Here is a 72,089-nt window from a genome sequence, read left to right on the forward strand (position 1 = left end):
TTGTGTTTGGATGCATGCAGGAACACCACGCTAAGATTTTAGACAGCATTTATCAGCCCGACAGCTCTGCAAACTCTCGTCCTCTCCTTTTCTTTCTACTGCTTTTTCCCATCAGCTGCCTTTCTCTGACAGCCTGGTTCACACTGTCACTTCCACTGAAGCAAGTCTGCATGTTCTGTATGGGTTCTCTCCCCATTCATGCCTCTCCTTGCTGTTATCTTGTGCCGTCCCTCTCTCCTGCTGAATTGAATGAGTGGTTCTTCACCCTCTGTACTTGCCCCCTTGCTCTTCTCTCTCTCTCTCTCTCTCTCTCTCTGAGTTGTGGAACAAATGACGGAGGTTTTGCAAAACCTGCTGTGAAGATGATGAGATGCAGGAGAGTGTGAGAGATCAAACGTCTCAGTCAGCTCCCTAGTTGAGTACACTGCCTATAGTGAGCCATTTCCATGGCTGTCCCAAAAATAATGTTTTAAAACACTGAAATGTCCCTCAAGTTGCCAGAGGACAATCACAAGTGGAAATGAAGACAAAGCCTTTTTTTCTTTTTCTTTTTTTTTACATAGCCTATGTATTTTTCTATTTTTATATATTTCCTTCCTTATGTGCATTATAGGTAAACAATCCTGCAAAAGCATAAAATAATTAGAGCAGTGTTATTTTAGTGTAGTTTTGTCAATAGTTATAGTTTGATATTATTTTTTATATGATCTGTTTTCACTTTGATTTTAGATAAAAGTTTTAGTAATTTTGTTTTGTAGTTTTTTTTAAATATGGCTATACATTAATTTTTATTTATTAGTTTGTTTATTAGTTTAATTTATTTTAGTAATTCAAGTTAAACACAGAAATGAGGAATGTTTATAAAATACCTATAAAATAAAACGTATTTTATTTCAGTTAACGTTTATTTTATTTCAAGTAGCGAAAATGTTTTTATGGTTTTAGTTTTAGTAAACAATAATAACCCTGAATAAGAGTTGAAGATTAGAAAGACCTCATCTTATTTCTATTTGTTAATTTATGTTCAGCAATTTTGTACTATTTGTTTTATGGCTTGCTTTATTTTATTTGTGTAATGTCTGAATTCATTTTAATGTGCAACCTCATAATCATGCCACAGTTAACCAAGTCACCAATGTACCATGCAATTTTCAAAAGATGCTGCTTGCTACCAAATTTGTGTTTACATAACGCAGTGTAATGCGGCCTCTTACCCTTTTCATTTCCCTTGATATCCACTCTCTGTATTCCTGTTTATGAGCACTTTTGCACTGATTCAGATCCTCTATTCACCTTTCTTCGGCTGGTTCCCTAGACGCAACCTGAGCAGGACAGAGTCTGACTACAGCTGATAATGGAGCTGCTGATTAGAGGATAGTAGGCTCGAGCATGCAGGTGTCAATCCTCCACTCTAACGCTGTACCACAGGCTGAGCGCAGATGGGTGTAATGTCCCAGAAGACACAGCTTGATCATAGCCCTGCAGCTCTTTACTGCCAATGTTACATTTTTATCTTTTGATGGGGTAATTTCATGCGTGGGCTTAAACATCCAAAATTAGGCCCATAGCCTACTTATAACATATGCTTGATAAAATAGCCATAAAAAAGGATTAGGCTACCTTATCCAAAAATACTTTCTTTCATGTTCCAAAACCATAGGCTATGACTTTATTTCCTGATAGGGCGCTATTGTCGACATGTCTAAACCCAGTAGTAGGCTATAGGCTAACGTTATATAAAATATCTATAAAATCTGTTGTTTTATGGGCTACTAAACTGTGGTTGTCATACTCACTAGGTGTTAATAAAGGCAGGATTGTACATTTAACTACTAGGCCTACTCTGCTCTATTAAAAATGTGAAATGTTTTGAATCAGATGCTACAATAAATGGTATAATATATTTCGGATATATTCCTTATTGTCTTTGAAAATTCCCTATAAAAACTGAAACCGCCATTCTCTTTCAAAGAAAATAATAATTGTATTTTTCGTAATTTATCAAAGATCAACGATCTCTTCTGTATTTCTGGGCAGGCACAGGTTTAAACAGCCCGCTCACGCATTAGGACCCCTCAGCATCCGAACATGGCGGCGGTCACAAGGCTGTGCAGTGTCCTCCGGTTGTCATTTGAAGGTGCGTTTTGATTTGAACTCTTGTTGAATTAACTTTTTTTTTTATAACTCTATTGAGCGTATATCTTTATGTTTGGTGAGAGATAATGTAAAGAGTGTGTAGATTATAAGAGGTTTGAAGAAAAACTAGTGTGAACTTGCTAGCGGTCCTTGTAAGAGCAGAAGAAATATGATGATTTGCCTTATTAAAATCTTGTAGTAAATACATAACTCTAAAATGACATAGAATCATATAGGTAGCACAAAATATCTGCCCTAAATAAAAACCACCCTAGACATCCGTGCCAGAGCTGTCAGTCGGACCACTGATATTTAAAGCATGTGTTACTACGGTAGATGTGTCATGTTATCGTTCAATTGTTATATTGTGTGTAGACTATGTCTTATTTATTTTATTTTAAATATGAAGTATGAGATGATATTATGTGGAGAACTTCATGTAAACGGTTGCTTAGTATGGGAAGTTTTCATGTGATATTATGTACCATGACTAGTGGATTCAATATAGCCGTTTCAGAAACTTTGATATCATATCTTTGGGCTTCTTTGTTTTTATCAGAAGAATACTTGAGTAAAATTACAGATACCTTAACCTTACAGCGAAAATGACTGCATTACAAGTTACTTAAAAGTCATTATAATGACTTTTAAGTAACTTGTAATGAAGTCATAATTTATTTCTAATACGACTTGAGTAAGTCCTATTCCCAAATTCACAGACAAGGCTTAAGCCTAGTCCCAGACTAAAATACATGTTTGAGCTGTCTTTACTTGAAAGCAACCTTGCACTGTATCTTAAAATGTGTCAGTGCCACAGTTTTGTCTCAATATGCACATCAGTAATGTTTTTTTTTCTAAACCATGTTTTTAAAAGCTAAATGTCCTAATTTAGCTAAAGCTTAATCCTGACTTAAAGGCACACTGTGTAAGATATTTGGATCAAAATATCCAAAAACAACTAGAACAATGTTATATATTTTGTTGATTTGTGTACTTGCATTATCCGAAATGTTTCTAAGAATGTTTAAATCCAGAGAAATAAGCAGTTTTAACCAGGACACGGACCGTGTCCGTGTGTCGCCTATCAATTACATCATACCCGCTACCCTTGATTTCCGTTTTTCCTCGATTTCCGTTTTTTGTAGAAACCATGGAAACACCAAAGACGCTTTAATATATTATGTGTTTTATTAGACAGGTGAGCAACTGTTTGGATACATTCATCGACAGAAAGCTAATCATTGTACAGCTCAACACAGTTAGTCCTTTTGTTTAAATCTCGTTTTCTTGATTTACTGTGAGAACCATATTTACCATGCCTAATATCGATCTAGCTCACTGCAACAAGTGTCTCATATAGTAGCCGCCGCGCGAACACACAGAGTAGCATTATAACAACTTTCATCAAAGTCAAGTGTATCTAATATGATAAAACAGCGCTGCGTTAGCTCACATACACATGGCCGGAAGAAGCGGAAGCGGTCGTCTGCGGTATAATAAAAGCTGCTCCACTGCTCTCGAGCTGTGTGTCGTGCTCGTCTCTCATTCGCAATCACTCCAGCGGCTTTCGTAATGTTAATATATCTTTAATACATTACCAGTCGTCATCCATAAATATGATTTCTGCCCGAGGCCTGTCGTATTCTCCACCGGCTGTAGAGGTGAAGACAACCATGATTCAGCGAAATCAAGGCTTCATCAAGCTACGCCTTTGTTTTGAATAAACGACCTCTAGTGACAAAAAATTTCTGTGAAACCGGGCCTTAGAGCAGTGGTTCCCAAACCTGTCCTGGCGACCCACCAACACTGCACGTTTTCTTTGTCTCCCTAATCAAACACACCTGATTCAACTTATCAGCTCATTATCACATGGGTTAATGAGCTAATGAGTTGAATCAGGTGTGTTTGATTAGGGAGACAAAGAAAACGTGCAGTGTTGGTGGGTCGCCAGGACAGGTTTGGGAACCACTGCCTTAGGCCTTGTCCACACGGACACGGGTATTTTTATAACCAGAGTTTTTCCTACAGCGCTTTAAAAAAAAATCCCGTCTACATGAAACGCAAAAACACGCTGTCAAGAGCATGCCACGCCAGCAGGCGGCGATATAAACCTTAACCGTAAAGCCACGTTGGCCAATCAGAAGCGCAAATCTGACGTCAAACACAGCGGATAACGGCGCACACTCTGACGTCGCAAGGCAAAAACCCCGGTTTCACTGTCTACACGACAACACTGTAACCGGCGTCTCTGAAAATCCTCACACTGGCAGGGGTTTTCAAAAATGTTCGGTTTCAGTGCGTTTTCGTGTGGACGAACGGCCGAACCGCGTAAAAAAAGTCACGGTTATAAAAATACCCGTGTCCGTGTGGACAGGGCCTTAGAGCATCTGATATTAACAGTTCTTAAGTATTTTACTTGTACTGAATGTAGGCTCAAAGATACACTAGTCAACACCTAAGAGACATGCCAGTAAAAAACAAGAAAGCAATCACGTGCCGGATGTCGGAATGTCTGTTTTTGTTTTTTGTCTGTGCCATACCACACTTTGCCAATTTACCCAATAGTATTTCAACACCCAGGTTTCCAGTTGGTGGAAAATGCAGCGTATTGCAGCCATGGAAGCCAGCAAACACTAGATCAGAGATGGCAGATTCTACCCGACCTAAAAATCGTCAGCATCCGTTTAAAAAGATCTATGTCCAGAGGCATGTTAAAACGCAGATAAAACAACTCATCAACTTAGAGTGTAAAGCTCGTCGCCTTACATTGTCACTTGCGCTCATTCCTAATATTTCAACTCAATATTACATACTGCACCTTTAAAGGGTCACTCCACCCATTTGCATTAAGAGGTCCATTGTTAGACAACCAGTCATACTATTGAATGGTCGTGCAACATTCTTTCATTTTCCCCTGAGACGAGAGAAATCTACTATTTACCTTTTTCACTTCCTCCTACAATGACGCAAAAATCGTCATTTGACGTCATTGTAGGAGGAAGTGTAAAAAGGGGGGATTTCTGTATAGACTACAAGCACAAATTCCCACCCTTTCAAACCCGCCCATAGGGGGTTGGACCTAATGCGCTAACAGAGCTATCACAGATCAGTGGGTGGGACTTCACTTGCAGATACTGAAAGCAATATCAGCCATCTTGTTTATAAGCTAAGCTAACAAGCGCTGTGGATATAGGAAGTTACGACAATGACGGAAGAAACTAAACATGATATGGAAGAAGAGGATTTTGAAATTCTGCTGCTCGAATCCGCTGTTCGTGGCTATCTTTACGAGCCCCAATATAGTGAAGAGCAGCTGAGGCTGATGGTGGAACAGGAGGCGGCTGCCTGTCGCGGACGAGGAGCCCGGGCTGGCTCGAGCTGGGCGGACTGCTGGTGCGTGTGCTCTCGCTGTGCGCTACGGACACAGATAGAGTCCGTCTGCTGCAGAGAATTTCAACAAGGCAGTTTCTCCTGGACGAAATCTCTGAATCAGACGACCACACGGACGTTTGTGTTGTGATGTGAACCATCCTAGTTTCGCCTGACTGAACATGCAGGTATCATGCAATAATTCACCATATAGAAAGAAATACAAACGAGTAATTCACTAATGAGTTTGCCAATGTAACGGGGTTCGTTGTTGTGGGAAGAAGGAGGCTGGAACCGGCGAACATTTAAACGTTTTAATAGTAAAATAAACAAATACAAAACAAAAGTATAAGCCAGCTGGCCACACACAACAGAAACAAAACATAAAATCAGGCCTGTTCCTTTTGTGCTTCCGCTCCTCCGTGAGAGATATGAGACCGCTGCACAGGTGCCATTCATTATCACTCGCGTCGTCCTCTCACGTCCCTCGCCCTCGTCCTGCTCGCCACAACTAACTAGACATTTTTTGTGAAATGAATTTTAAACTCATTTGGCAGCTAGCCTTCTTGTAGACGGAAGAGCGATTTCTCTGATGTTTGCGCTGTTCTGGATTAGTGGGAGTGGCTTGCGGAGCTGTGCAACATGGTGCATTGTGGGAGTTGTTGTCTTACATACAAATGCGCCCCAAAGTTATTTTCTGTCTTTTCTCGGTCAAGAGGGCACCAAATTTAAAATTTCTTTTACATTTCGACTACATATATAACCCACTTTCAATAAAGATTAATGTTGAAATGGGTGGAGTGACCCTTTAAGCTCAAGTGCTCAAAAAGGGCACAAGCAAACCAATATTCTTCAAAAAGGTTGCTTCAATATAACTGATAAAAAAATGAATGTTAAGTAAAATTAAGTAGTCAAAATTAAAGGTGCAGTGTGTGTTTTTTTTAGTTTTTTTTTTTTTAGCGGCATCTAGTGGTGAGGTTGCGAATTGCAACCATCAAAAGTTACTGTGGCCGACAGGAAAAGATGTCGTCGGCTGAGACAGCAGAGAGTAGCCAGTTAAGCAATGAGGTTTCTTTACAAAGATAAATTAAGACATTATGTTTACTTAATTATTTAGTAAAACGATATGTTATTGCTAATATTATTGTTACTTGTTCATCATTGTGTCAGTGTTTTATTCGCTGACTTTAGCTAACTTCTTTGCATGAAGAACAACATAGTGACAAAATGTGTTTGTCCATTTAGGGCTACTGTAGAAACATGGGACCTGCGCTGTATGTAGATAGAAATGGCTCATTCTAAGGTAATAAAAACATAACGGTTCATTATGTAAGGTCTTTATATACCACTGAAAACATAGTTATGTATGATATTGCATTTCTGTCAACAGATCCTCCTAAATATTACACAATGCACCTTTAAGTAGTCAAAGCCTACTTGCACTGGCCATGCTGGTTTCGGCCTCATCACCGGCTGGAGGCATGTATCTATGCTTCTCATGTATGAAACACCTGCAATTCACAACTACCTGCTCATGCACTTACATTCGCTTAAAGTAGCCTTGTTGGCAAGTTTGGGTAGGGGCAAAACACACACAATATAGTACCTTCAATGCCCTGTAGATGGCGCTATCGCTTCTTTTGTAGCAAAAATAAACTGCTGCAGAAAAAGTTAGGTGCCATGCAAAATGTAACGAGTAATTGCATTAAACTGGGTACGTACACTGTATGATTTATAATAGTCCATAATGAGTGTTTCTTGTCAGACTGTACGAACATGACACCCATGTCACACTGTAGGATCTCAGTTGTCATTAATGTCAGTTAAGGTGCGTTAAAAACGGACAAACGAATAGAAATGGTGGCTAGCTACAAAAAAATATCTCGTGTTAATTTTGATGGCTTTTCTTAAAAAATAAAACTGAAAAATAAAACAAAGACGTGTGTGGAGCAAGTGGTGGTTTGTTGTTGTCTCACTAATTGAGTCATCAGGTTCGGCGGTCCTATTGGTGTTTTGATTTGATGGCTGCTGTCGAAGTCACTGCAGGACTGTGTGTCAAATCTTGTGACACTGCCAGAATTTCATTGGAGATAAAATTTTATCGCAATGGTCATTAATTGGCTGTCTGCGAAAATGTCAAACTAGTGATCAAAGACTACATATTTTAGCCTAGGATCAAAAGAATCTTTTATGATTCTCATAATTTGTCTCAGACTGCCAAATCGTGGCTAAAATTGTACAGTGAAGTGAACCCCGCTTTACTCAAGGGAAGGCAAGTTTATTTATAGGAATAAAAATGGCCTAAAAAATGCCTAAGAAATAAAAATAACTATTTTTATTGTACATCACAAATGTACTGGAGCAAAGAGTACATACTTATTAAAAAATGCTAATATCTTTGATACTCAATCAAACTACAAAGTAGTTATAAATATATAGAGTATAGTACCTAATTACATTTACTTAAATACTTTTCACCACTGTTTTTTATTGTCTTTGGAACTCAGTAATTTCTTTGTATCTTAGGTGATCTGATGCAGTGATGGTTAAAAATTGTAAGTGTTTGGAATAGATAGTGAACTCTTATTTTGTGCTCTTTTTTTTTTAAAGGGATACTCCACTTTTTTTGGAAATAGGCTCATTTTACAACTCCCCTAGAGTTAAACTGTTGAGTTTTACCGTTTTTGAATCCATTCAGCCGATCTCCGGTTCTGGCGGTACCACTTTTAGCATAGCTTAGCATACATCATTGAAGTGGACAAGACCATTAGCATTTATGTAATAATCGTAATAATCAAGAAACTTTACTGCCGTACCATGAGTGCAGCAGGCGTAATGATATGACGCAGCGCCTGAAAATAGGCTACCTTCCGTCAACACAACGGAACTATTTTCAGGCGCTGCGTCATATCATTATGCCTGCTGCTCTCATGGTACGGCAGTAAAGTTTCTTGATTATTACGCAGGAATGAGAGTATAGTTCCTAGCCATATCAGCCTAGAAAATCGCAACTTTACATTTTCCGTCGGTCTTAGCGCACGATGTAACTACAGAAGAGTCAAGTTTTAAATAGGAAAAATATCGAAACTCTTTGGTAATTTTTTTTTAGAAATGCTAATGGTCTTGTCCACTTCAGTGATGTATGCTAAGCTATGCTAAAAGTGGTACCGCCAGAACCGGAGATCGGCTGAATGGATTCAAAAACGGTAAAACTCAACAGTTTAACTCTGGGGGAGTTGTAAAATCAGCCTGTTTCCAAAAAAAGTCGAGTATCTCTTTAAATGTCATCACAATGAAATCAAAATGGACGATTCTTATATTTTATGGAAGATGGCAGTATTTTTATAAATGAATTATCTGTGCACATTATTATTATTATTATTATTTTTTAAGTCCTGATGTGCCTTTGTCATTTTTAATCAAAATAACTTCTCTTGCAGAGCCATTCTCTGTTGATGTGTTTACTGCTGCAACGGCAGGGCAACCTGTCATTCACATGTCACAATAGCAAACCACAATCGTTTCCCGATGGACTACATCAAGACTCCTGCCCTACATTTTCTCGTTTAAGAAGCTGCTTCACTCTGATATACGTCACAATAGGGAAGAAAAGACTATTGCAACTTCCGTTTTACACCGACTTTAAGAAATGTCCTGTCCTCTGTCTCTCTTGTCAACAGGTGTCGGAGCACTGAGAGCTCTAGGGGACGCTGCTCACCTCTCCCACTTGGCAAGACGCAGTCCCACCCAGTATGCTCCAGTCACTGCCGCCCTGCAGCAGAACAGACATTCAAGCTTCTTCAACAAATGTAAGCATGCTATGATATGCTTTGTTTAGATGATTTTAGACGATCCCTGCCTGTACTGTCCCATAAGTTGCTTTAAGCATCTGCTAAAGGACAATTGACAAGTTTCCAATCCTCATAGCGCAAAACATCTCAGCCCAGCTTTACAAATAATGTCCCCTAGATATTTTGAAATGGTCTGTAAAATGATACATTTTTAATGGAATTAATTACATCATATGTTGTTTAATTGCATGAAATGAAGGGCCTCTAATTAAATGAAATGAAAATAAATTATTCATTTAAAGGTTCTCTAAGCGATCCTGGGTGACGTCACTTCTTGTTGACGTTCGAACTATTGTCAAACAAAACGGAGGCTAGCTAGACCCTCCCTCCTCCTCATCCGCACACTAACCCCCCAAACCACACCCCCAAACCCTTCTTGTCGGTCATTGGCTGGAACAGTTTGTTATGTTTTGGGGAGCGGGTCGCTGCAGTTTGTTTTTGGTGCTGTTTGTGAAGCATGGGCTGTCTACAGAGATCGCGTTTCTTTACAGTGTGTTCAGGGGACAGGCAGCCAGCGGATAGTGAGGAGATGTTTGCTGTATGTGACAAAAAATGTTTTGGCCTAAAAAACACATGACATCGCTTAGAGCACCTTTAATTTTTATCGAGCTATCACGTTTATTTTTCCAATCTACTGGTCACAATTGAAAGCAGAACTCAGAAATTACTTGTATCCATCGGGCAGGCAATAATATATAGTAATTATAAATAAGTAAATAAATGTAAGTAATGGAGCAGCAGCCAAATCAGTCAGCAGGACTGACTGACTGCGAGGCTGCAGGCTGTGGAAACGTCAGTGCCGTTTACTTTCTGGTCCAGTCTGGTTCGATAATAAATGCCGTTGGGTCGGCTGGGGTCTAATTTTATCGGGTCTGTCTCAGGGTCGGGTTTTTCTTTAAAAAAAAAAATAATTTATGCATGTCGGGTTCGGGTAAGAAGTGATTCGGGTCGGCTACAGATTTTAGGACTCGAGAAGACCTCTAGTCTGCAGTCCACAGCACTTCATTTATGGACCATGTATTTTTAGATTTTATTTTAAACGTATTTTTCCGATGGTAGCAAAATTACTTCTAGGTCATGGGGCACGGTTTGCTTCTACATGAATCTTGCTAGTATGGAGAATATTGTAGAAGTGATGCAGAGACAGTGTTTTGCAAAGTCAACAAACCATCTTTGCTGGACCATAAAAATCTGAATATAAATATGACTCTTAATTTTAGTGAATTAAACAAAAACATCTGCTTAACAGCCCCTTTATTCTAATATATGCAACATCGTTTGTTCCCGCATCTCTTTTGCTTGTCTGCTTTCATAAGGACCTGCTCCTTGAGACAAAGGGGTCATATAATGCCATTTTTGTACAAGCTAATATGATTCTTTAGGGTCTAAATTAAAAGTTTGTAATATACTTTAATTAAAAATTCTCATTAGTATTGTAAGAAAACACTTATTTTACCTGGTCAAAAACAGCTCTGTTTTCAGCACGCCGTTTCAGTGCATATGACTTTAAATGATCATGAGCTTTGCTGACTCCGCCCCTCTGTTCTATGCGTACACCAGAGCTCTGGCGTACACCATTTGTAACTCAATAACCATAACGCGTTGTTCAGTATAAACGTGGGATTATGAATTATATTGAGAACGTCATACATAGAAAACATGCCGTAATGTACCCTGAGTGTAAACCTTAGACGCATTCATTGTGAAGCGTGCAGCTAGCGATTTGCAAAGATTAATATATTAATGTAAAGTTTAATAAAACGTTACACTCACTTCCGTTCTTCTGGAGATTCAGCAGGAACACGAATATCTGGTAGCAGCTACCGATCCATTTTTCATGAGCAGCAGCTTAGCAAAACCAGCTTTATACTGATCCTCGTCTATAAAGCAGTCTGGTGAGAAATGATTTGCGCAAACATGAACGCATTGACGTTGCTCGTGGGGAATATTCCCTTCGAAAACAAACACAGCCACTGCGTCTTCAGCGGTTCGGATTTAGGAACATTAAAATGACTGCTGTGTTCGTTATTACACCCAAGAACAGAACACCACAATCGCTTAGACGCCATTCTGCTCATAGACAGTGCTCCAGCATTTCAACAATGACCGCGCCGGTCCGCGCAGACTATGATTGACAGCTCTCTCATGGAGCTGATCTCACCCGCGAGGGCGGGTCTGTGTTGAGACGCTCCTGTCAATCAATAATCGTGGGAGGGGCTTCCGAGCGTGTGACGTCACACGGTCGAACGGCTCGATTTGAGGCAGGGGAAAACATATAAGGAGATTAAAACATAACCACTGGATGGATTTTTATCATTATATGATGGTTGTGTACAGACACTGCCAACACACATTTCAGTACAATCAACTTGTAAAAGTGCATGCACCATTATATGACCCCTTTAAGAAAATGATACAATTATAAAGACAAATCTGTGCATCCAAAAACTTTTTTTTGTGTTTTAAACTTTTAGAACTGCATAGGGATGTGCCTTCAGCATCTCTCTTGCAGATGGTGTGGTTGAGTCTACCAGCATAAGTGTGTTTTTGAATGCTTCGGTTTTATGTGCGTCAGTGTGTATTGGGGATGTTTGGTTGTCAGATAGAATTATGACATTTTTTGAACTGCTTTTGTTGGAATCGGATGCTTCATTAGGCCTGGCAGGCCTCTCGGTCTCATCTAATTAAGTCCTAATTAAATCAAAACAACATCAAATAACTCCCAATGTCCCAGATTACCCAACCCCTCCACACACACACACACACACTCTCTCACAAACACACACACACTCTCTCTCACACACAATATGGATAAAAGTTCATTTTTGCATTGTAAAACCAACAGCTGAAATTTACATTTTAGTGTGCTGTTGTTAAATACACAGGTTAAAACGATACCAAGGTTTTATTTATTCTTCACCTTATTTGAGCATGTTCGAGTGCTAATAGACTGTTAGTGATGTGGCTCTAGGTGTGTGTGATTTTTATTCACGTCCATTTATTCCCTTAGTGACAGCGGATGAGCTTTGGCGGGGTGTCTTAGCCGAGTCCGGTGCTGGTGCCAGAAAGGGAAGAGGAAAGAGAACCAAACGTAAAATGAAGAAAGATCTCAACAGAGGCCAAAACCTTGGAGAAGGTACATCCCACTTTTGATCAATTTACCACTTCCTAGATTAGATCTTATTGAGCCTTAGCCAGTTTAAACAGTAGTGTACATGGCCATTTTGCCACTCTAAACAGGTGGTTTTTGCTACTGTTTGCTACTTTAAGACTTCTAAATTATCTCTGGTATGATTGTCTAATCCTCACCATTGTAGTTGACACTATCATTAATTAGAAACACTGTATAAGCATTAATATATATGTGTGGACAAGTAAATGGTGATATACACCATTTTATGGCCTGTTTTTGCAGCATACAAATGATCTGAGTGAGCTGGTGTAGTGAACTTTTAAGGCAATGTATGTCTGCATTAGAGCTGTGCTATTCTGGATAAATTGAGAATCGCAATGTTTTTGTTTAAAATAGAGATCACTATTTTGAATAGACAACTAAACAAATTTACTAGAGGTTCTGACATAATGTTAATTGCTGCTGTCTTTAAAAGAAAATGATTTAATTTTCGTTACCGGATAATTAAGCATTTTGGAAACAGTCACTTGTTGTTACCTACTGGTGTAACAATGTAATTGATACAATCTTTATTTGAAGTGTCAAGTTACTTTCAAAAGGTGATTTACTCTATCGCTATCGTAGACATCAGTGTTTATGTCTGGACTATAAACTTTTATTAAGTACTTGAACATTTGAATGTTTTTAACACATAAATAATGATATTACGTTTTTGAAAAGACTGTTTGTGAAGACGTTTCATACCTATACACATGACAACTGTTCTCTGGCTCAGTGGCAGCACCAACACAAATTTCGAAGTTCGCTGTGATCATACTTGTCAAAAGTTTAAAAGTCATAGCCGAATCATCGTCAATTAGGAATAAAAGCATGTGGGTGTTTGAATCAAGATCGTGATCTTTTAACGATTAATCGTGCAGCTCTGGTCTGCATAGTACATCAAACATTAAGGAAAATGCTGTTTAATAATAGAACTACTTTTATTACCCCCACCAGATTTGGTTTTCTCTGGACAGATTTAAGGCCAACACTAGATTAAAATGGCTATAAACAGCAATAACTATTAGCTGTCCATTTCTTGAGGTGTTTGCGCCCACCATTCCAGTTAATGAATATCAATCACGGCTTCAAGTTTAGAGGTTTATATCTGCCGTTGGAATCTAACCATCTTCTAAGCTGACATAACTCACTGAGTGCCACAGTTATCGAGTGGCATTATTTACTTTCACTTAAAAAGACCTCAGGGGAATCTATCGATTTATTTTTCTCCCTCTCTCACACTTTCTCACGGAGGCTTTTCTAGAAAGAAGGTAGAAACCTATACTAATGTTAAGTGCATGCACTTAAATGGTTTCTTGTGTCCTCTTCAGGTCGTGCTGGATACCTGTGGCCCGGTCTGAATACTCCGGTGTATAAGGATGGGTCCGTCCAGAAACCCTCGCAACGGGGAGAGGCAGAGCAGAAGGAGGTGGCAGCAGCCCTGCAACGCCAGAGGGATGAATGGGAAAAACGCAGGAAGACCAAGATAAAGAAAGAGAGAGGCTGGACCGGCTTCTCCTGGGGTGGGATAAGCCTGGGCCCGCTGGATCCGGGGCCCAATGGAGGTGTGTGTACTTTTTTGATTTGTCCCATTCTACTGACAATTCTTGGTCAAGGAGATGTATAGCTGTATACTTGATTTATAATGAATGTATTTGAAATAGGCAAACACTTTTTTATTAAAAAGGGTGTGTACACAATCTTTGACCATATAGTAAGATATATGGTGCAACACCTGCATCTACACGCTTCGGTTGCTTTAACACTCAGACACGGCGAAACGAGATGCAGAAAGTGCAATCTCCTTGTAATATACACAGCTGTTCATCTCTGTTCTGCCGCTCAGCATCTTGCCGCGCAAATGTATTTCCTGCCGTCTGATTGGCCGATGGGATGTAGGTGCAATCTCTAGTAGTCGTGGTGATGGATTGCCCAGCGACGGTGAGGCCTGGAGTCTAAATCATGTCTAGATCTGTTCCAACAACTTCTCACCCCTGAGTCACAACAGCAACACCCCCTCCTTTAAATCGAGGAAATATGCTTGTCTCTCACAGGCAAAATGAAACGCCTCTAATGAGTTACTGCAGCAACCGCTGAGCCCTGGGGTTAGAGGTCATAACAGAACACTCACCTAATCTCATTTAACACGTTTGCTGTCCCTGATCAAAAACAAATAGGCTGTGTGAGCCCTTTTCACAATCTCAACCTGTGCTAATGACCTTTGGTGTTTACCGTCATTTATAAAAAGTTGTGACTGTGCTTTGTCCCTTTTTTTTTCTTTTAGAAACTTACGAAGATTTTGACTCGCGCGTCATAGAGGTGAGTACGAACAGAACCAAGTATTTTGTAAACATGAAACTGCATTAAAATGTACTCGTTTATCCCCCCCCCCCCCCCCCCTTTAATTTGTTTACATTTTTTGTAGTTTATAAAGGCCGTTCTACAGATGAATGTTGTAAATTAGCTTTTGTACAAACACTATGATACCTGACGGTTCGGTTCGTCCCACGGTTTTGAGGTCTCTGTTCGGTTCATTTCGGTTCGGTGGGGTGGTGGGGTGGGGGGGGGGTTTAGAAAGCTAAAATTGCTTTTATTTTTTATTAAACAGTGCTTTAATGAACAAATTGTGTCCTTGTCTTTAAATTAATTCAATTACAAGTAAACGTTTCTCAAGGATAACAAAATTATCTGCTATTGCTGTAAACTACAGCCCTTACTTAAGCTTTAATGTTATAGTAATGTGCAACAATAGAGCCTAGACTTTTAGCCTAAATGATATAATAATAATCAACACTCAAATAACAAATTGTATGAAAACATGTAAACTGCACATAAGGCAATTTTTGCATTAACATGTTTTTACTCTAATTTGTTATTGTTATATAATAATTTACACAGTTGCTGTTATTTTCATGACAACTATTTTAAACATACATTAAATAATCAAGATATCATAAACAGGTTAAGATGTTAATTTCATATGGTCACTTCAACCCAAATCGGTTTATTGGAATAAACTATAGGCCTACTTGGGTTCAATTCAACTCGACTTCAGTGGACTACATTACACATATTATAGACATGATTCATGGGTCTTTTTTATTTATTTTTGTCTTAATTTTAAAATCTGAAAGTTCTTGTTTTAGGTTCTTCATATAGGCCTATTATATAGGCTACCTTGTTATGAATGAAACGTTTTTCATTATCTTAGAAAAACATTAAGAGAACGTTTATATAATGGGAGAATTGAACGTTTGAATAACGTTCTTATAACCAAGCAAGAACGTTAATACAACGTTTATATAAAGGGAGAATTGAACATTCTAACGTTATTATAACCAGGAAATAACATTAATACAACGTTTACATAACGGGAGAATTGAACGTTCTTATAACCAAGAAATAACGTTAATACAACGTTTATATAAAGGGAGAATTGAACGTTCTAACGTTATTATAACCAGGAAATAACATTAATACAACGTTTACATAACGGGAGAATTGAACGTTCTTATAACCAAGAAATAACGTTAATACAACGTTTATATAAAGGGAGAATTGAATGTTCTTATAACCAAGAAATAACGTTAATACAACGTTTATATAAAGGGAGAATTGAACGTTCTTATAACCAAGAAATAACGTTAATACAACGTCTAAAAAACTGGACTTTTTGAAATTCCCTAGAACATTCAGAAATAACGTTTTTATAACTTAATGGGAACGTTATGAAAACGTTCTTATAACCTAAAATTGTTAGCTGGGGAAGAGGAGCGATTCGCGATTGCACTGAACACGTTTTAAGTGCAGGCATATTCTCTGAGCGAGGCAGCGAGCCCACTCAGCCCAGAGAGAGAATTCTTACAAGAGAAGTGTATCTGAGAGCGCGCGCGAGCAGAGAGATTCGCGCTCGGCATATCATATTCCGCGCGCGAGCAGAGAGATTCACGCTCGGCACATCATATTCCGCGCGCGAGCAGAGGGATTCACGCTCGGCACATCATATTCCGCGCGCGAGCAGAGGGATTCACGCTCGGCACATCATATTCCGCGCGCGAGCAGAGAGATTCACGCTCGCGCATAATATTAATGTACTTTCGCGCTACAATAATGCGCTCTCGACATTTGACAGGATAATAACGCCATAAAGATTTGTCAAATTCTGTTCTTTTAAACTTTTTATTTATCAAAGAATCCTGAAGAAATATAGTCACTGTTTCCACACAAACTGTCTGTTTATAATTAAGCAGCACAATTACTTGATAAAAGTAAGAAATGTTTCTTAAGCACCAAATCAGCATAGAATGATTTCTGAAGGATTATGCGACACTGAAGACTGGAGTAATGATGCTGAAAATTCAGCTTTGCCATCAGAGGAATAAATTACATTTTAAAACAAATTTAACACTTAGATTTTTCCTTGGCTTCTTTTCACTGAGGTTGTCACAGTGCATTTTTGGATTGCTTAATCCACAAAGGATACACACTGTGTTGCCTTAGAATTGCCAAAATGAAGTAAAATGCTTCAGGAGGCAGCATAATTTTGCCTACTATTTGGAAACAGCCTTTATGTCGAGAAAAGGCCTTAAAATGCTGCCTAGAAAGGTAGCTAAATAGGTTTGGAATAGAACTAGTGAGATGATGTCAAAGAGATGTTCTTTGGAGAGATTTGCAACATTTCATCTTTTTTGAATTTACGAGAATCGTGTTTATTGTTTGGTGTGTGTATCTCCCTCGTGTATGTGATTGCATGTGTGTATTTCAGAGCTTCTGAACCACTCTCTTGAACTCCTAAATGGGAGGCAGTCGGGGCACAAAATCTGCTCAGCACAAAATTATCATGTAGTGTGTAGTATCAGGAGAATTATCTAATTATACACAACAATGAACATCTGATAAACAAATCTCTGTATAGAGCCCCTGGCTGGCACCACAAGACTCATTTGGCAGAGAAATGTTCCTGAGTTTAGAAAGGAAATCAGTACAACAATTCACCTCGGGTCCTCTTCTCCCTTTCACTCTCTTTTTGCTCTACTGCATTCTCTGTCTTTCTTTTGTCCTCTGATTCTTTCATTTACATAAAGCTTTGTTTGCAAAGAAGTGGACAGCTCTACAGCCAAAGCTTTTTCTTCCCTATCTGAACACTGTAAGGAATCAAAATGAAGGCTGATGATTTAGGGGAATCGTCGTCTTTTCTCTTTCTCTCATTAGCTGTGTTTCAAAACCTAGTGATCTGCCTCGTTGCTGTGGTAGATTTCCCTTACGCACCTGCCCTAAGTTAACCTGGGGCGTCTCCTAATCGGCACCCAAGCGTCTCTTAATCGACACTTACAACTTTATATACTCTACTAGGCGTCTCCTCTTCAATACCTGCTTCAAGTCAGACAATGCCTTGCCCCTTTTGAACACTTGGGAATAAGGTCTCTAGTGTTCCACTTAAGCACTATCACTTCGGAATGGAAATAAGATCTTTAGTGCTCCAGTAAACACTGTCACTTGGGAATGGAAGTAAGATCTATAGTCTAGTCGGCCATGCCGCAGTAATCAAACAAACTCCAAACAATGCCTTTGAATATGCTTTAATCACAGCGAGTGGATCTCATATCAATCACAGAGAATCCCTCTGATCAAAAGAGTACAACAGTTTTTATAGAAGTGTATGGCAAAGGTGACATGATTCATTACATTATTTTATCTAATATGACTGGTTCTTATATATAATTCTTTGTTACTTGGTAAAAGCAAATTTGGATTCCTTGATACTTCAGCTTGTTGCTAGGGTCATGAAGTTAAATATTTATGCTGCCGTTCAAAAGTTTTGGATCAGTAAGATTTTTAAAATGTTTTTAAAAGCAGTCCCCTTCTGCTTACCAAGGCTGTATTTATTTGATCCAAAATACAGTAAAAACTGTAATATTGTGAAATATTATTACAATTTAAAATAACTGTTTTCTATTTGAATATATTTTAAAATGTAATTTATTCCTGTTTTGGCAGAGCTGAATTTTAATCTTCCTTACTCCAGTCTTCAGTGTCTCATGATCCTTACAAAAATCATTATAATTTGCTGATTTGGCCTTCAAGAAACATTTCTTATTATTATCAACATTGAAAACCGTTGTGCTGATTAATATTTTTGTGGAAAATGATGCATTTTTTTCTCCAGAATTCTTTGATGAATAGAAAGTTCTAAAGAACAGCATTTATTTGAAATATAAATCTATTTATGTGTCTTTTTTGATCAATTTAATGCGTTTAATGCTGGCTAAATGAAAGAATTTCTTTCAAAAAAGAAAATGAACCCCAAACTTTTACATTTTTTGTGCAAGGTGGAAACGTACTTCCATGGTGTTAAATTAATTAATTCGATAATTACTGAATCAAATCCACCTTGCATTTTTTCCACTGAGCTTGTCACCGTTATAGGATTGCTTGCTCTATAAATGTTGCTTGCAATGCTGCCAAAAGGATGTGTTTTTAGAGGTTGCGTAATTAAGTTACCTACTTTTTGAAATGGAATTCACGTCAGGAACGTTGCTGTGATGCCTTAAAATACTGCCTACAAAGGCAGCTCTCTGGGGTTTAGAACAGAACTATTCTGTTGCTCTGTCTTTTCCCATCTCTCTCGTACAGTCATTTTGATTGACGTTTTAGGGCCGCTGGCAAAAGTGACTAGAATGAACCACCACAGACTGTGAGTCAGACCCCCTCAGTCTTTTGCAGTGTCCAGCACATTATCTCTGAGTCTGGAGAACAGCATATCGCATGTGACCGGGCACATGGTGGCATGTTGTCCTCACATTACCCCCAGAGCTTATGAGAGAACCCAGTACACGCACACAAGCGAGCTTGCACAGAAATGAAGCGTTTTTGCTGTTCTCCAGGACCTCCATCTCTGTGGATGCAGATTAATTTGAAGTGGTTTTGAAAAGCTTGGTGACATTATCTGACATGCATTTAAAGTGCTGCGCTTTTCCTTTCTTCCATCTCGCAGTCTCCTGGGTGTCCTAGACAAGGCACAAGTAAAGTCTGAAAGAGCCCAAGTACTTATAAAGCCACATTAATTAAGCCAAATATTTCCTGTAAACCCAAGAACCTCTCCCAAGGACACACAATGTCTGCCAAGAGAGAGGGAAGAGAGCCATAGTGCTCTAGAGCGGATGAAACATGGGCAAGACTGAGAGAGCGAGACAGACAGAGGAGGGCAAGAGAAATGGCTGATAGTTAAAGGATAGTGATAAAAAGATAGAATGGTTATGAAGATAAATTAAAGCAAGAGGAAGAATTTTACAGTTTTAGGCTCCCATATGCAGTCCATCATCTCATTCCCCTTTACCGCATCTTACACACCATTTCACAGTCACACTTAACATTGTCAAGTTAATTACATTGTTATTGTCATACTACTCTTAAGATACATTTTACACCTTAAAATTGACTGTCTAATGCATTAAAAAACCTAACAAACAACCAATTTTAGATGTAGCAAGGCCAAGGAATCTGCAAATAATGCAATGCGTTTTAACTTTCGTTACTATATTTATGAAAACATATAATTAATTACAATGTTATAAAGTACTTTTTTAATTCATTAAACAATATAATAAATGTTACTATAAGAAATATTACTCACTGTAAAATGTTTTTTTTTTTAAAGAAAAGTAATATAACGGTAAAGTAACATTTTACAACTGTAAGATAAAAATACTAATTTATTTCTGTTTTCACTTCTTTATTTTCAAATGTTAAATCATAGAGCTCTTGTTTAGGCAGAATACTTGGTTGGAGCATGTTGTATTCCCAAATGCGGTTGTAAGCGATCCAAACTCAGAACATGCAGAGATGGGGTTTGTGTAGGGCAGCATTTACTGTGAACTGAGACACTCTACAACAGTGAGAACACCTGATGTACTGTAAAAGAACACAGTCACACTTCAATTTGAGACATGCATTGCAATATGGCTTTTATTCATTTTTGGTAGATATATGGAATTTATTATGTAGTCCTACTTTACACTGTAGTCAATTTTGTATTGTGAATATTTTACACTTGTGGTTCATAACTTGTTTGGCCATGGGACCCGCATTTTCCCATGGTCATTAAGCCATGTTTTTTAGGATTTTGAACCAAGAAAATGTATTTATTAAAAAAATGGTTCACACACAAGTACCGTCCGACTTTACTTAAAGGGGTCATATAATGCCATTTTTGTACAAGCTAATATGATTCTTTAGGGTCTAAATTAAAAGTTTGTAATATACTTTAATTAAAAATTCTCATTAGTATTGTAAGAAAACAGCTCTGTTTTCAGCATGCCGTTTCAGTGTATATGACTTTAAATGATAATGAGCTTTGCTGACTCCGCCCCTCTGTTCTGCGCATACACCGTTTGTAACACAATAACACAATAACCACGCGTTGTTCATTATAAACGTGGGATTATGAATTATATTGAGAACGTTGTACATAGAAAACATGCCGTAATGTACCCTGAGTGTAAACCGACGCATTCATCGTGAAGCGTGCAGCTGGCGATTTGCAAAGATTATATAAATATTAATATAAAGATTAATAAAACGTTACACTCACTTTAGTTCTTCTGAAGGTTCAGCAGGAAGACGAATAGGTTCCGATCCTTTATTCAGGTGCAGCTTCTCAGCAAAACCAGCTTTACACTGATCCTCGTTTATAAAGCAGTCCACTGAGAAATGATTCGCGCAAACATGAGAGCATTGACGTTGATCGTGGGGAATATTCCCTTCGAAAACAAACTCTGCCACTGCGTCTTCAGCGGTTCGGATTTAGGAACATTAAAATGACTGCTGTGTTCGTTATTGCACCAAAGAACAGAACACCACAATCGCTTAGACGCCATTCTGCTCATAGACAGTGCTCCAGCCAGGCCCGCATTAACCTGCCGTTAGGCCCTGGGGCTGAGAGGTTTTGTAGGCCCACAATAAAAAAAAAAAGTCTAATGATCACGTTTGTCTATATAACAAAAGCAGAAATAAGTTTCTCTCGGGGAGCTATAGCCTAACGAAAACAGTATTCCATAAAAAAATCCACAACAACAGCAATGTAAAACCTCCACAGCACAGGCTATACTGGAAAGCAGTAAATAGTCTAGTTTTAGTTGACGAAATACAATAAGATTTTAGTCGACTAAATTTACAGTAGATTTAGTCGACTAAAATCGAATGGGTTTAGTGAAATTCGAATGCATTAATTTAGAATTTCTCAATTTCCAAACCCATTATATATTCCCGTAGAAAACATCTATTAACCTTAATATGAATAATTTTTAAAGTTTGAACATGCAATACTGTACAGACACAGATTTAGCACGGTGACATAACATTTCTTAAAATTAAATAAAAACACTAAAGTAGAACAGTCTTTTTTTTCTTCAATTAATGATTATGCAGTCTTTAACTTACATACATCATTCTTTATTCTTTCAAGCGGACATATTTATTTGTATAATTTAAGTATAATTAATCCATATTAAAGCTATTAAAGAGCAGTGAATGCTTTTCTCTTTTTATTTTGTTGTTTGATTAATATTAAGTGCACAGACGGCATTAGGTTTATTACGCACTGTCACTTTAAGACCGAGTGCGCAGATCCAATTACACTGATGCACATCCGATATTCTCACAACTGTACATTCTGTAAAGACATAACCGACTGTGCTTACGTGAATACTCTCTAAAACGGACATTTAGACATAATGTTGTGTGTATTTGTCCATTCAGATGCGAAAGAGAGCTCAATTCAGTCTGTCTGTCTATAGGCTATGTGCAGGCCAGGGCTGCACGCTTCGGGTCGGGACCGTATCGTCTCGTTTTCGTCTGTGAAAAAATTTGGTTGACGAAAACAATTACGCAAATTATTCGTCAACGAAATTAACACTGTCCGCCTGTTTGCTTGTCCTCTCCACTGTTCATCGATCGGTGCTCCGCTTAATGAGCTCGACTCACCTTCATTTGCAGGTTTAAAAAATCCTGTTAGCTTTGGAATCTTTTTTAACAATTCCTTCTCACTGTTTTCTTTCTGTTGCGATATTTTTTGTTCATGAGCACCACTCTCAAACTTTTTCTTCCTCAACATTTTGATAGCTATCATCAGCCTCTGTGACTAGCATAAGATGACGCAACTGTTTCTCTACATTCTGATAGGCTGTCATATCATGCTTCCCACGTGGGTCACTTGTAAATTGGATCAATCAGCAGCCAAAAACATGAATATCAAGTGATTGACAGAAAATTCGACAAATTACAAAACAATGTGATTTTTTTTGGCTTATGATAGGCCCCTTGTCTTCATAGGCCCTGGGGCTTCAGCCCCAGTAAGCCCGTGCATTAATGCGGGCCTGGCTCCAGCATATCAACAATGACCGCGCCGATCCGCGCAGACTATGATTGACAGGACGAGCGAGGGCGGGTCTGTGTTGAAACTCCTGTGCTGACTCCTGTCAATCAACAATCGTGGGAGGGGCGTCCGTTTTATTGACGTCACAAAAACGAACGGCTCAATTTGAGGCAGGGGAAAACATATAAGGAGATTTAAACTAAAACACTGGATGGATTTTTATCATTATATGATGGTTGTGTACAGACACTGCCAACACACATTTCAGTACAATCAACTTGTAAAAGTGCATGTACCATTATATGACCCCTTTAACATTCACATAAATTGTAAGAATATCACTAACACTGATGAATAAACAGTGTTTTAAGGTAAGGCTATTAAATAGCAGTTATATGAGTTATATGAGCTATTAAATAGCAATTTGAGTTTCTTTCTTCTGTTGAACACAAAAGAAGATATTTTAAAGAATATTGGTAATCAAACAGTTGATGGTAGCCATTGACTTCCATAGTAGGAAAAAAATGCTTTGGGAGTCAATGGCTACCCATTGAAGAAAAAAAACTCATACAGGTTTGGAACAACATGAGGGAAGGTTACGGAAACTACAGTTGTCTTTGTAAATACACAATACTAACAAGAACTGTTAATAAAACATATGGACGCTGATCCTGATGAATAGAATAAACATCATACCTGCATGCAAATCCTAGTTTATTGGTACTTTTTGATAATTTCATGACTCTCTAATGGACAACGTAACTATAATGTTGCATTCACGTAATTTAACCGCAAAAAAAGCATTAATTGTGAACTGGCCCTATACAAGTTAAGAAAATATTGTTAGAATGATTTCCATTACACGAGAGTAGATGTTTAAACTTAATGCTGATTTGTACTCGGCTTTCGCCAAGATAAGCAAAACTAAGACGTAGCTTTACAGTAAACTATGCTTCTCCATCTATTTACGCTTCTTTCCATATGGTGGTGTGACTCCCCTTCTGTCCGGCGTTAACGGCTGCAGTGTACTTGGCGCGTCAGCACATGCGACGGCTGCAACTACAGGACCAGCACGACAACCGTCTGGATTGAGCCGAGTAGGGGACATCTCTAGGGTCTTCAAGTGGGCACCTTCCGTCCTCAGTGTTTCGTCGACTAGTCCACGACACCTCAAGAGGGCTCGACAGTGACTTTGGCGTCCCAGAGTCACCCCCCTCCGTCCCCCACTCAACTCAGTCCAGCTTACTGACCTCTACATCCCTCCTGCTGCTGAGACCTAACCACAATCTCACAATCTCTCCGCAACCCGACCATACGCGCCAACCCGTTTGATTAAGGCTGTCGAGCCCCACTGGTGCGTTAATATGCACTTTCAGTGGACAACGGTTCCGTATGGCATACCACCTACCGCAAAACACAATATCTGCCCAACCACCCGTCATTCACGCAATATCCACAGGATCGTATACAAATAAACCAACAGACTGTTCAAGTTTTCAAGAATTCTACGAAACCGTAGCGTGGCGGCCTGCACACAGCCAGCTAGAATCTTTCCGTCTCAACCACAGCCAGTTAATGCTCCTTTCTGCTGCTTCAGATAAGTTCTTTACTGTGTGACGCAACTCTTGGCCGCTGAATCCGATGTCTCTGAGGAACCGGGTTGTAGAGTGTGCCACAAAACCTCGGCAACCCACTTCCACTGGATAAACCTGGACTCTCCATCCTCGCTGTTCTGCTTCAGTGGCCAGATGAGCATACCGCAGTTTCTTCCTCTCAAATGCCTCATCTACCGCATCCTCCCATGGCACTGTTAACTCTATCAGTTGAACAATGCGTGCTGATCCAGACCACAAAACAATATCTGGTCGTAGGTTAGTGGTGGCAATCTCAGGTGGAAAAATAAGCCGTTGATCAAGATCAGCCAGCATCTTCCAGTCCCTAGCAGCTTCCAGTTGTCCTGGGCGAGAATTGGTGTTAACACCTTTTCTTGGTGGTTGCTCGCCTGGGCGGAGGAATATTGTCTTCTGCGTGTAATGTTTTGCTAGAACAGGTGGCAACTTATTGGTCATGTTACGCTTGCCTTCTAATGCTAAAGCCAAACATCGCAGTACTTGGTCATGGCGCCAAGTAAACCGACCTTGGCTAAGAGCCACCTTACATCCTGTCAAAATGTGCCTTAATGTGGCAGGTGATGAACACAAAGGACAAGATGGATCCTCTCCTACCCAGAGGTTTAGGTTCTGCGGTGATGGGAGAACATCATATGTTGACCTAATAAGGAAACTGATCATACTCTCTTCCATTGACCAAAGGTCTTGCCAGCCCATCTTACGTTGTTCCACACTCTCCCATCTCATCCACTCTCCCTGCTTGGCCTGGGAAATGGCCTTTATACACCTCATCCTCTCCTCCTGCTTACGCACCTCGTTGACTACCAGCTTCCTCCTTTGAGCTGGGCCTGCCTTGTGCCATTTAGGAGGAGCTAAACTGAGCCCAAAACCCCCTCTTCCATGCTGTACCTGTCCCACGATATCCCCAATTTGAAGGGCACCCTTTGCCTCTACTACAGATTTCTTTGCTGACCACTTTCTACCAGTTTTTACACCTATAATGAATAATGACACTGTCCATAATAACTCTAAAATAATAATAAAAACATAATAAAGACTCTAGCGCATCGGTCAAAAACCGATGTCCTTCTAGCAGGTTTACATAGAAAAATACACTGTAAAACTAGCGCAGTGGAATGGAAAAGTGTGTTCTGTCTGACAGAAGAGCAAAGTCTTTTAAAGGTGCTCTATGTAACTTTTCTACTAAAATGAATCCTTTTTTTATTGCCTGTGTGTGAAGGGGTTGTAATCACACATTAAAATTATCCACTTGTCGAGTTTTGCTATTACCTCTGAAGGCCAGTATTCCTATTTCTATGTGAAGTCTCTGGGTCGGATTTACCGCGAAATCCAACGGATGTGACATAGATGCGCGCTCCCGAGCCTCTCTCCTTATATACAGTCTATTGTAGACGGTCAGGGAGTTACATCCGGTTAAAGGCGCACGTTTTTCGGCTTATATCTCAGTCAATCTTTGATCAATATTCCCAAGACTCTAATCGTTCGTAGTGCTGGACGGGGTCTTCGAACGAGCCCACCCCCGAGGTCCAACTCGCCCGGCTCCCCGAGTTATAGCCGTTCGAAAACGGGGGTCCCAGCGAACGGCGATCCGGTAGGGGGCATCCCCGAGGCCCGCCACTCCAGCGTTCAGGCAAGGGTTCCCCTGGGACCTCCTCCCCCGAATTTGAGCTATCTGGGTCTTTGCGTTCCAGAGATACGAGCGATTTTCTTCTGAGATCGTGACGTCACTGGCGTCCGCAATTTTGCAGCGCGCCCGATGGTTTTCTGCTAATATCTCTGCGAAAACACCACCAAAAACTATGGAACTTATATGGTTCTTTTCAGCTCGACTAGATGGTCCCAACGAGCTCGGTGCTCGCCGAATCCGTCTAGTATTCGCCGAGATATTTGCGTAATAGACGGTATTGTCTATGAGTTCGAGCACGAGCGCTCTTGTAAAATTTGGTTGCAATCTGAAACATCACCACTAGAGGCCGCTAAAAGTTACATAGAGCACCTTTAAGAAGAGGCAACAGCTTTCATGCTTTCACTTCTTTCACTTCTTTCAAAATATAAGTCTTGCAGAAAAAAAAAACATTTGTTGTTTCTTTGACTACACTCCATGAGCCACTCAAAACCCACTTTTGGGTTGACCCACTGATTGAAACACTTCTTTACGCTGTAGCCAAGGTTGCATTGTCTACATATTTTACACTGGTCAAGATTACTTTCTAGACATACTTTACACAATATGCCCAGTTCCATACATGCATCATTTCATTACACAAACAGACAATTTCTCACCAATGTGGTTTACATTGTGCTATGCTCTGTAATGGATTTTCTCCTCTCAAACCTAACTATTTTAGATTTGTTTCCCTAAAACTAACTATACTAGCATAACTTATACGCTAGCGCGTCTATATATTTTGACTTTAGCTACGATAACCCTTCAGCGTGTCTCCAGACAACTACAGCTTTTTGTTCTTAACTATACTCCGACATGTCTCCAGACGACTACTGCCGAGTCTAAATCCTTTACTCCAGCGTGTCTCCAGACGACTACTGCCGAATCTAAATCCTATACTCCAGCGTGTCTCCAGACGACTACTGCTGAGACGATAATTCTAACTTACTTGTTATTTTTCTGCGCAGCTTAAATGACAGACAGACTTGAGTAATTGTCCTTTAAATGTTCTTTATCACAGCCGGGAGTCTTGAGCAGTTCTCAGAGAATCTCCCGAAAAGAAGCAATAAGCATGGCCGGTGGATCTCAGACAAATCCCATTGAGAATCCCACCGTAAATACAAATAAAACAGTTTCTATAGAAAAGGAGTATGGGCGAAAATTACATGATGAATTATATCATTTCTCTACAATTTCATTGGTTCTTCATTACTTCATAATCACAAGGTTTCAAACCTAGATTGTTTCATTTCCCATATTTGTTATTTATACACACACACGCACACACTCAAAGTCAAAGTTTTCCATTGGTTTCGTACAGTACATTCTGTTCAAATGTTAGATGCTAAATAAGGTTAGATGTTAGTCTAACCTGGTTAGTTTAATATATATAGTTTAACATTTCCACGACAGCTCTCTTTAGCATGTATTAGAAGATACAAAATGAGCAATGTGACACCCAAATTTGCAACAATATAGGAAACAATTGGAAACTATTTCTAATTACAAATGGGATTTGAGAAGAGCTAGATTATATAATCTTGGTTTGCTTAGAGAGAGTGTCTGACATATCTTTGTTGTGAGGATGTAGTACATTTAATTTATAATGGATGATTAGCAAAGATAAGCACACTCAAAAAAAAAAAAAATTTATCCCTGAGCAGCATACAGAGATGGAGTGGTTGCATTTCATTAAAATTATAATTGCGGGTTAGGACAACGGTTGCAGTGATTGCATAATAACATGACCTAGACCAAGTACAGCTAATAAGCAGATGTGTACAGTTATGTGTCTATACAAACCTCTGTCATTATTTGGAACTGTTTGTGTTCGGGTTTTCCTTCAATGTTTTGCTTTTACTGAAGGTGGTGTGTATGTGTTTGTCTAAGCAGTCTGAACAGATGGTATGTGTTTCAGCATCACACTGACCAAATGCAGGTGGGAGTCTCCCCCACCCATCTCTCCCTCTCTTTTTAAGTAAACATTGTTCTTCTTTTTGTCCCATATCATCATTTTTGTTTAGTGCTTCCATTTGAATAGCACGGTTTGCCATTACTGAGACCTCGGTGATCTAGAAACCGAGCAAATGACTACAGTGGATCTTAGAGAGAGTGTCACCAATTATAATATCTAGCGATCTAAGTAAGTGTGAGATAATGAAGTAGTCACATGTATTTCATTGGATGCACAAATGCAGTGGTTCTCAACCTGGGAGTACCAGAGATGCAGATGGGGTTGTGGGTGATAGTTTACATGCTTGGATTCTAGAAATAACCCATTTATCGATATACCTTTTACTGGCTTGTATTGAGGTAAAAATACTGACTAAGTTGTAAAATTAGTTAATCTTAACAGTGTCCATGGATCATTTGGGGTCAGTATGATCTTAAGCCCTAAGCTTTTGAACAGTGTTGTATTCTTTCAGTTATGCACTTGTAATGAGATCCCAAAGTGTAGGTTTTAATTGTAAGAAGTTGGATTTCAAAAAGTGACCAAAAGGGTTAAGAAGAATCACTGATAAACAGGAAAAACAGCTGAACATGTGAAATTGAATGATACTGAAGATTTAGGACCACCCTTGGCAATCTTATGCATGTGTGCCACCATTGGCTGAAAATTGGTAACCATTGGCACAACATTTTTTAAAGGTCCCATGACATGGGGTTATTTTATTGTTTTATAATTTTTCCTGGGTTGCCCTTATAATGTTAGTATGTTTTTTTTAGATCAAAAATAGTCTTTAATTTAGAAATAAAAGGCATTTTTCCTAGCCTGATTTTAGCCTCTGATTTGAACGCTCTGTTTGAAGGGGCGTGTCTGCTGTGGGATTCAGTGTAACCGGCCACTGCTGTGATTGGCTGACATGCTTGCATATGAAATAGCTACGTATTACATGTGAAACTCTCTTGAATACTTTTACTACAGCTATTACACGTTTTTACTATTATAGCTATCGAGATGAACGAATCGTGAGAAGTTTAAGTATTTAGATCTATTCCCATCACATAAAATGTTGCCGTGATGAGCTTTGAGCAAGCAGATGACAGTCTGTTGATCGCGAGATAAAGATCTTATCATTGCAACGCAGTTTCTGCACTCTCTCTAATGCTTTCACCAATGCAAACACGATGATGTACAGTAAGAGCTTTGTTGTGCAGTGTAACGTGCGTCATTGATTTCATAACGAGTTGTCCAGATAAACTTGCGCTGTGTAGAAAGATTGTTCTTTGATTGCTTTCTGTACATAATTTGTTCACAATTTAAATAAGATTATTTTCATCCTACTAAAAGAAACGATGTGAAGTTGATCTTTTAGTCACTGGCTTGACTTACTGATGCATAAACAGTATTGGATGATTTTGAGAGAAAGATTACCTGTCTGAACTTGAACAATTAGGCTACACATCAGAAATTGTCTGTGAAATGTTTGGACCATACAAAACTTTGAGAAGTTGTGTCGGCGCATTTCCAGAGAAAATAAAATTAACCCATTGTTTCTTCAGAGGCTCGGATGAAGGAACTAAAAAATACTGTTGTGTTCATTTGTACATCCGAACACTGATCAACTGCCATGCTTCGCTCGTTTGCAAGCCATGATATCTCTCGAGGAAAAACTCAAATCTCAAAGCTATTTCTCTAGGAAAAACTCAAATCGCGCTCGCGCGTTCGTACTTCCTAGCTCATTTTCTCATGGGCGAGCCAAATTCTCTGGGCGGGCAAAGCAGAGAAAGGGGAGGTAACCTTTCCTCCTTATGACATCATAAGGAGGAGATTCAAGATCAGCCCTTCTGAGCTTTCATTTTCTCAAAGGCAGAGAAAGATAGCCAAAGCTCGGTTTACACCGATTGAAATTTCTAGCCACTGGGGGACCATATACAGGCTAGGGGAACTCATATTAATGTTAAAAAACCTCAGAAAGAGATAATTTCATGTCAGGGGACCTTTAACCATTGGCACAAGAGAGATTAATACTGTTTTTTTTATTTAGCTGTTTACTATATAGATGTTAAACTCCCTTGTGTTTGCATGCGGAACTACCTCTTGTAGTAATCCTTATCCTCACACAACCTTGTCTATTTAATTATGAACTGTATGAAAGCCAAATAATCCAAATGAACCATGCAGTGTGGATAAACCATGTAAACTGGCCTAGTGGGTTGATGTACTACTTGATGTAGCCTAGTTCTTTTGCTGTCAGAATAATACTTTATAATTAAAAAGAGGAGACTACTGCAACTAAGGTTTTAAAGCAAAGTTTTCTTGCTGAATATGACGAGTATGTATCGACACATATAATAATGAAACCAGATATGGCACTTCAAAAGATTGCTGACTGCTGGTTTAGGACATAATCAGCTATACAACTTTTGTGTTTGAGTTTTTTAAACGGTCTTAAATCCACCCTATAACTTCCTCTGAACATGTTTAGTTCTTGCCAGTGGGTGGCTTTTTCTTTTAGCACAAAGATCTCATCATATCAATAATACTCCTACAGCAAACCTTACATAACCGATTTCAGTAAGGAGCGGGAGCAAGAATGCTTTTATTCTGTATTACTTTATACTATACAATTACTCACACATCTACAGCCTAGAGTGTGTGTGTGAGACAACGACTGCAAATAATAATAATAAAAAAAAAAAAAATTTCAAGGTTTGCGTTCTCGAGCCACCAGGCACTGGTGTTGTGCGGATGAGCGGCCGGAACGCATTAAGGGTTTTCTGTTAGAACGGTGTCATGTTAGCGGCCCCTAAGTTAATAACTGATGATCTTTGCAACGGAAGTGAATCAATCAAAACTAACTTTAGCTGGACAATAACTTTTATTATAGAGCTGCTGTAAAGCCAAAACAATCTCTGTTACTTTAATTTCCTATTATCACTGTAAAGCTGCTTTGAAACAGTCCATATTGTTAAAAGCACTATATAAAGGAAGGTGACTTGACTTGCAGTATTTGAGATGTTTGAATGGAGCATATTAGCCTTTTCCAATAGGTTTGTACTGCCTCCTGCTGGTTGCTTTAAGGAAGTACACTTAACTGAAATCGAGCCCCTGCAGCTATTGGCCATCATATGTGATGTTTGTTATTTGATTGACAGGTGAAGAGTGTGTTTAATGTCACAGCCAAAGAGAGCAGGAAGAGATCCATCAGTGCTTTGGTCGCTGTGGGCAATGGAAATGGAGTCGCAGGTAAATCCGGACACGTGCACCTTTAATGATGATTCTCTAGGCTGAATTTCTTAATCTAGATTCAGGTCCTGTATACATTTGTTGTTGTTGGTTTCCGCATTTTTAGCAATAAATTCACTCATAAAAAAATAACACAGCAATCCATATCATAAAAATTATAAACAAAATATAAGATTAATAATATAATAATAATTTATAAATAAAACATTATTATTATTATTATTAAATAAATGTTATTAATAATAATTATTGTTATTATTAATATTATTTATATCACACAGTAAATGGCTTATAATCTGTTTTTACTATGTATTTTGCATATTGTTTTTTTCTGTTACTGCTAGTCTATATAGCAAGCTTGAACTTGGAAAGGTCCTTTACTATTAATTAATAATATAAACTATTGTTATAATATTATCAATAAATATTTACACCCTGCAATTTCTGTCCTTCATAAAGTGAGAAAGCCTTGTGTGTTCACAGCAGGTGTTCTTTGTTAAAGTAGCCTCAACTAGTTGTTCAGACAACTCACTGACTAGTCGGTTTTGAAAATATGCACTTTTGCACTTAAGTCTGGAGTATATGGAACAATGCAGTAGTTTAATATGAGGCTGGGAAAAATACAATGGCCATAATCAGTCTCGATGAGCTGTTTTGTTCTCTGCAGGGTTTGCACTGGGAAAAGCAGCAGACAAGAACACCGCACTTAGAAAAGTAAGCCACAAGTCACATGCATACATTATTTCACGCCCACCCAAAGTCACATAACGGACACTCATTGCAGGCACAATTCTCCTCTCAAACAACCTGAGGTTAAATGACTTGCTCAAGCGCACAATAATGACAGAACTGGGCTGTGAGCTCAAAAACTCCTCAGTTCCCATGGCACACTTAACAGATTTGAACCTTCAGCATTTCAGTGTTAGAGTTACCAAATCAGGTTACAGTGAAATCATCTTAACATTAAATACGCTGCTTTGTTTCACAGGCAAAGAACCGAGCCATGCATTATCTCTACTACATCGAGAGATACAACAACCATACCAGTGAGTCACACTCTACTCTGTGTGCGCGTGCTAGTGTTACACACGTGCGTCACTGTCTATCATATAACAAACAGACATTGTAAATCACTCCTGTATATGTGCAGTTTAAGACGATTCTAGTAAGGATGCTACTGTCGCAGCATTAATCATTTACATATGTAGCTTCCATGTTTTAATGTTTGTATTTTGAGAGACTCTTTTTGGGGGGTTGGTGATTTATATTGAATTCATAACACTTTCACATTGATTTTTCTGGCAAAATGAAATTAAGCAATGCCATTAATATTCAATTTTTACTGTTTTTTTATTTAGTTTTTTTTATCAGTTGTACATTAACGCAAAAAATGGTTACCTCATTTAAAAAAGAAAACTATTTTCGAAATAGTTCTATTTTCTATGTAATTTACTAAAATTACAATGCATTTATTTATATTTTTATTTCAAATAAATGCTGTTCTTTTGAGATCCTGAAATTTTATTTATCACAAAAATATCACGAAAACTTTTTTTCAGCATTAATAATAATAAATGTTTGTTAAGCACCAAATCAGCATATTAGAATGATTTCTGAACAATGTTACTGTTTTTACTGTATTTTTTAAATCAAATTTGGTGAGCATAAGACTTTTCAAAAGCATAAAAAACTAAACTTTTTAACAGAGGTTTATACTCGAGCGACAAAGTGTCATATGACTGAGTTTGTCATATGAATCCTCTTTCTATGTGTTGTCACTGTTTATCTTTTCATCCTTATGTGCAGTATATCATGACATGGAGTCAACGTTTAAAAGGACCACACTCAGAATGAAGAAACAGAACAAAGGTAACTCAAACACAATCATTCAGTTTGCATAAAAACAGAGCTTTGTGCCCAGTATGTTAGAGCTCATCCTGTATCTTTTGCAGTATGATTCTTTTCATGTAAGAGAATCTGTTTCCACATACATACATCACATTTCCAAGTCCAAAACTTTGTTTCATGTTTCTGTAGATTAAATAGGACTCTTTTACTTGCTATGAAGATCTAGTAGGATGCTACTGTGCCCACTTTGGATCAGATTTTGAGGGGAACGATCTCTGATTTTGTGGACTGTGTGCATCACTTGTGATGTCAGTCAGTACTGCATGTTAATGGTGCAAAAATGTCATTTCAAACTGTCAAGCAAATGTATCAGATTTCCCTTCATGTCTAGTCTGAGCCACAATGGATTTAATGATTTCAGACATCAGAGCTGAAATTATGATGTTCGTATTTGAAATGGAGTTCTGAGTTCAGCTCTGATGTGAAAGTCCACGTCTTACCTCTGACACTTAAGAAATGAAACCTGGCGGGAACTGTTATGATTGGACCTGGAACTCGCAGGGAACCTGATCTGCCACCTTTCCCATCTGTAGACTGTCTTGTAATGTGTGTTTAATATTGTTCTTGAACACAGCCGTGGGATCACACTTACTCTGGATGTCTGTTCTTTTACTTTCTCTCCTCCAGTGTTAATCTCACCCATGAAAATGTCAATTGACTAAGGATTTTTTGATTTCAAGATGAAACTAGATATGCAATGTGATGATAAACAATTTTAATGAAAATGTCAAGATAAAAAATAGCAAGGTATTAATAATGCACATGGTCTCTAATGTACTACCTAACCACATATAATGGTCTTAGTTAAAGGGATAGTACTCCCAAAAAATTTAATTCTACCATCAGGTCATTCCAAACCTGTTTGACAATTTTTTTCCTTTTGAATTTTTTTTTTGAAGAATGTTGGTAATCAAACAGTTTCGGTTACTGTTGACTTCCACTGTATGGACGAAAAAACAACGGATGTCAATAGAACCTGAAACTGTTTTGTTACCCACATTATTAAAAAGATCTTCTATTATGCTCCACAAAAGAACGAAAGGCATAGAGCGACATGAGGATGAGTAAATGATGACAGAATGTTCATTTTGGGTGAACTCTATCTTTAAATGTTATTTTTGTTGATTAAATTGTGCCATTTAAGTCTCAATAAAATTACCTGATATTAATGAACATGACAGTATTGACAAACTCTTGACTAAATTTTCTTTTCAAAAGTAAAAAACTAACTAAATAAAAGCATGTAAAAGATCTTTACCTTCTCCCGCTATTGTTTTCTCTCTATCAGGTTATGGTCTGCATTGTCATCGGGCAGTGATCACTCTCTGTAAACTGATTGGGATAGAGGATATGTACGCAAAAGTAGACGGTTCGGTCAACCTCCTCAACATCACCAGGGCTCTCTTCCATGGCCTGGCCAATCAGGTGAGAGATATTAACAGTACCATAACCTATAAGATCAGGCTTTGTACACATCTCAGTGGATTGTTTAATATAGTGACCATGATTTTGCCAAGTATGGTGTGTCCCTGCATCAACATTTTTGGTAGACTATTTACTGACTATTTGCTTAAAATATAGCAATGTTTACTTGTTGAAAAATACTTGCCATTGTTGTAATTTTGATGATAATATTTAACTGGTTTAAATAAGTATCTAGTATTATCAAGATTACTGAGATTTAACTGGTATATGTAAATATTGACTAATGAAATTTTGGCATCGTGATAAACCTACCCCTAACCCAACTATTAATTACCTAAAGTCATAAAGATATTATGGGTCATTAACAATGTTGTTTAAGCCCCTACTCCATTCTTTACTCTCACACTAAAATCAGATTGATGGTTGATGGGAATGTTGTTCCAGGAACACGTGGTGGCGCCAGTCATGTATTTCATAGTGTGTAAGCTGTCACAACAAGATTTTATTGTGGATGATTTATTGTGTAATCTGAAATGCTACTTCAAATGTGCAAGCAAAGCAAAAAAGGGCTAGTATACTTTCTCTCCAGTGATCCAGTTGTTGTTGTTTTTACTCAAATGATGTTCACCTGCAGCATTTGTGCTGTTTGATAACCCTTTTTTAAAGTAACGGAAAGAGTTCAGGCGAAATCCATTTAATTCCGGTCATCACTGCAATCCCGAGTCCTCTCTCATTGGATCCCAGAAGAAGTGGGAATTGTGCCAAGAGAGAGAGAGATCACTAGTACAGACTAATCCATTGTTCACTAGGACCTTAAGTATGCATGATCACAGGAAACTAAGGACACTCTGTCCCTCTACAGGAGACTCATCAGAATCTATCTGATAAAAAGCAGCTGAATGTGGTGGAGTTCAGGGCCGAACAGGGCCCTCTGCCCATCGTGGTGGCGCGACCGCAGCTCGGCGCCCGTAAGGAACCTGAAGCCGAGGACGATGTGCCTAACCCACGTCTGCACTGGGCTGATGTGAAGGCAGCACAGGGTGTTAAGAGATCAGTGTGGGCAGGGGTTAAAAGGACCATCTGGTGATCTGAACAGGGATGTCCAGCTAAAACGCACTGCAGGCCGACTCTCTAGTACCGAACTGACAACCGTTTGCTGGGAAGAGTGTTGGGGCATGTCACATGTGCTTGGATTGGAACCATGCTGCTAAACTACCATTTCACCAAACAGTAAAAGTCCAGAAGTAGCCCCAGAAATGTGTTGATGTGTCCATACACATGAACGAGGAGCGTGGAAGTGAATGCAGACTTTGTTCTCACTTACCTACACATGGCTAAAAACTGTAAATGCACCAATAAATCTACATTAAAACCCCTTTACATGTCAGCTTTTGTTTCTCTTGTATAAAAAGCTTACCAGCTGGATGTGGGACTTTCCCTACATTACTAGAAAGTTTAGACACTTGAATGTTACTCTCAAAAGCTGGTCTCACATCATGCAAGCTTTTTAAAAAAAAAACTAAATAAATTACACTTTACAAAATGCATTCAACATAAGAAAATATTAAGACCGTGTGACTGACTTAATGTGCCTGTATCAAAATGCATTATTTATATAGTCATATTTACAGGCCAAACATTATCAGCCTCAGGAATTAATTACACTGGGAATTATGTCTAGTTCATATTCTTTTATTAAAATATTATGTTGTTCATAGTGTGTAGTAGCTAAATATACAAAAATGTATTTATCTGTTACAAAGATACAAGAAGTATACAAAAAAACCCTCATGTTGTTTCTTCATCTGCATCTACACAGGGAGTCATCATACTAGTACAGATACCATTTTAAAAAGTTTCCCTTCTACCAAATATAAGAAAGCATCATCATTACAGAAGCAATAAGGTCAGAATAATCTATGAAAAGTGTAAATGGGATTATTCCATCATGATTGCTGTGGTTTTTGAGTAGAGGGTGCCGAGTCAGGACTGACCCCTGAGATTCATCTCTCTCGGCCCCCAGTAGTTTTACAATGTTTTTCAATTTATGTCATAATGATTTCCTTTTGATCAGATTCTTTGATTAGAAGGATTTCCACCGCAAAGCAGAAAGGATGCAGTGGATGAAGTAAAGCAATGTGGCAATATAAGAGAACACCTGAAGGAGAGAGGGGAAAAATTCAGTCAAACATTTAAACGGCTTTAAAAATCATTTTAAAAATTAACATTAATTTTTGGATTTGCTAAAGATCACCTTTAACGGTGTTTATAAATGATTAGTGTTCCCTCATCCTCTCCTCCCTTACCTGTAACCTTCCCTCGTGGGTCAAAATGACCCGAAGCCCGATTTTCTTTTTATTTTATATATATATATATATATCACTTATTATAACACTTATATCACTTAATTTGATATTTGTTCTATTTTTTAATGCTTTTTTTTTGGAGATTTTACTATTTACTATGTTAATTTACTATGCAAAAAATTTTTATAACAACTTGTCAAAGAGACTTGTCAAAAAGTCTCACACTGGGTGTCTCTGCTGATTTTTTTTTTACAATTATTTTATGACTCTTGCCACTAGATGGCCTTATAGCTCTATATAGAGCACATAAACTGTTCCCCCTAAAGTCAGTTTGCTTCAGTTGTTTCTTCAGTATGCAATTCAGGTATACCGGTATTTTTAAACATTAAATCATTTTTAGTAAAGTTTTGTTCTGCATTGTAAATGTGTTCAAATCTAACCATTTCATATCTGTGTGCAGTCTGCATTGTGACTGATTGATAAAAAAAAAAAAAAACATTATTGCCCCCGTTATATGAAAATGGGGGAAATGAGCATGAAAAAAAAAAAAACTATTCACCGTCAACATACATCAACATATAACAAAGTGTGTGTATTTTGTGCTTACCACAGCTGCAATGTCGGTTTGATAGTACTTATTATAGGGAGAGACTGCTGCTGCAAATTTCATGTTGATGGTCACATAAGCCAGGCTCACTGAGGCGCTCAGATAGAACGTAACAGCAATAAGGTGATAAATAAAATCCTGCACACAGAATACATCATCAAAGCCAGTTCGCCAAAATAAAATTGTTTCGGTTTAAATAAAAAGTCTACTATTAATACAATTATATATTGTAATATATTATAAGTCATTTTTGTGGGTTAGATATAGAAATAGATCCTTGAAATGATTGCAGATTACCACTTTTTTTTTCAGTGTATGTTTTATTGTGTAACTGTGTAGGTATGTGTATATTTTTAAGGCCCCCCTCTGGACACCACAATAAAAATGTCCTAGAGGCCCAAATGACACACATACACACACCCACAAACTCGCACTATAATCTGTTCTCTGCTCACCGCCGTAGCCCAGGCGCTGCTGTTTTTGTGCCCTCCACATGCGAAGATGACGAGCCAGAGGAAGGTCATCACAAAGCAGAAGACTGATACAAACATCACCCATCCCAGAGGGTTATTCGGAGTCACATATGTGGATGCCACCAGGATCCATACTAACCCTCCAAACACCTGTATGACAAACACACACACATGCAAATTCAGTATAGTAATTTGCGCATGCCCATAGTGCAACCAACCAGACTAGACCTTTGATTTAGATTAGCCGTTTAACACACTTATTCTTATTAACACACATTAATGATAAACTCACTCCACATAACTTGTCTATACACAACACAAACCCAGAGAGTCTCTAGAATAGACTGTAAAACAAAGTCTGTAAAAGACTGTCTAGTCTCACATAGGCTTTTGCGTTTGCGCACGAAGGTACCTCTTCGGACAGACTTCTGAGGCAGCGTAACGGTTTAATGATATACAGCAAAATAGAGCAAGCTTTATGACTACAATAGTAATTTCTCACTTGAAATTACATCGTAAGTGGAAAACGTTGATCAAAAATTTACATTTACACACAAAATGAAGACAGCCACAACATTCAGACGCCATCTTTATTTTTAAAGCTCAACTGTCACAGAATGGAAAGCACAGGATTGTGGGATATCAAAGGCAGCGAAGGATAGATCTATGCTGCCTTCAAAAATCAATCAAAATGAAGGTATCTCAGGAAACAGGAAGTGAAACAAACATTGCATTCGGACCATGAATCAGACGTGCCTCACGACCTTGGAATGCGTCCTCTGAAGGCAGCATTTACCAGTTTTCGGACGCAGCCATAGTCAGTGGAGCTGAGGGTGTGTCTCCATCAGTAATCCTAATGATCTGAGTGATCATTAGGTTTATATTCAGTGAGCATATCTACAATATATTGAGGTCCTAACCCATTGAATGATTTATATACCAGTAATAATACTTTAAAATCAATCCTAAATGTAACTGGGAGCAAGTGTAAAGACCCGAGGACTGGTGTGATATGTTCATATTTTCTGGTCCTGCTCAGAATCCTGGCAGCAGCGTTCTGTATGAGCTGCAACTGTCTTATGGTCTTTTTGGGAAGGCCAGTGAGGAGTCCATTACAATAATCCACCCTGCTGGTGATAAAAGCATGCACAAGTCTCTCTAAGTCTTGACTGGAACAAAGCATCTAATTCTTGCAATATTTTACAGTTGATAGTATGCTGATTTAGTTATTGCTTTGACATGACTACTGAAACTAAGGTCTGACTCTAGAGACACACCAAGATTCCTGACTTGATTTTTAGTTGTTAGACCCCTAGCGTCAAGGTATGCATTCACCTTGAGAACTTCATCTTTGTTTCCAAACGCAGTGACTTCAGTTTTGTCTTTGTTTAACTGAAGAAAGTTTTGGCACATCCAACTGTTTACTTCATCAATGCATTGGCACAGGTAGTCAATGGGGCTGTAGTCGTTAGGCTATAGGGCTAGAGCTGTGTGTCGTCTGCATGGTAAGCAATTTTGTTCTTTCTCATTATTTGGCTCATTGGGAGCATATACAGGTTGAACAGGAGTGGCGCAAGAATTGAGCCTACTATTAAGGTCCATATCGCCGTCTGTACGTATTGCTGTTAACATTTTCTCAGACATTCAATCTGATGCAATGAGACGTTGAGACCTGTTTTCAGAGGTGGACAAAATACACAACCTTACTTAAGTGAAAGTACACTACTGGTCAAATATTACTCCGTTACAAGTAAAAGTTGTAAAGGCTGATTTTTACTTAAGTAAAAGTACAGAAGTACTCGTTTTTAAAAGTACTTAAGTAAAAAAAAAAGTAAATGTCAATGCATTGTTTTATTATTGTTGCATTGTTGTATGTAATAGCCTACAGTATGGCAAGCTGTTTTAGCTTAAATTGTACCTAGTGATACTCGTCGTAATTGCATTTTTACTAGTAAGAATTCAATTAGAGAGCTCTACAATTCAATTCTTACTAGTAGCAGTTATTACTAGTAAGAACTACAATTGCAGAGCTCTCTAATTATATTTTTACTAGTAACAATTCCAATTAGAGAGCTCTACAAATTAATTTTTACTAGTCATATGTCTCCATTGACTTCCATTCATTTTTAATTACGGAGCTCTACAATTGAATTGTTACTAGTAAGAATGCAATTACAGAGCTCTCTAATTGAATTTTTACTAGCAAAAAAAAGACTTAAAGATATGTATAATTGCAGAGCTCTGTAATTGAATTAAAGAGCTCTGCAATTGCATTCTTACTAGTAGGCCTAACAACTGAATTAGAGAGCTCTCTAATTGGAATTCTTACTAGTAACAATTCAATTGTAGAGCTCCGTAATTAAAAATGAATGGACGTCAATGGAGACATATGACTAGTACAAATTAATTTGTAAAGCTGTCTAATTGGAATTGTTAGTAAGAATTGAATTAGAGAGCTCTGTAATTGTAATTCAAACTAGTAATAATTGAATTAGAGAGCTCTCTAATCTTAATTATGTTAAGAATTGAATTGTAGAGCTCTCTAATTGATTTCTTACTAGTAAAAATGCAATTACGACGAGTAACGCTGCATGGGAACAATTTCAGCTAAAACGGCTTGCCATAGTACCTAGTGCCTCTGAATATGCCTGCCTACCTACCCTCATATCAATATCAAATGTATTTCTAAAACACAGTTCCAGTGGGATTGAATGTGAGATTGAATAAGTGCTCTCAATAACGTCCACAATGGTTTCGGACACCCAAATGGCTGTTCCATCGGCTCAAATGCCCTATTTAAAGTTTTTTTGCTAGTATGAATATGTTAGCCTTACTGTCATCTATAAGCTAGTGTACTCCAAAACAATGACAAAATTCGCATTTTAGAAGACCAAACCCAACGTTGAAAAGGAAAATCAGAAAGATGTCAGAATCCAACGTCAGAATGTCAGAATCCAACGGAGATTAACGTAATTTACGTTAATCTCCAACATTGGACAGACGTTGCATTGTGGTTGAAAATGAAAATCGGTTCTGACGTCAACCCGACTTTCATTTACAACCAAAATGCAACCCCTGCAACCAAAATCAGCCCCTGACTGACGTTACTTTTTACTCAAGGACATTGACAGAAATGTAGTGGAGTAAAAAGTGGCGATATGTGTCTTTCAAATGTAGTTTGAAACTTCGAAGTTAAAGTAAAAAGTTTCCAGAAAAAATAATACGAGTTCAAGTAAAGTAGCTACAGATAGCTACTCAAAAAGTGTAGCCTACAGTAAGTAAATGTAGGCTACTTTGTTACTGTCCACCTCTGTTTTCCTGTTTATTCACGTGATGTTCGGCTTAAAGCCAGACAGCTCCTCTTAAATGTATTCTCATTTATTGCCCCGCGCTTAAATCATCATTTCATGTCCACGCATTTTATTATGTAGACTATTTGGTATTTTTTAATCTCTAAATAAAATAATAATTAGGCTATCCTACATTATGTTGTCTGACAGTGACAGGCTGACTGTGCATCATTGGTCCACGTATTTATGTTTACCATATCTAAAATGTGGTAAACTGTAACAGAGACTCAACACAAAGAAAATATGAAAAAGCACGCAAACTCACCGTCTCTGTTATCTCTGTCTCTTGCACATATCCTCCAAACAGACAGACTCATCTCGCCTTTCATTTGAGCTAGAATCTGATAGGCCTACATGACCTAAACTCACATTCATGCCCTTCAGCCTCAGACAAGAACCACAACCACAAAACAAACGCCCCTTTTTTAAACACCATTCTCTGATCCATCGTTACAGGTTAATTCAGGTGTATGGGTTCCGTAAGTGTAGCCTATTGTGTGTCCCTCATTAACCTCGGTGTCAAATGCTGCAGTTGTGGAGGTGCTGGGCTGAGACCTCATGTCACCAGAAACCCGCAGTCAATTACAGTTTGTAGTAAAACATATATACAAATAAAAAATAATTATAGAAATAGAATAGAATAAAATTCTAATAATTAAAATGTAATAATCGTAAAATAATTTTTATGTGAACTTCCCTTCTCCAACCGTTATCTCCTATTTAATATAAATAAGTGGAACCACCAATAGGCTACTTTAGTTTAACATATCAAATTTGACCTGGAACTGTAGGCTATAGCCTAAATATAGACATTTTTACCCCACAAACTAAATTAACTGAAGCCCTAAAAAATATGTAGGCCTATTTCTATTGCATTTTTTTTACACGTTTCGCTTTACTCTTACCTTCACTCAAATGTTAAAATAGTAAAAAATGCTTCTTTAAAAATAAGCATAAAAATAAATAGGTCAAATATAAAAATAAATAGCCTAGCTAACAAAATGATAGAAATATTCTGAAAGATTATTTTAATATTTACCCATATTCATCTGATATGCTATTTTACAATAACTGGATAAAAAAAAAAAAGCATTAAATGTTCCGTTCACGCACCAGTTCGGGCAGGTAGAGGATGTCCGGTGCGGTGGTGCAGATCCGGAGTCCGCTGGGAAGGCTCGACATCTGTTGCGTGACCGCTGCCATCGTCGCGCTCCCGCTATCCTTCAGAGGAATGAATGGAGTAACGAAGCCACGGGCGCGTCTTTTCAATGTCCACTGGAGACCTGAAAAACCTGCTCTGTGTGAACACACCCTAGGAGAGCGCAGACCTCTCCACTTTCACTGAGCGGGCTGTGATGTTGAGGAACGCGGGTTTCGTGTATGTGGGTGCAGTTTGGCAACGGGTTGAGTAATACTGAACTCAGGTCAATCAGCTGCGCAGGTGTTCGCAAATACACAGACACACTCGACTGTGGAAGGGAAGATGTTTACTTAGTGAATAGAGCCAAAAACAGAGTCAAAAACAGTTAATAATGTGGAAAAATTATTGCTGTATAAAAACAGTTATAAGGACAGATAAGGACAAGGAGTGTCCGCTTTCTTCAAGGGCATATAGTTTTCAACTATGTCGACATCATAACTTTAAATAAACATGTATAAAAATAGGGTGAGGTCCAGCATTAATCAGTTGGCCTACTGGGCGGAACACCACGATTCTTGATGCCCTTACGAAATATAGCGACATATGTTGACAAGATTCATGGTTTTCTAAAACATCCAGGTTGTAAAGTGTTTAAACAAAACACTTTATTTAAAAATCACTGGACAATATAAGAAGAAACGACAAGAAAGTGTTCATCCATGCAAGCAACGGCTTGCAAAGTCACCCTGATGATGGGATGTCATGTCCATGCGAGATGATCAACACACCTGGAAGAAGATGTGGACCAACTAATAATTTAAGTTGAGTAAGAATCCGTTTGTGTGATGATTTTGTTTGATTCTATCAAACTATGGGCTGAGTATAATGATATACTGTACATCTCACGATTTGATTAGTTGCTGATTTATTCAAAAATATTTCAGGTACATGTAAATCGAAAAGAGATAAATCTCTTTATATAGACTATAGGGACTCTCACTACTTACATTATTGTAAAAATAATAAATAATCTAGGGATAATTCTTGAATAAACTTGAGGGTTTTAAAATCCTAATGCAGAAATGACAACCTTAGATGCTACAAATTGATAATAGTTGCAACAGTTCTCTAAATAAGAGAGAATGTGTGATAGCTTTGACGGACCAGGTCCGAATATTCCCATGCAATCCGATTAAAGCTCTCAATACAGGGCAAAAAGAAAATCTGGCTAATCATGACAATCTGTGAAGTCATTAAAGGGATAGTTCACTTTGAAATAAATTTTTGATATGTTTTAGCTTACCTCAAGGGCATCCAAGATGTAGGTGTCTTTGTGTCCACAGTATTTTCAATTTTGATTTTTTTAGGTCAAATCGTTCTTGTCTGTCGGTCATATAATGCAGTCCTATGGGGTCCACCTCAAAGAGCATGCACAGACATGCACATGACTCGTAAATGTAAGTACTCATTGATGGCCACGATGGACACGAAACGAGCGGTTTGTGTGAGAAAACGAACAGTATTTATATTGTTTTTACCTCTTGCAAACACAGCCAGGTCCAAGTGATCTGACGGCGCCGGCGGTTCGGTCTTTTATGGAAAGCGCCGGAAGTGAAACCTCGCGCGTGTACGTCACTCATTGTTTACACAGAGCAGAGATTGAAGGTAAGACGGCTAATTAAAAGGGTACTAATTTGCGCTTATTCGGGATGTTTAAACCGTCGTAAAAGAAAACAATTCCAAAAAAATAAAACAATTGTATGAGTGACGTACACGCGCGAGAGATCACTTCCGGTGCTTTCCGGAAAAGACCGAACCGCCGGCGCCGTCAGATCACTTGGACGTGGCTGTGTTTACAAGAAGTAAAAACGATATAAATACTGTTCGTTTTCTCACACAAACCGCTCGTTTGGTGTCTTAGGCCATCAATGTGTACTTACATTTACGAGTCATTAAATCATGTTTAATTTAGACTTCTCTGTGCATGCTCTTTGAGGTGGACCCCATAGGACTGCATTATATGACTGACAGACAAGAACGGTTTGACCTAAAAATATCAAAATTGAAAATACTGTGGACACAAAGACACCTACATCTTGGATGCCCTTGAGGTAAGCTAAAACATATCAAACATTTATTTCAAAGTGAACTATCCCTTTAAAATCTAACAAAATTTGATTAGGAAAAAGAGTAAGATCATGCAGAACACACATACAGCTGAATAAAATATGGAATGTCCTAAACGACATCTGATGTTGTAATTTGTTAGTGCATGAGTCCCATTCTTTTTGCCACTACAAAGGTTGATTTTGTTACCGCTTGATAAACCAACAGAGATGTCTATGTCTCACAAAAACGCAGATTGCATTTCTTCTTTGAAGTGATGATATGTTTTGAACTGGAAGGATTAAAGCATTAGTTCACCCAAAAATGAAAATTCTGTGATTAATTACTCACCTTCATGTTGTTCCAAATCTGTAAGTTCTTTGTTCATCTTCGGAACACAAATTAAGATATTTTTGATGAAATCCTATGGCTCGGGGGCTACATTGACAGCTATTTAATTAACACTTTGATGGCCCAGAAAGGTAGGAAAGACATTAAAATAGTCCATGTGACTAGTGGTTCAACCTTAATTTTATGAAGCGACGAGAATACTTTTTGTGCGCCAAAAAACAAACAAAATAAGGACTTTATTCAACAATTTCTTCTCTGAATTTATCTTTCAGTTTGAGGTAGATTTCAGTAGATGGTGAAAGATGGCAAATACAGAAAGACAAGCAAAACAAATGTTCAGTGATTTACTAAAGATTATTAATTCATGTTAATATTCAGCAGATTAAAATACTGGCATTCAGAATCACAGATTATTCTTTTTGGAAGTATGACCAACATAAGAATTTTCTCCGGAAAATGTCATCTGAACAAGTAAGCAACATCCACTTTTGTTCTGGTTCTGACATTGCAGTAAATCGCGCTAATTAAATCTAACAATCGCTTATAAGTTATCATATCACGCAAAACTGTGCAAATTATACTTCGTTCTCAAATTGTTAATGTTAACAACGTCAGCATTGCGTGACTACATGTAATGTCCTTCCGATATGTATCCTTGTTTTCGCTTGGGCCCGGTTGCAGTCTCTTTTTTTCTGTAGCCACTCCGAAGTCCGAACGAAGTCTTTTGCATTTTTACAGCGGGTGAATCCGTTGTCACTGGTGATTGTAGTTTGAACCTTTCTGGATCCGCCATAATAAGTTTAATTATATCAAGTGCTGTGAGAAAAGGCTATAAATCTCCACCTCCAACATCCTCACACGCAATATATCCTACTAGCCGAGACTCCTTCTTTATGTGTACAGATGTGACGTAATGACGCAAAGACATGCTCGAATCTCCCGCGGAAATCCACCAGTACCACTGGAATTAAGAACATTATTACAAGCTTACCGCTTTGAATCGAGCTAAGGCAAGCAGATAGTTTTGAACACTGGCTGGTTATGTATTTTCTCAAATATGTATTTTGGATCATTTTTAACCCAAAAAAAGCTACGGACTGCAGCTTTAATTAATGTGTTATAAACATATGATTCTTTGCTACTTTGAGTAGAACTCACTGTTTTAAACAATTTTGTGATTTTGCTGTAACTGAAACAATGATTCACTTGTCAAACTAAGTTTGGTTGTTTGTTAAATCCAGCTAATACAGATTTTTGCATACAGATTGTTGTGTGGTGTGATTCATTATATGGCATGACACCATGTCATTTGGTGTGACATTCAGAATTTTTGAAAAAAATGAAGGCATTTTGGATATTAATCATAAAATCATCAATGTGACAGATGGGGAATAGTGCCAGCAAAGTTTACAAGCATTTTGGTACTTTTATAACAGGTATTCCCAAATTAATTTGAAGTATATTGAAAGATTACGAGTAAACGTCTTTCTATGAGTGTTGATAAAGTAAAATAATGCAAAATGTAATACATTTGCACATAAGAAATGCTATACTTTTATATAGTAATGATAAAGAATCAGGATAAATTGACTTACATTATCACATTATACCCCTTTTTAATTGAATACACAATAACATTCATGTCACACCACATGACAATTTTAGTCACTAAGACAATAAACTAGTGAATAAGTGTACATTTCAGGACAAAATCTACAAGACCACATATATATTTGGAAATATAAGAGTTGGTAGAATATAACCCAATGAGTTCCGTGACTTGCATTTGAGATTTAAAAAAAAAAAAACTTTTTCAGCCAAATATGTCAACCACACGTATGAAAGAATGTAAAATAATTTAAAGTTAATTCATAATATTTAAAAGGGAGAAATGTGGTGGCAAATAATTTGACTTCATGTATATGTGTAACGTTACGTGGTGGTAGGAAGCACGAGGAGACAAGGAATGCCAGAAAACAGGAATTTAATAATCATGAACAGTACACAGGAGTCACAGAAACCACGTAAACAAGAACAGACAAGGACTGAAGGAGAACACAGGGTATAAATGCATGTGCAAACAAAGGAACATAATGAGGTAATTAACTGAACTGATGATGACAAGACACAGGTGCTTTAACTGAACACTAACGAGGAGCGGGAAAACTGGGACACAGGACTGAACCAAAAACACTATGAAGGGGGAAACACAGGATATACATGTAACAATGTGCTTGCATGCAACAGACAACTGATCTAAGTGGTAAATTACTGTGTGCTATTTCAAATGTCACCTCATATGAACTGAAATTGTCTCTCACCTGGTTACTCGACATCCTGCTATTTCTTAGAAACGGTCCCTCTGTCTTGTGGTCTAGAGAATAAGAGATGTTTTTGTCTCCTTAAATGGTATAGATCTTTCTCAATAAACATAACAGGAAAACAGCAGAGTGAGGTTAGTGATGTATAAAAAGGCAGTCCTCACTAGGCAAGCTTGCCCTTCGCTGCAGAAAACTGATGTCTGTATGTGAATGGCCTTCTTGCGAGAATAAAACTCAAGAAAGACATGGTTTGGTCTACCTGGTTTATTGCATCTCACTACAAATAACTAAATATTAAAATTTCCATAACAATGGGTATGGTGCAAACAGGAATAAAAAGTACCCCATGCCCACGGTTAAATATACTGCTGGATTCTGCCTAATGAGAAATGTCTGCCTGTTCCGTGTTAGCCAAAAGTGTCATTCCTGAGAGATTTGTCTGTCCTGGTTCATTCTATAGAGTTATTTTTGAAATTCTTGTCTGTACTGCCCAGTACTCCAGCCCTGCCTACACTGTCTCCTCTCAGCCCTTCAGCTCCTCCCGCACTGGCTCCACCTCCCCGCCTGGATTTGTCTTAGGCTTTGTATTCACCAGTCCAGCCCTTGAGACTCTACCCACTAGCTCCATCCCTCCATGCCGATCACTGCACCTTGACCTGTTGATAAGTCGGCTCCACCGTGGATCTTTGCCCCTCGTCTCCACTGGGATTCCTCATCCCTCCGGCTCCGCTTTAGTCAGTCGCCACTCTACCTGCGCCATAGACTTCTGGGACTTCAGCTGCGATTCTTACCTCCAACCCTTTGGCTCCGGCACGCTCCTCCTGCCATCCAGCTCTGTCTTAGTCCTTAGTTGCTTCGTCTCCGTCCTCCGGTCCCCTGGCTCCACCTCGGTTGCTCGTTTCTGCTGCTCTTCCCTGCCCTCAAAGACCTTCGTCATTGCCCGGTCCCTACAGTTCCTCGCCTCCACCTGGGTCTCCACTCCAGCTGGCTTTGTCTCGTTCTGGCATTCCCCTAGTTTCATCTGGCAAGGCTCCCCCTATGGCTCATCCGTCCCTCGTCCTGGCCCTTCTGCTGGGGGTTCCACCCTGGCTCCTTCTGCCTTCATCTCCATCCTGGCCCTGCTTGTCCCATGTCCCTGCTCTGCATCCGCCACTTAAGCCCCCTCCCTCTACAGTTGGACTATAGTTTCATAGTAATGTAATGTGTATATTCTGTTTTGGTTTGTTTCTGTTCCATGCTTGTGTTGACTGAGGCTATGTTTACTCGGAAACGATCTGAAGAGAAAACGCAAAAGTGGCGTTGCGTTATCACTTTCTATTCTGCGTTTAGACGAGCGTTATGGTTGGGAAATCCGCATGCATATGGTGACGCAAAAGTGTGTGAAATTCGATGTAGTATGCACTCCAGGCGGCTAGTTGGCAATGTGAAGCACTGCCACACAACAACACCAATATCTTAGAATATTTTGTACAACTGTTGAAAAGACTCTTGTATGTTTTTTCAGAGCTGCTAGGGCAACTTGAAGGTCCGACATATGGAAATAATCTGACATGTTGGTTGTTATTTTCCTGTACTGGCGCATGCATGTGACGTAAATGCGGACGCGACGAGAGCCACCGTGAGCAGATTTGCGTTTTTACCGTTTAGACGGGAACGCGACGGTGGAGCGTTTTTAAGATTTCCACTCTGGAGGGTGGTTTCACTTTTTTGCGTTTTTAAGCCCCCAAAACGCAGTTGCCGTGTAAACAAAAGGCACATCCGATAAAATGTTTTTACGTTTTCACCCGGAATCGTTCTTGTGTAAACGGGGCCCTAGTTTCCTTGTGTGTGCCAGTTAGCCTAATTAAGTCAGTTAGCCTTATTAAGTTCACCTGTTGTTCATTTAGTTCCCTCTGCGTATTTAAGTCCTCAGTTTCCTTTGTTCAGTTGTCTGTTCTCCATCTTATGTTTGGTTGTTTTGTTCCTGTGGTTCAGTATAGTCATTTCTGAGTGTTTTGAAAAAAGGAGGGAGAAAAAAAAACAAGTCAGAGGGTGCGTACTGTCCGTAATAAACCGTGTGGTCATTCCCTATGTGACTGGAGTATCTGAGAAGTACAGAAGGGTTTTCTCCAAGCATAGCATCCCTGTGTATTTTAAACCAATGACAAATGTCCGGTCCATCCAAAGGACCAGATTCTCAAACACCTGTTTTAGAAACTGTGCCACCCGGCTGTATGAAGAGATCAGTGTTCTCCACAGCAAGAGGAGGTTCACCACTGTAAGCGACAGGGAATAATATTAGCTCTGGCAAGAATATTATGTGGACAACTTGGTAGTCATGTGACTTTGACGTGTGCGGATCATGTTACGTGTGTATATTTGCCAGAGTTACTTCCTTTGTTTTCAACTGAAGATGGTGTTTGGATAAGTAAAACATGTTTTTTATGTAGACCAGTAATTTTTAAATTTCTACATAAAGAGTTGTTAGAACATACATCTTTTGACTTTCTCACAGTTTTTGTACCTCCTTATCATTATGATATCAAATAATGGACTAAGATTTCTCAGGAACTGTTTTATTTTTTTTAGAAGGCTTATTTCAGATTAGATACACACTTTCAGTACATTAATTGTTTGTTTTTCACAGCTCAAACAAAGCTGAAATACATTCATGGACATCAGATATAACCAGAATGTCAGAGGCATTGAAGGACTATAAAGACTTCATAATCTTTAGACCAGAAAAGATCATCTAATTCTCAGTTTAAAATCTGTTGCAGAATGCTCTGGAAGTATTTGGCCATGCAGAAGCGGTGCAAACATGTCTCTCCTCCCAGTTTTATACTGAGCACCTCCTCAAAAATCCCATTGTTGGTTGGTTGGTTAAAGATGGATGGCTAGTTAAAGTAGGATGTGTGCTCCTGATGCTCACCTGGTTAGTTGGCTGGTTAAGGTAAGGATCTATCCCCAATATTCACTTGATTGGTTTGAGGTTGGTTTGTTTGCTTTAGAGATAATCGTTTTGACTGATACCCAGCTAACAAGGAACGATCTCAGAACTTTGCTAATGTTCTAGCGAGGTTCTCTCAAATTTATGAACAAACATTCTTCCAGTAACGTTAATAGAACGTTCGTTCAGATTTATCTGGCCTTTAAAAATATTCTCAAAATGTTAGCACAAAAATGTTTTTTTATACACTGTTCATGCAAGATTTTTTTTTCTGAAATTGTTTTGTTAGATGTTCGTATAATATTTTTTAAATGTTGCTACTTATTTCAGAATGTTTAGATGGATAACATTTAAAAGTAACGTTCCCATAATGTCTGCAAAATGATCAAATGGAATGTAAAGAAGGTTTTTGTAACTTAATGTTAGCAAAATGTTTATAGAACATATTTTTGGTTACCTGGGTATTTTTTATTTTTTTTTACAGAAATTCATACTTTTTCACTAAATAGGGCGACGGCTCTTAAATATCTGGTTTACCGAAAATGGCACCATCTGGCCATCTAAGTCTACACTACTGTGCACTCAACAGGAAACAACATTGTTTACAGGTAACTTAATATAATCTGCTATTTGCATAAATTATTATTAGCAAAAATATTAGTGTCCTAACTCCAGACTGTTCACCTTGGTTATTGTGTCAAACACCAGAAATGGAACAATAAGTAAAAATCAGTTCTGTACATCTGCATATCTTTCATAAAAACAATCTAATCAATATGTAGTCTGTTATTTGGTTCATTGAGGGTTTGGCAGTGATGTTCTGTTTAATGAGTGTTTTAAAGGGCTTTAAATTGGACTACACAAGTTCAAGAGGACTTCCATTGGAGAGCAGAGAGGATTACATGAATCCAGTACAGTAATGTGACAATGAAAGCCATCACCTGTAAACGAATGAAACACACCTTATGCTACACTCCAGTTATTTAAATCAATCATTATAATTACATTTAGGCCTTGAATAGTCTGTCACCTGTCCGCTAATATTTGATTAAAAAGTTCCAGGCTACACGCAGGGATGGGCAACGTCGGTCCTGGAGGGCCACAGTCCTACAGAGTTTAGCTCCAACCCTGAAAAAATCACCTGCCTGTAACTTTCTAGTAATCCTGAAGACCTTGATTAGCTTGTTCAGGTGTGTTTGATTAGGGTTGAAGCTAAACTCTGTAGGACAATGGCCCTCCAGGACTGAAGTTGCCCATCCCTGCGGGCTATAGGCTACACAACGTAAACTTTTGAACAGGACAATCAGTGTAAATTGTTATTACGGTATTTTGTTCTAAAGAGCGGTACTAAATAATTTTGACCAAAATAAGAACAATTTACTGATCATCCTGCTCAAAAGTTTACATCTCCCTGGTGTTGCCTTGAGCATCAATGAGTGATATAAAGATTTTACTTTCATTATGAATGAGTCTTACCACAGTAGCAATGTCTAGCTTGTACACTTTACCCAGTCCTTGTTTTGAGATTGTGACATTAGCCAAAAGCCCTGCGGCACTCAGATAAAAGAATACGTCAATGCCATGATATCCAACATCCTAAAGATATCAGAATACAGAACAAAAGTGAGAACATAATGTCATGTCCAGGACTTTATTAAACTATAGGCCACCAGGGTCCACACCAATACACCTGGAACAAACAAATATACAGTAAAACCAAACACAGTCACTCATATAAAAAAAACATGTATATAAGACTGCAAACAAAGTCATTCATTAATCGTTTCAGTCGTATCTGATAATATGGGCCATCTCTTGCCATACGCAAGACTGTCCATGAATTTTCTTGCCGATGATTTTTCTGGGGTAGGTCACCAGGTCTTTCCCCGACCCTCCACATTACATGGTTACCCAAACACGCATTTACACTCTTCATGTTTTTGGATTGTGGGGCAAACTGGAGCACCAGAGGAAACCCACGCTGACACAGGGAGAACATGCAAACTCTAAACAGAAAGGAATCCTGGATTAGCCGGGGCTCAAACTGGGGACCTTCTTGCTATGAGGCGACATCGCTACCTATAATATTAACATAATTAAACAGCTGTCTACCCAGCTAACAAAAATATATTCTACAGTTGTAATTGAAATTATTCAACCCCCATTGCAAATCAGGTTTATTGGCAAAATTTACAGATTTTCAGCTGTTTGCAATGAACAAATGTGAAATAGCTTAACTCAACAAATTTTTCAAGTGGTTTCCCCATATTCAACTGAAAATGCAACTTTTAATGACTTTTGCAGTCTCAAAATTATTCAACCCCTTCATGGTAAGCATCTTTAGTATTTAGTAGAACACCCTTTTGCTGTTATGACCTGCTGCAAACGAGATATGTAACCAGACACCAGCTTCTGGCAGAGTTTCTGGAATCTTACCCCATTCCTCATGAGCAATGGCCTCCAGTTCCGTAATATTCTTGGGTTTGCATGCTGCAACCGCCGCCTTCAAATCCCACCAGAGATTTTCTATGGGGTTCAAGTCAGGCGACTTTGATGGCCATTGTAGAATCTTCCAGGACTTCTTCTGCAACCAAGCCTTGGTGGAATATGAGGTATGCTTGGGATCATTGTCCTGTTGGATGGTCCAATGACGCCCAAGCTTTAGCTTCCTCACTGTCGGCATGACGTTTTCTCCTAGAATTTCCTGACAGGTTTCCAGTACCAGATGATGCAAAGCAGCCCCAGAGCATCACTGAGCACCACCATGCTTAACTGTATGCAGAGAGTTCTTTTCAGCATATGCTTCATTCTTCCTCCAGACAGACCGCTGATCCATAGGGCCGAAATGTTCCAGTTTTATTTCATCGCTCCACAGAACATAATCCCAAAACTTCTGTGGCTTATTTATATGATTTTAAGTAGAGTAGTAGTGGCTTACTGTGCAAGCTGAAAGTCCCCATGAATTCAAAATTGACCATACTTACTTTGTTTGGCTAAATTGATCGTTTTGTGGTGAACAATTCATCCATGCAAGTCAATCCACACAAAAAAATTTTTTGGCTTCGTAATCTTTAATCAAAATCTGAAATTTCCCCTCCCCTCTGCGTTGGAGGACCTTCCCTGATGACGTAGGTTTGACGGTTTGGGTGTCTGCTTAACATCCGAAACCACGCCCCTCCAACTGACAGTAGACAGGCTGAATGAAAACACCTACTTTTCTAGATCCAATCAGGTGCTAGTTGGGAAAAAAGCCACGCCCACAATTTTGCCTCATTTAGTATTCCGTTTCTCTCGGAAATACGTCACAACACTGGAGAAAAGTCGTTTGCAACTTCCGGTTCACGGGGACTTGAAACCTCAGTGCCTGGCACCACCAAGTCTTGCTGCAGGTCTTTTGCAGTCACTCAAGGATTTTTCTGGTTGCAGCCGTTGATAGCTTCCTTTTCCAGGTAGTGTAACCACTGTTCCTTTAACTTTTAAATGAACTACGCTTCCAGAGGTGTCTCTATAGGAACATTTAGTGCCTTCGCTATCTTTTTGTATCCTGTTCCTTGTTTGTGAAGGGCGATGATATCTTCTCTTAACCCTCTACTGCACGGTGTTGCTATATGGCAACATACCCTTTCCTTTGACATTTCTTGAAATTTGAAAATAAATATGAGCTCTGATTAATCTTAAATTCATGGTAGAACCTGGTGGTAACCAATGATATGCTTTGATGACATCACGACACTACACACACCCTTGCAACGTCATTCTTTTCACACACTTTTGATGACTCCAGCTGCTGAAAAAGTGCTCGTGTATATGTGAAGATTTTCCTTATTTTTTTCATATTTCTTAGGAAAAATAAATACATCAAGCATCTGGGGTAAGTTCTAATGTTTTTTCAATCATTGTCACATTGTTTTGATACTTATATTACCTTTTTATTTAATAAAATAGGTATGTTGCCATATGGCAACATTGTGCGGCAATGGAACAATATTTTGCCCATGCTAATGCAGAGTAGCTTTGTATGAATGACAATGTGTGGATGCACTGATATAGTTGGATGGTTGTATTCTACTCATATATTTATATATATTTGTATATATTTATAAAGTAAAGTAAAAGTAAAGTATAAAAGTAAAATATATATCCGTCTTGACCGCTTTGATCACTGGCCAGAGATGGGTGCACCAAAAGGAAGGTGCAAGAATCCTGGCTGCAAGGGCATCGTCAGAGTGGTTTGCTCTAAGTGCAAGGTGCACCTCTGCCTTAAAGGTGGGGTATGTGATTTGCAAAACGGCCGGCAGATTTTGAAAATACAAAACTCAAAAGGTCCTACCTTCTTTCCTCCGACGATGGCCCTGACTCCACCCACTCCACCAGGGACGTGCACAGACATTTTGAGGGGCAGGGGCTCAAGTGAAAAAAAAGGGCACTTCTCATAATTACATTTTTTTTTTTTTTTTACTTTTTTTAAACAAAAAAGTATATATATTAACTCAACTCTGACTTTAAAAAAAAATTAATTCAAAAAGTTAATTAATTTTATCTTCCTCAAACTCACACAATTGTTTCACGCATGACTGTATCATCATCATCATCAAATAAAACCTTCAAAATTCACAATTAGATGGAGTTTGTTTTAAACCTACTATCCTCCATCTGTTTGCATCTGTAGCAGGGGTGTCAGGATTTTCATTTTAGGGGGGCTAAGCCCCCAATGAGGGTATATATATATATATATATATATATTTTTTTTTTTTAAATAAAAAAAAGGTAACACTAGTTTAGGATCTAATGCTCACTATTAATCAGTTTCATTACCATGCAAAGTCAGGGTTTTATAATCACTGTGGTCCCAAATGTGAAGTACGGAAGAGGGTTCGGTGTTTCCCCGAGAAAATTTTGATTTCTCTGATCTACATATGTGCATTTTAAGATGTTTTGAAGGCCAAAAAAATTGGATAACAGCTTTAAAACCATGTCAGTGGGCAGCTGATTATTTTTCTCTCCTCATCATCATCACACTCTTTTTCTCTTTGTTTTTATCTTGCCCTGTCTCTTCCCCTCCTAAAGCTGAGCTTTGACTGATATAGGCTTTTCATTTTTTGTCTGTCAGTGAAGAAAGTAAACAGAGGGTCAACTGATAGGTTGATTTTGCCTATGAATCCTTTTCTCAGACGCGTTTATTTACTGAAAGCTACTAAAGGTAATTAAGTTAATTAAATGCATTCACAATATGTAGGCTACACATTCATTATTGATCTTATGCCTAATACAGGGCTGTAGACAGGGCTTTATAATCACAGAGGTCCTAAATTTGAGGTTGGTAGGGGGTTCAAATTTTTTATTTGTCTGATATGTGCATTTCAAGACGTTTGAAGACCCTAAAAAGGGATAAGAAATAGCTTTAAAACCATGTCAGTGGGCAGTAGATTATTTGTCAATACCTGCTCTCTTCTCATCTCCATCACGCTTTCTTTTTTTTCTCAGTCTCTTCATCACTTTCTCTTCCCCCAAAGCTGAGCTTTTTTTTAATTTACCAAAGGCTACAATTTGTATTATATTCTCAATATGTACACATTCATTATTAATCTTGTGCCTAACATGATGAAAACGGCTTTGTTAATGTGTCTTGTCCCCTCACAATGACAGTAAACTAATTATTACATTACATGAGTCACGTTACATAGGCCTATTTTCAGTTCAAAATGGCGAAATTAGACAAAACTATATTAGTTTGCCTGATTATTTTTAGTCATTCGTTTAATGTTTACGACCTAAAAAAATCTCAAATATGAAATGTTAAGTTTAGCTACTTACTTATCTCGCACTTGACCGTCCGCGTCGAGTTGCACTGTTAAAATGGTTAAAATTCGCGCGCAGCAGCGTCTGTGAACATAAAGCCCGCCTACTTTGATTTGATTGGTCATCTCAAATATTCTGACATTGACGAGCAGTGACAGACCAATGAGGCTCAGATGAACACACACACCCTGTCCTCTGTTTCTGACGTGCTCTCTGCTCTGCGCCGCTGCGGAATGAAGATGAAGAACGCGCTGAATCTGATAATAACAAGACTGAAGCGAACACGAATTTGTGTAGCCTACATTAATCACAAATTTTTAGGGGGGCTAGGCAGAAGTTGGGCCTAGCGACGACCAACAATAATATATATTATTTTTAAAAAAAAATTAAAAGCACCTCAGAAAAAAGGGCACTTTCTCTCCAGGAATAAAAAGGGCAGGTGCTCAAGCCCCCTTTGATGTTTATGTGTGCACGTGCCTGCACTCCACCCATTCGAAGAGGGGCATGGGGGAGGGGGCTATGGTACGACCGTTTGATTGACGCACTTACTGTCCAATGATTCTAGGTGGTCTTGGAAATGATTGGCTGGAGTTTTTCGAGTCCTGCCCGTTCCAAAGATGATTCAATTTTTTAATATTCATGTCAGTGCTTCTAACTTAGTGGCTGTAAGTGGGTTAGGAATAGGATTTCTAGTGATTTTGAAAAAATGGTCAAAAAAGAAAATCACTTACCCCACCTTTAACGAAGAGAACAACTGCTTTAAGGCGTTTCACATCGAGTAGTTTCACTTGAACAGTTCTTATGAGTTTGCGTCAGATGTTTTGTAAATGTTGTTGAAATAATACTTTGAAAATTAGTTTCATATTTTGTACACAAAGCTCTTGAAAACATTTTAAATAATAAAAACAATTTCATTTCTAAAAGACAGGTCTGTAATCATCTATGAATTTCATGTCATTTTGGGAGAAAACGCATCAGGCTGTTCCATTGTCGCACAATGTTGCCATATGGCAACGCACCCAAAAGTACTAATGAAGCCCTTGATTAGTTGCATCAGGTGTGCTTGAGACAAAACCTGTTTTGCAGAGTTTTGCTGTTGGGAAGGATTCTATTCAGGGGGTTGAATAATTTTGAGACTTCAGAAGTCATTAAAAGTTGCATTTTCAGTTGAATCAGGGGAAACTACATGAAACATTTGTTGTGTTCAGCTATTTAAATTAATTGTGTTTGATTTGTTCATTGCAAACAGCTGAAAGTCTGTAAATTTTGCCAATAAACCTAATTTGCAATGGGGGTTGAATAATTTTGATTATAATTCATATTTTCTAAGAACATAGAAGCATTTAGCTAATGTTCCCATTAAGTTATGAAAACATAATTTTGGAATGTTTTTTTAAGGTTCAAAGTATCCCGTTTTTCCAATGTTTTAATACAATTTTTAATAACATTTGAACAATTTAACAATGTAATTTTTTTTAACAACATCAGAAAACATTAAGGAAACTTTCCATTTTAGCATTGTGCAAACATTATGGAAACTTTTAAATAAAACTCTGTATGTTCTGAAACAAGTAGCAAGTAATGTTTAAAAAAAGTTTCATGAATTTTTGTGCTAAGATTTTGAGAACATTATTAAAGACCAGACAAAGTTCTGAGAATGTTTACTGTTTGCTTGGTAAAACTGTTTGAGATTCACATCTGTTACAAAATAGAATTTTGTTTTATTAAAATGCTGATGTTTGTTTTGTTTTTGTTTTTGTAAAACACTAGTGGTTTTGCATAATCTTATTTCTTTCATTCAGGTCCATATTCATGTCAAAAATTCATTAAGTGGTTACCAAATACCAGACTGTTGTGGGGACAAATTGTTTTCTTAAAGTCATTTATTCTAGTCTATTATTGGTTTCTAAATATTTCTTGAATTTTGATGAGTTGTATTGCCTTTCTCTTGTGTTTTCATGGTTCTCAAGAATGAGAGATTACCTGTCCATATTGGCATCCATCTAATTTGGTTTCAACCAAATGGAGGATAATTTGCACCAAAATACCATAGAATAGCGTTTTATTGACACATGGGAAGGTTTTTCTCCTCCCTTTTAAAAGTTGATATGCCTATTCATTTTGCTATCTTAACTAGGCACGGTTATAACTAAGGTTAGCTGCAGTTTAATACTTGCATTTAACATTGTTTTTTTCCCCCCTGCTGTTCACCAATAGACATGGGAAGCCCTGTAATAAAGCACAGTGAGCTCTATAAACAAACAAGTTCCATCACCATAATTTATTTCACAACTCATTTCTTTCTCAGTATTAAAAACTTGTTTTGTGTCTTACATTGCAACTGGGTTTAGTGCTACTAATGAAACTGATGTTTAGAAACTGATGTTATCTGCTTCAGCAACTGTCAAAAACACAATACAAATAAAACATAATTGGTCACAAGGTGTGTCACACACAATAAAGTTTGATTAGCCAAGTTAATCCAAAATGTTTATAGGAAATAACTGCTTTGACTCATCTGACACATAAAATTAACTGGAATCTCAAAAAAGCAGCAGTTTCCCCATAAACCATTTAATGTTAAATGGAGGGTATGTCCATCAGCTAATCCAAATTTTGAGACCACCAGGATTTATTAAATAAATTAGGTTGTGTAGATCATTAGTAAAAGAATGGATTTGATCTTACTGGTTGCATACTTTCAAACTCTGGAATGAAGAGAATATCAGGCATAGTGGTGAAAATCTTAGTACCACGGCATTACGCTCACTGAAGAAGCCATTGCTTGTGTGTGGTAAGATTGAAAGGGATGAACTGATACTAATCTGTCTGAGCCGCGGGGCATAACCTCCAACAACTCTCATGCGGGGCAGGCAGGCTGAGAGGACTCAACTACTTCTTCACCCACTACAGCCACATCCGGCTCTTCCTGGCTCTCAGCCAGCAGAGCGCAACCTGATGGATCAGAGCATGTAAGTGAAAACAAATCGTCATTGAGCAGATCGCACTTGTCAGCCACTGAAAAATGAGAAATAGCCACACCTTTCTCTAATTCCTCGACCAGCTCCATCTGTGATCCCCAAACGAAAGCAGAGCTCTCACAATGCTCGCATTCAGCCCCCTTGAAGACTGAGCGTGCATTCTCCTCGCCTAGTGTGTGTCATCAGGAGTAGGTTAATGCTGACACGGATGCACAAACTTCCTGAAACGCTTTGCACTACAATCTTCATGATGATCCCCTTCAATACATTCACAAACAAACAGCACCTGAAGACAAAGAAGAGGATGACGTGTACTTTTATACTGAGGTTGCACCGGTAGATACATCATGGACTGTCGCCGGCCAACATCATCGCAGTGTTTAGACAGATGCTTCAGACACTGGTCACACTGGGGGAGTTCCCCATAGTGCCTTTTTAGACGCAGTGCGAGTTCCCATTTGAAAGGGAACTAAGCAGCAGTAATTTAGCTTTTCGCTGTAATTAATAAGATGAATTGTTCTTTTTTTTTTACTTCTGAAAACGGTAAATTTAACAGTATTTTACTGTAAAATTAATGAAATGTCCTGTTAGATTTATTACAGTTTTTACCATAGTAAGATTGGTTAAAATAACTTACTATTAACCAATTAACAGGTTTTTACTAAAGCATTTTAGTCTTCTACTGTTAAAATTATGTTGACTCTATGCAACTATTAATGAAATTCCAGACAGAATTGTATACTACATGCTCAGAGGGAAAACACATTTGGAGCACCATGCATTTGAGTGAGCCCTTGAGGGAGTTAAAAGCAAATAAAGAGAATAAAATTAACTCCCTTCAGGGCCCTCTGTTTCAGATAGAAAATATTTACTATGTGGAAACAATTCAGGTGAATGTTTAACCTTCAGATCCAGACGGCTCAGTTAACAAGAGCGGTGTGTGTGTGTGTGTGCATGGTAAATGTGTTACACTGATAAAATGTTAGGTTTCACTAGCTTTTGCAATCCCAGACTAATAGAGATACACATCAGCTGGCTCAAGAGAGAGATGTCTGCAAATACACACACACACACTTACAAACACTCACTCTCTTTCCCCAGGGTGAGAGGCTGTGTGTCGGACAGATCGGATCTTACAGAAACTTTTGTCTGGCGGATCGTATGTCTGATGAAGACACACATACACACCTGGTTGCTCATGGGAACACTTGTAGCATTGCACAGCTCCAAACAATACTTGTTTGTTTCTCTTCTGATCTGGTTACCTAACAATGACATTAAATTTTTATGAACGATAATGGTTTTCTTTTGCTCCCTGTGGTAGCCATCACTTAAATATTAATAGGACTTTCAATCGATTAAAACACTGAATCAAATTAATTACAATATGCTGACGAAATGAAATGAATAATGCTTAATATTGTGAAGATATTTTAAGACATTACTGAAGACACATGAAAACACTGAATAGATACAGGCTCCATTAATACAGGCTGTACTCCTGCATTCCACTGAAGCTTATTTTTTCAGTTTTTTTTTTCAGTTTTTGAGATATGGATGTCTGTTGTGAAATAAAATGTAAAATAAGATATAAAGTCACAATGTTAGTATTAAAGTCCCAAATGCAAGATTCAATAACAAGAAATACAGTTACTGTAAGAATTTTTGTTGTTGTAGAAAAACGGATAATGTCCTGGCTCAAAATTAACTGTATGTTTATGTTTAATTTTACATATCCTTCAACCCTAAAACAGAACATGCGTAATCAAAATATGGGATGCAAATACAGAAAATGCCTTACGTATTTTTAAGGACTTTTCATAGTGCATAATCACATTGTGAAATATAGTCACAATTACAAGAATTAAAACAACGTCCAAAAAACATTTACTATTTTTTTTACTCTGATGTTGAAATTGGCTTCTATATTAAAAAGAACCATTTAAAAAAAAAAGCATTTTATGCATCATTTATGCTAAGCCATAAAAAACAATACAGGTGCAAAAATGCCTATTATTTCACAAAATGAAACATAGATGACACTAAAGTGAACGATTCAGTGCTAAGCATGGATGACCTACGAACCTTGTGACCTTGAGCATTGCTCCATGGGAATTGTGCCTGCAAATAGTACACCGTAATGTATATATCACTAAAAGTGGAGTGATTTCACATGTCTCTTGTTCAGGGTTTGGGGATATAGGTATAACAGATCAAATGTGATTTTGGGGCCACAGCCACTTCTGAAAGCACACTTCTGCTTTTTTGATTAAAAGTTAATTTTGACTTCAGCTGTGTGACTATCAACACACAAACACATATACACAGATACAGACAGTATTCTCTTTAATTATCTCCAGCATCTATCGTCTCTGTCCAGACAGTGTGTGTGTGTGTGTGTGTGTTGACTTTGGGCTCTAATGCTTTTCTATCACCACAGCAGCAGGTCACCCGGGCGTGTCATCTTACTAACTCGGGTTTCATGTGCAGTGGTGAAATGTGAACACTCTGGAATCCCTCCCCTTTAAACAGTGACACACCCGCACACACAGAAATACTCAATCTTCCCCAACAATGTGCTGATGAAATTAATCATCATACAACAACTTATTAAAGGCTTTTCTGTTCATGTTGTCTTACAAATTGAGGATGGAAGAATTATTTTAACTTCTGCCTTTACAGGTAACTTCCTCATGATCGGAATGAGCGCTGAACTATTAGGAAAGGAACTCTGTGCTAACGGGTAGGGTGGAATTCTAACTGGTTAATATTAAAAGATGGAATGTGGTCAGACTAGTCTCTATTATTTCTCTATAAACACTGGGAGTGTGGAGACAGAAACCAACTGGGAAAAATACATTCCCTGGTCATATACTATTTTTCAGCACACACAGACAGACTGTTACAGCATAATTAATTATATAATGTAATATTCAATTATGTACATAACTTTTTAGATTTAAAATTATGTATGAAATATTGTGAAAATATAACAGATAAGTGTTCATTTTTGTCCTGGAATGTCAGAACCATAATGTCAAAAAGAAATCATCATTTACTCACAAAAAGATAAAAAGAAAATATTTTGAAGAATGTTTCAACTTTGTTTTAGATGTTCAACAGAAAAAAAGTAAGTCATACAGGTTTAGAATGACATGATGGTGAGTAAATGACAGCATTTTCATTTTTGGGTGAACTATTACTTAAGGCGCAAATAGTGGATTCTGACGTTAACAATGTTGCTAAGCTAAGCTAACAGCACAAAATACACAGCACACGTACATTTTGGGTAAAATTATCACATTTTGGAAACCTGAACTATTTTTATAAGTTCTTCTATTTTGAAAGATTTTTCACTGAACTTGTTGCAGTGCTTTCTGAGATTGCCTTCTTCAGGCAGAATCATGTGATTCTGATGCCAAAAAAGTGTCTTAAAGGTCAGCATGATTAAGTTATCTACCTTTTTGAACAGCCTATGACACCTTAAAATGCTCCCTTTGTAGGCAGCACACTAGTTCTTGGAACAATTTACTGCAGAATCAAAGTCTCAAGGAGTAACTAACTAAAAGTAGTTAATGTAGCTAAAAGCTAATGTAGTTGAAATTTACATTAGCTAATAAGCATATCTGATTCTTTAGCTGCTCTGATTGAAACTATATCATGTTTAAAAAGATATTCGAAGAGCTTCAATGTAATTTGCTATTTTTTTTACTAGCTTGTAATGTTAAACAGTAGCTTGCCTATAGTTTAGCTACCGATTGTAAATTATAAGTAGTTTGTAACTCATATTGATCAGTCTCTACGTGGATATTGGTTGCAGAACTATTTGTGACTACGGTGTACAGAACATATAAATACTTATTACAGCACAGAAACATGTTACGTGTGAGCAGCAGCTGACTTATATAATACAGTATAAGACTAAAAATTCAGTTGGCATGCATGACACCTCTTCCCATCAGGGATAATACAGTCATTTTTTTCAGAACAATAATGCTGATTCATGTCTCCATCTTTGTAAGCATCTGACACCACAACTCGGGATGGCTGGGTGAGGCGGTGTGTCAGACACAGAGAGAATAGGTACCGTTTTCTAAGTGTGCAAGATGTTTTAAAGGAGTGGCATGTTTAAATAAGAATCTTCTATTGAAGATGGAGGGGTGTGTACTTAATCCATGTAGTTATGCGTATGTGTGAGAAACAACAAGAAAAAAAGAAAGAGGGAGGAGTTGTACTCAGGAGGTGTGGTACTTTAAATTAGGTCATTATTTAAGGTATGGAACACACACACACACGATTTCCCCATCAACAGAAATATGAATAAGCTTTCTGGCCAGAGAGTGAAAAATTAAATGGTTTATTTGGTAAAAATTTGGTAAAAATGGTAAAAATTAAATGGTTAATTAAGATTTATTTATCTTTGTAATATTTAAATGACATTTTTCTTTTGCTATTGGACACTTATCTTTTGGAGGACCATGTGATAGGTCTGTCTCTAGAGTCAGTGCTGGGCTCTGCTGATGAGGTCATAGGTGACCTGTGTGATGTCAAAGGCTTGATGTGAACATTGGGAGGACAGCATAGTTTCTACTGAGATTTTTTGGGAAGGGCTGTAGATGATACGAGCACGTTGAGACTCCACTTCCTCATCCGCCCAGCAGGGAGTGGGCATCTCCGCAGAGTACAACAATGGAAACACACTGCCCATATAAACGCTCACAAACATCTGCTTTAACACATTGATATCCCTCTGCAATACACAGAAACACATTGTATGCAAACAGCATGAATAAACTTTTTATAATCCTAGTACTGTGACAATTGTGTGACATTCTCACACAAAATCACATACACCTTTACCTTATCAGATCTTCTCAGGTTACTCTCTGATTCGGTCCATGATTTCTGTAAAATCAGGTTCAAGTTTAATACTTTTTATAACACCTACCCCATATTATACTCCCATGTACGTGATGGTATAGTTTTAGTTAATTTAATCTAAAGAATAAATAAATAAATAAATAAAAATCCCTTTGGTTCTCAACTGGAAAATAATTTTTAAATAATTTAAAACTATTAGTATGTTAATTACTTACTATTATTGTTTTTAAATAATTTATATTTATTTCTTAATAATTAAAATAATTATTATATTTAATGATAATACACATTTAATAATTCATTAATTTAATAATAATATAATCTTTTAATAAATTCTAAAAATGCAAAAAAAAAAAGTTATTTAAGGGTGGGGTTCAGGTTAGATTGTAGTAACTATACGTATATAGAAACGAAAATAAAAGGTTTATGTTGAAACTAAAGTTTAGTAAATGCCAAGTAAACGTGTTTATGTAACCAGTCTCACCCTAAACGCATCCATCAGGTCTGGCTGATCTAGAACATCAGGGAAGGAGGCTAGAACTGAGCTGCAGATCAAATCTGAGATGGAGAACAGAGAATCAATCTAAAGTTATTTACATTCACTTTTACATTCGCATGTGTGTTTTACATTTTCATGCCAGACCCTTTCTTACCAAAGAAAGTGCATATAGTGTTGTGATGTGACAGGAACCTTAGATACACATCAAGCACAAAGACAAAATGTGTTTATGTGTGTGTTACCTGCATTACACATGGTGACTCTGTCAAGTAAAAGAGCATCAGCGAGTATTTGCCTGTATGTTGCCAGGAGGCGCACTGTGGACAGACTTCCTACAATAGTGTCTGGCAGCAGACTTATGAAAAAAAAAAAACATTTAGGGAAACAAATATTTAGTAATTGCTTTTCATGAATATTTATCAAAAAACAATGTGGAATCCTACAGCTGGGAATACAAATTAAAGTATACACTCAAAAAAATGATATGTTGGCTTTACTTAACTTTTTTTTGTAAACAGGTTCCACCGGTTCCACATAACTATGTTTCGTTAAACAAACATAATATGTTCATGTAACTTCAACATCATGGAATTTGGTCATTTTAAGCGACCCAATTAAACTCTGAGCTAATGAGTTAATTAAGTGAATAATTGAGTGATGATTGGGCATTATTGAAGACATCTGATGTTAACAAGCAGAATCTCTGAAGGAGAAAACCGGAATGTTTAAGTCACCATTATGGAGATAAGTGTGTGTTTTAGTTGGGCTCTTGACCATTAACTTATTAACTTTAGATTTTTTTTGGTTGCTGTACATGAGTTATAACAGCCAGATGAACAATAAACAAAGGTCATCTGATGGTATTGGTTGTGTTTTAACATAATCATTATTTCACAATCATTTGACCTGAGTCACTGAACTTATATTAAACCGAATTTCTGAGTTAACTTTACCTTATGGATAATAACAGCACTGTCATTGTAGAGCATACTATTTTTTTTTTACTTTTCAATGAAATTCAAATGATCAAATCAATAAATAAAAAAGAAACTTCCTAAAAAATATCTTTAGTAGACACACACAGACATCAAGAATCAGCCTGTAAATCTCACCAATGGTGACAATTATAAAGCATGTTGTAGTGCATTCTGGGTGCCACCAATCAAAACTCATTCATGGCTCCCATCATGCATTGCTGCATGAATAAATAATAAGCTTATGATCTGTTTGTCACCATTGCTGAGATTCATATGCTGATTCTTGATGTCTGTGTGTGCCTACTCTAAATATTTTTTAGGAAGTTTCTTTTTTATTTCTTGATTTGGTCATTTGAATTTCATTGAAAAATCTAAAAATAGTATGCTCTTCAATGACAGTGCTGTTATTATCCATAAGGTAAACTTAACTCAGAAATTCGGTTAAATATAAGTTCAGTGACTCAGGTCAAATGATTGTGAAATAATTATTATGTTAAAACACAATCAACACCATCAGATGACCTTTGTTTATTGTTCATCCGGCTGTTATAACTCATGTACAGCAGTCAAACAAAATCTAAAGTTAATAAGTTAATGGTCAAGAGCCCAACTAAAACACACACTTATCTCCATAATGGTGACTTAAACATTCCGGTTTTCCCCTTCAGAGATTCTGCTTGTTAACATCAGGTGTCTTCAATAATGCTCAATCATCACTCAATTATTCACTTAATTAACTCATTAGCTCAGAGTTTAATTGGGTCGCTTAAAATGACCAAATTCCATGATGTTGAAGTTACATGAACATATTATGTTTGTTTAACGAAACATAGTTATGTGGAACCGGTGGAACCTGTTTACAAAAAAAAGTTAAGTAAAGCCAACATATCATTTTTTTGAGTGTACATACTACTGTCCAAACGTTTTGGATCAGCACGATTAAAAGAAAATTAATTTAAAGTAATTATGCATTCAATTGTTTAAAAGTGATAGACATTTATAATGTTACAAAAGATGTCTGTTTCAAATAAATGCTGTTCTTTTCTGATTATGGTTTCCACAAAAATATTAAGAAGCACAATTGCTTTCAACATTGATGATAATAAATGGTTCTTGAGCAGCAAATCAGCATATTAGAATGATTTCTGAAGGATCATGTGACACTGAAGACTGGAGTAATGATGCTGATGATAAGAGTAATAATTCAGCTTTGTCATCACAGGAATATTTTTGTTATTTTATTTATTAAAATAGAAAGTTATTAAATTAATATTTCACAACATTACTGTTTTACTGTATTTTCAATCAAATAAATGCAGCCTTGGTGAGCATAAGAGACTTATTTCAAAAACATTAAAAAAAAATTCGGTCACACTTTAGATTAGGGTCCAATTCTCACTGTCAACTATTAACTATGACCTTTGCCTCAAACTCCTAATTTCTGCTTATTAATAGTTAGTAAGGTAGCTGTTAAGTTTAGGTATTGGGTAGGATTAAATGACGTAGAACATGGTCATGCAGAATAAGGCATTAATATGTGCTTTATAAGTACTAATAAACAGCCAATGTCCAAATGATATAATTGCTAATAAGCAACATCATAATAGTGACAAATTGAGCCTAAACTAAAGTGTTACCAAAAACTATTCTGAACATTAATGTATACTCTGGTGTGAAGGCATTCTTACTTCAGAAGCACTCTGCTGCGTGTGTTTACTGATTTGAACTTAACAACAAGCTTTGGCATCTTCCTGGACAGCAACATCTGCTGAAACACACCAGTGGGATAACCTGAGGAGAGAACAGAAGAGAATGGCGTGCATGTGAGAGAGTATGGGTATTTTTGTGAGAGAACGTTACCTCTTTTGGTAGATGTGGTATCCATATCGGTGTCTCTCTCAAATGGCGTGCCACCATGAATAGTAAGCTCTTGTGTCCTGCACACATGCATATACTGTAGTTTGTGAGCAAGTATGTAAGGAAACAATAGAACTAATGTGCATCAGTCAAATTGTAATAAGGGAATGTGTGCGTACCGTAAAGTAATGGGTGCTCCACTTTCATCAAACAGTTTAAGGAACGCCCAGCCACAGCTGAGGTCTCCTCTCTCCCCTGTGGACTGAAACAGAGCACATACACTTTTACACCTCCAGAACCATTGAGAGAAACAGAATCCTCTTGTCGCTCCAAACCAGTATGACTCACTTTCTTCTGTGGAACACACACACACATCCAAAATATATTATTTATAAACGAGTTTTTGTCCATACAATGAAAGTCAATGGGCTCCCATGTTGTTTGGTTCCCAATGTTCTTCAAAATATCTTCTTTTGTGTTCCGCAAAAGAAAATTTTGGGGTGAACTATCCCTTTAAAAAAGGACCTATTCTGCTTTTTACTTTTTCAACTTTTTTTAATGTATAATGTTGCTGTTTGGGCATGTAAAAGGTCTGCAAAGTTACAAAGCACAAAGTCCAATCCAAAAGGAGGATATTGTCTATATCAGTAAGCACTGTTTCTGAACTCCTTGAACAACCTCAATTGTAGTCTTGAGTTTTCTTCCGGTAACATACACATCACAATATCTCTCATTTAAAGCTACAATATAATTGTTTTTTTTCACGGCTAGGGGTCGTTAACCTCTTACAATAACAAAGGCGTAGATTGATGACGCAGTGATAAGCAGAATCGTGGAAATTGCCGTCATGCGGATCTAACAATGTTTATGGATGAGTGAATACATTGATGTTTTTAACATGACTGTGGTATGAAGCAGGTCGCGATTGAGAAATGAGAGACCGATATCAGCTCCACAAACGAGTCCCGCGGATATAAGGAATGAGGACATTTCATTCTACCAAACTACACACAAGTGCTGGATTACAACTCATACAGGTTTTTAACTTGTGAGTAGTAAACAGCATTTGAGTGTGTTGAAAGTTATAATGTTATTCTATGTGTTAGTTTGTTGGCTATATGAGACTAGCAGTAAGCTAGATCAACATTAGAATAACATACTGATCATATTCTAACATTTCATCATGTTTCACATGGTTTAACGTTACACTATCATAGTAGCATTTGAGTGTGTTGAAAGTAATAATGTTATATATGTGTTAGTTTGTTGACTGTATGAGACTAGCAGTAAGCTAGATCAACATTAGAATAACATACTGATCATATTCTAACATTTCATCATGTTGAGCTATATAACAAAGCGGAAACCAGGGATAACGCGGATATTACATCATTGACAGGCGACAAGTGACAAGGGACGGGCACTATTTAAAATTGTGAATTTCTCTGAATTTAAAAATTCTTGGAAACATTTAGGATAATGTATCTACATAATTGAAAGAAATATATAACACTGTGCAATTGGTTTTTGGATATTTTGATACAAAATTCGTACATATTGTACCTATAAATAACTCCTTCCCACGGCATACACAAAAAAAAGGGACGAGGCCTGGCTGAGATGCACTAGAGGTGTGTTGAAACTCACTGTTGGCCCTGTCCCAAATGGCACACTTCATATGCACTTTTGGTCTTGTGGACTTACAATGGAGTCCGTTAAGTCCGTGAGACTTGAGGGTCCCCATTTGCGGTCGATATGCGCCCTCGATGTGCACTTCTCCCGAGCCCGCACTGAAGCGAGCTCCGCAGCAGACTTCTTCCCGACAGTTAAAGCGGCGTTACGTCACAAAAGTGTGGACTCGTAGGAAGACCACGAGTGCTTAGGGTGCAATTTGGGACAGGGCAGTTATGGTAAGGGGCGTGACATTTCCAAAACACACTTGAAGCGGTTGACCAATCACAACATACAGGTCCAGCTGACCAATCAGAGCACATTGTGTTTTTGGAAGGAGGGGATTCATTGAGACAGAAACTAAACAGAGCATTATTCCCAGACAAACTGGGAAGAGGAAAAGGTGCAGCAATGAATGTAAAATATGTTGCAAAATGTAAAAAGTATGAAAACCTATTCCAGTAGAACCCGAAAATCAAAATCAAGACTTTGTAAAAGGGTAAGGCCTTTTTAATAGAGATCATTGTGTGCGTTTATGTAAATATATGAGAGGGTAGGAGAAAACAGTTCTTTTGTCTTTCTGAGGTTAGATTGAGGCCATGTCCTCAGTAATCAGAGTTGGGTGGTACTGCCATATAATTGTTTAAATGATAAGATTTTTTTTCCAAGGAACTATTGCTTACATTTCTTATGTAGGTCACACCCAATTCAAACAGAATTCCAAGATCAGGAGATTCAGAGTCACAACGCAGGAAACAGTCTCCATCCAGTAGACAGGGAAGCATCCCAGTCATCTAAAATACACACATACAGGAAAAATACAGATTAAAAAATGATAAACTGTTAGATTCCAGAACTGTATTTCAGATTATATTACCATTATAACAATTTGATTGTAAAGTTGAATTGATAAATGAACATGAATTTCAGAATGTTTTAGTATTTGGTTTGCCCCTCTTGTGCCTGCTGCCTTCAAGCTTGCATGAGCTTCACAAGTGTGTAAAACCTGATGGCATCTGTGCTTCATTGGAAGCAAGAATATCTGACTGTCAGTACAAAGAGTCACATTATCAATATCAAATATTTACTTATTTTCTTACTGACCTAGATATACTGCAAAACCTTAAACATGTCTTGTTAATTTTAAATTATAACATTTCTTTTTTTCGAAATGTCAATATTACAACCTTGTTTATTTTCAAGTTTAAGTAATATTTCAAATCCAAGATTTTTAATGTGGCCTCAGACGTTTGGGCATGTGTTTGCATGCGTTTAAGTGTACTTTAGTCTTACCCGTGGAGAAAAACTCCATGTCTTTTGGCTCTTGAAGTTGTAAGTGGCTCTGACTGTGTGAATGTTACTCAAAACCTGACAGGAAAGAGAGAGAGAGAGAGAGAGAGAGAGAGAGAGAGAGAGAGAGAGAGAGAGAGAGAGAGAGGAGAGAGAGAGAGAGAGAGAGAGAGAGAGAGAGAGAGAGAGAGAGAGAGAGAGAGAGAGAGAGAGAGAGAGAGAGAGAGAGAGAGAGAGAGAGAGAGACAAACAATGGCTCCATGTACACCGCATGTCAAACGACACCCGTTTACAATAAACATGGGGAAGACAAATGGGTTTTAATGCATATTTTTTAAAGGTACCTTTCATGACACCCAAGGTCACATTACAAGCAAAAATAATACAAAAGTTAATAAGAATAAACAATACAACACCACAGACGCAGGTTACAAATACAAGCTCCATAAAGAACGTCATAAAAAGGCCTGAATGAAAAGTCTTGAGATGAGATTTAAAAGTATGAGGACTATCACTATTGTGAATATCAAGGGAAAGAGAGTTCTATAAACAAGAGGCAGCAAAACTAAAAGTTCTAGCTCCCATTGTGGTCAGGCGTATACGTGGTAAGTCAAAAGAAATTGAAAGTGAAGATCTTAGAGAGCGCGAAAGAGGTATAAGATGTGAAGATCAGTAAGGTACGGAGGAGCAGGATTAAGAGCCTTGTATGCAAGAAGCATCATTTTAAAATCGATACGATACTTCACTGGAAGCCAGTGCAATTGCTGTAGGACTAGAGAAATGTACTTCATAGAAGGAGTTCTAGAAAGAACCAGTTCTGAAGTTGAAGTTTATCAAGGAATTTGGAAGGGAGACCAGTGAGGAGAGCATTACAGTAATCATTACACTTAGTAACCAGTGCATGAATAAGGATTGCAGTGCTATTCACTGTGAGAGAGGGATGAAGACTATTAATATTATGTAGATGAAAGTATGCAGTACGTGTGATGTAATTAACATGAGCTTCAAAGGATAGAGTGCTATCGAGGATGGCACCCAGACTGTTATAACCTGCGGGGGAATATTTTTTTTTTGAGTTTTCAATAGCCACAGAAAAGCATTCAGATTTTTTTAGAATAGATTTTGTGCCTACAAGGAGGACTTCAGTTTTATCACTATACAGTTTTAGAAAATTAGCTGAAAGCCAGTCTTTAATTTCAGCCAAACAGCTGGACAGAGAAGGTGGAGGTAAGGAATTTGAAGGTTTAGAAAATAGATACCATACTTCCTAAAAATATAACCAAGAGGAAGTAAACAGATTAGAAAAGGGCCCAAGACAGAACCCTGAGGAATACCAATTGATTTTGTCTTTAGATGATTTTAATTGGAAATTTTAAAGTTGAACGAACTGTGTATGACCAGAGAGATATGGATTTAAACCAAGACATAGGGGTGCCAGTAACCCTCACGGAAGCTAACCTGTCAAGGAGAATATTATGCAAGATGGTATCGAGGGTCGCACTCAGATCAAGAAGGACAAGTATGGTTAATAAACCAGAACCAGGTGCTAGCAACAGGTCATTGGTGATTTTAACGAGCAGTCTTGATTGAAGCCAGATTGAAATTTATTGTATGATTTTTTTGTCCAAGAGATGATCATGGACCTGAGCTACAACACACTTTTCCAAAATGTTAGAAATAAATGGCAAATTAGAAATCGGATACAAGTTATCAAAATTGGATGGATCAGCCCCTGGTTTCTTAAGTTTTGAGTAATAATAACATATTTAAGAGATGAAGGAACAAGGCCAGAAACAAGTGAAGAATGAAATACTTTAGTGATTAAAGAA

General features: G+C 37.8%; 3 protein-coding genes across 6 annotated transcripts in view; 1 reads left to right on the forward strand and 2 right to left on the reverse strand.

Moving 5' to 3' along the window:
• The first annotated feature begins 2,035 nt into the window (after positions 1-2,035).
• mrps5 (mitochondrial ribosomal protein S5) lies at positions 2,036-36,097 on the forward strand. The gene is made up of 11 exons (XM_056235111.1): positions 2,036-2,137; positions 9,186-9,314; positions 12,367-12,492; positions 13,860-14,093; positions 14,813-14,847; positions 31,298-31,388; positions 32,056-32,102; positions 32,377-32,434; positions 33,195-33,257; positions 34,585-34,721; positions 35,584-36,097. Exons 1-11 carry the CDS (start codon positions 2,089-2,091, stop codon positions 35,806-35,808), a joined length of 1,194 nt encoding a protein of 397 aa, XP_056091086.1. The 5' UTR covers positions 2,036-2,088; the 3' UTR covers positions 35,809-36,097.
• A 295-nt stretch (positions 36,098-36,392) lies between these two features.
• On the reverse strand, positions 36,393-42,758 carry malb (mal, T cell differentiation protein b). The gene is made up of 4 exons (XM_056235117.1): positions 42,571-42,758; positions 38,090-38,257; positions 37,635-37,772; positions 36,393-36,879 (listed from the first exon to the last, which is right to left on the reverse strand). The coding sequence occupies exons 1-4, from the start codon at positions 42,658-42,660 to the stop codon at positions 36,805-36,807; spliced, it is 471 nt and encodes a 156-aa protein (XP_056091092.1). The 5' UTR covers positions 42,661-42,758; the 3' UTR covers positions 36,393-36,804.
• A 20,758-nt stretch (positions 42,759-63,516) lies between these two features.
• The window catches only part of nphp1 (nephronophthisis 1), a 13,958-nt gene continuing 5,385 nt past the window's right edge, over positions 63,517-72,089 (reverse strand). For 3 of the 4 annotated variants that reach the window (XM_056235095.1, XM_056235097.1, XM_056235096.1), the window contains exons 12-19: positions 70,264-70,338; positions 69,654-69,764; positions 67,479-67,561; positions 67,131-67,379; positions 64,708-64,820; positions 64,451-64,524; positions 63,946-63,990; positions 63,517-63,835 (exon numbers count right to left, since the gene is read on the reverse strand). In XM_056235095.1, coding sequence (XP_056091070.1) covers positions 63,587-63,835; positions 63,946-63,990; positions 64,451-64,524; positions 64,708-64,820; positions 67,131-67,379; positions 67,479-67,561; positions 69,654-69,764; positions 70,264-70,338 — 999 coding nt within the window. In that variant the 3' untranslated portion in view covers positions 63,517-63,586. The remainder of the gene's footprint in view (positions 63,836-63,945; positions 63,991-64,450; positions 64,525-64,707; positions 64,821-67,130; positions 67,380-67,478; positions 67,562-69,653; positions 69,765-70,263; positions 70,339-72,089) is intronic. The other variant, XM_056235098.1, reaches the window with a different exon arrangement.

The sequence above is a fragment of the Rhinichthys klamathensis genome, unplaced genomic scaffold, assembly GCF_029890125.1.
Source record: "Rhinichthys klamathensis goyatoka isolate OS25496 unplaced genomic scaffold, OSU_Roscu_1.1 h1tg000412l_1, whole genome shotgun sequence".
NCBI classification, from domain to species: Eukaryota; Metazoa; Chordata; class Actinopteri; order Cypriniformes; family Leuciscidae; genus Rhinichthys; species Rhinichthys klamathensis.

Coding starts and splice junctions, on each gene's coding strand:
- mrps5 (XM_056235111.1), top strand. CDS start 2,089: ATGGCGGCGGTCACAAGGCTGTGCAGTGTCCTCCGGTTGTCATTTGAA. Junction 14,094..14,812: donor GGATCCGGGGCCCAATGGAG/GTGTGTGTACTT, acceptor TTTTTCTTTTAG/AAACTTACGAAGATTTTGAC. Junction 32,435..33,194: donor GAGATACAACAACCATACCA/GTGAGTCACACT, acceptor CCTTATGTGCAG/TATATCATGACATGGAGTCA.
- malb (XM_056235117.1), bottom strand. CDS start 42,660: ATGGCAGCGGTCACGCAACAGATGTCGAGCCTTCCCAGCGGACTCCGG. Junction 38,258..42,570: donor TCCTCTACCTGCCCGAACTG/GTGCGTGAACGG, acceptor TTTGTCATACAG/GTGTTTGGAGGGTTAGTATG. Junction 37,773..38,089: donor GCAGCGCCTGGGCTACGGCG/GTGAGCAGAGAA, acceptor TTCTGTGTGCAG/GATTTTATTTATCACCTTAT.